The sequence below is a fragment of the Saccostrea echinata genome, unplaced genomic scaffold (genome assembly GCF_033153115.1).
Source record: "Saccostrea echinata isolate AGI-Se365-2 ecotype Australia unplaced genomic scaffold, CSIRO_AGI_Sech_v1 ptg000001l, whole genome shotgun sequence".
NCBI lineage: Eukaryota > Metazoa > Mollusca > Bivalvia > Ostreida > Ostreidae > Saccostrea > Saccostrea echinata.
In genome coordinates, this window is record NW_026889750.1 from 28,564,862 (window position 1) to 28,636,950 (window position 72,089).

Genomic DNA, 72,089 nt, shown 5'->3' on the forward strand with positions numbered 1-72,089 from the left:
CTTTACCCATGGTCACACTTTTGATGAAGTATGAGCAAGATTGGGCCAAGGGGATAGAAAAAAGGATTTTATACAGAGATCTGCTTAACCTTACAAACTTGGATCATGATCACTTTGCCCATATGCACTCTGTGCAAGAAGTATAACAAAACTGGACCAAGGAGATAGACTATATGCTCCAAGCAAGGGTTTTACACAGAATCACCCAGAGATCTTTTCTGACCTTGACCTTTTACAAATAGACTAAAGATGTTACCAAGTATTCCAGTATTCAACTATTGCTCTGTCATACCAACTACTGTAAATTACTTTTTATTTATGAGAATTTTATTTTCTCATAATTATGTGAAGCTAAAGCCCCCGATTATTTGTCTAGACTATCTGAGTGAAATTGACATAATATAAACATATAATAAGGTCATTGCACACCCTTTACCCAAGGATATTGTGTGTGTTAAGTGAACCAGAAATTGTAAGGGGAGGAAGAATGTGCAGAGGACAAAGATTTTCCAATGAGACCTGGTTTAACCTTGATCTTTTCTCCTGAAATTTTTATCAAGTTTAATGCACACTTACAGTGAGCACTTTGTATAAGCAAAATTGGGCCAAGCAGAAAGAGAGAAGTAAAATCAGACAGATGGATAAAGTGGATGGACATACTGATTACTAAACAGGCTAAAGGGCACTTGCAGAGCATGGTCCCTAATTTATGATTTAACAGTAAAATGTTCTTAGTCTGCAGCTCTCAAATAAACTTACATAATATTCGAAGGTTTTAATTTTTAAAGAGACAGTCAAAATTAAAGTAGATTAATTTCTGTCTTTTCTCTTACCTCTTCTCTATCAGGTAAATCCAAAAAGTAGTTTGGAAAAGAATATGACATCCCTACATTGTTTACTGCAATTAGACAAAAAAGGATACTTTAAAATTTTAAAATACGTGAATGTATACTATGATGTACTTAATACGTACATACTCAATAACAGGATTTAACAGCAAGTTGAAATTAAATTGTTCATAAAAAGATTTCATGATAGTAAACTAGTACATTATCCAATATCATATTTGTGAAGAAGGAGTTGGATGAAAATGTTTGTATAAAACAAGAGGCTGATAGGCCAGAATGCTCACCTGAGTCATTATGGCCTTACTGTTATTAGTCCCCTACCGGTGAAACCGGAGGGGACTATAGGTTTCCTCCGAGTCTATCCGTCCGTCTGTCTGTCCCTCTGTCTGTCTGTCCCACTTGGTTTTCTGCACTTTTTTCCTAAACGCTTGCAGATATTGAGCTGGTTTTTGGTATGTGAGTGTATCTTGATGAGTTACAGATTAAGTCTGCATTTCGTTCCGCTTCATTGATTTTTGAGGGAATTACGGCCTTTTCAATTTTTAGGGGTTTTCCGCAATTTTCTTCTAAACTCTTTCAGATATTGAGCTGATTTTTGGTATGTGGCTTTATCTTGATTAGTTATAGATCAAGTTTGCATTTCGTCCCGCTTCATTAATTTTTGACGGAATTATGGCATTTTCAATTCTTAATGGGAACCAGATTACACCTGCCGGTAGGGGACTAGTATTGCTAATGCAATACTCTCAGAATGCATGTTCAACAACAGATTTTTTTCCCTACATCTTAATATGTAAAACTTTGATAGTTTATTGTGGCTCTACCTTACCCCAGGGGATCATGATTTGAACACCTCAATTTACACTTCCTGAGTATGCTTCCATATTAATATGACTTATCATTAATATGTCTTTGGCTGAGGTGAGCTAAATAGCCTGGCTTTTTTGTTTATAGTGGAGCTCAGGCCCTCTTTAAAAAATTGTTTGTTTGCTCTCTCCTGACCGACTAGCTAAAAATGGCCTGACTCAAAACTTTTTTTAACCTCCAGGAAACGACATATATATATATATATTTTTAATAATTTTATTTCAATATATTTTTAAAAATTCCGCACTGATATTGAAATTTTCTGTGGAAAATATTTTCCCCAATTTTTTTTTTTACCCTGGGTAGGGAGAGGGCAAACAAACATTATTTTAAAGATGGCCTCATGCTATAATCTATTCCTATAGTGCTGCAACATGCCTTTTTCCCCTACATTCATTAAAAATTCTCAAAAAGAAAAAGGTCAGTTTTTGAAAAAAAAATGTGCACCCGACCGCCCGAGACGCACAAATTTTGCCACAGATGAACAGAATTGCACGTATCAACGCCCGGCTGTACGTGTTAAAATTTGCTATGAATTAAAATTCATATATTTGATAAATATCTCTCAAATCAACCGATAGTATCGGTAGCTAAGTGTAACAAGCAAAGGGTTCGGGATGGCAGTTATGGTGATCGTGCCCCATTCACTTTATTGCTAAAACATATATATAAAAGACTTTTATTTTCTCGGGCTATTTGAGTTTTAGCAGGACTGACAACTTTCACTAGCAGTCAGTCCTGTATGTCTAGCTAATTCTATTGTGAGTTTCAAACACTGAAAAGGGTACAGGAAAATTCTATAAATGCAATAAAATAAGGTTGAAAATATATACTTTAAAAAGTAACAATGACTTATGGTTGTACATTACTAATACAGTGAGATTTCAAATACAGGTAGCAGTAAACACTTTATAACTGTGATATAGTTACAATGTAGAATTCCCAAATGCCACAAAAATGTAGAGAAATTTTACCAATTATATGAGCTTTGTTCCCTAAAAAGGTGGAATAATAGCAATGAATGATGGATACACTAGTGTCTATGTTAAATTTGTGTACAGAGGTAACAGACAAGACATATGGACAGCAATCTTTCTTCTGTTCCATCTATTCTGCAACACTTTGCAGGAGGTAGAAAGAAAATTTTTTTTATGACTTTTAGGGCTCTCACGGTTCCCCGAAATAACCGAAAACCGTGGTCCAAGTTGTTTGATTCGGTTTTGGTTCCATTTTTCCGGATTTCGGTTCGGGTCTTGTTTATATGTTAGAATCTGTTTTTATACAAAAAATATGGCGTCAAAATCAAAAGAATGATGACAATGAAAGTGATAAAATAACATCACAGCTGAATTCTACTTCATTCTATGACAAAACACTTGTCACGAAAGGATTAGATAATTATCAAAACCAGCAAGAATGATCAGGCTGTAGGTAATAGTCGGCCCTGAACACCAATGTCAAGACATTAATATGGTAAAGATTTGTTTTCAAGGTGAATGTAGCATAATAAATAAAGATTTTTCAAGTTAATTTCATGAATTTAAGGAATAAAATAGATGTAGATAACCGAACCGAAAAACCCGAAACCGAACCGAAAATTTACAGAACCGACCAGACCCGAAATATTTTTGAACCGTGACAGCCCTAATGACTTTCAAATTTATGTCTTTAAAATAAATGTCGTGGTAACTATCTCATTGTTGTATCATTACTTTCAATGAATAACTGTCAATAAGGGGACCGTAACCATTTCAAGAAGAATGACAGCTAGGAAATGATACACTGTAGTCATTTTACCCAGTGTTCCAATCTCCAGGCCGGCTAACTGGTCCCTAATGGAATCATACAATTCCAGACCTTTACTGAAGTCAGCAACAACAATTCTAGTTTGAACTTTGCTCTCTTTTTCTGCAAAACAAAATAAAAATTCTATGTACTGTATTCGATAAACACTATATTATTTGATACATGCCATTGTAAATGTTATACATCATTGAATATGTTTACACACCATATTATTTGTTACATACCATTGTATATGATAATTTTTAAGGTTATGATTAGTGATGGGAATCGGTATGAATTTCATAATCGATGATCGGGTTACTAACTAACTATCTATTATAATCAGACATTTCCAAGTTCTTTTAATTTATTTAATTAAAAATGGTAAGAATGGGTAAATGACTACTTTCTGCGGTGGTCCAGCAGGTCCTTCATTCATTTTGTAGAACCCAAAGTACATCCATACTCGGGAACATGCTTTGTTACCAGGGTATGAATACAATTCTGCACCATTACGATACACAAATAAAGTAACAGATAAGTAGGGGCTGGAATATTTGGCTTGAAAACTATTACGCATTTAAAATAAAAAATAAACTGATTAATCGAAATAAAAATTTTGTAATCGAGCGCTTGGATTACGCCAGCAATTGACTGATTTTCGATTATAATCGATGACTGGAACACCACTAGCTATGATTACCTATTTCATTGGCAACCTCCTGAAGTTTTGCTTCTGAACGACTTATTAATACAATATTGACTCCCCTTTTAGCTAGCTGTAAATAAAAATAAATTACATATCACTAATCATACACTTCAAATGAAAGTATTTCAGTTGTGTAATATCAATTCCTGACCCTCTTACAAACAAATCTAAAAAATAAGTGTATTATCAATTACACTATACCAATCCATAAGATCAATAAGAATTTACCAGTAGAGCTAAAAATATAAAGATTGCCCTTTCTTAATTTTAAGAGAAAAAAGGTTCTCTAAGATTTCAAGAGTCTATGTTTTAAGAATTACATACTTCTTTTGCATAAGCTTTTCCAATACCATCTGTTGAACCTGTGACAACTGATAAGAAAAAAAAAGAATACATTATTTTGTAGAAGGAAAAATATTTATACCTTAATTTAATATCAACTATACATGTATTTCCTCATTTCAAATTAAATCTGTCATTTTCTTCTATAGTTCAGTTATATTCATAAAATCAAATAAGTAGAACATGTGGTCATTCATCCTTGCTATATTTCAGACCATATCTTAGGCTAAATCTGACTAATTGTAACATGACCCTTAAAGAAATGATCACTACTGTTTTAATATTTTGTTATCAGAGTGCTTTTCATGTTTACAGCCCCTCCCCCCCCCCCCTCCAAAAAAAGGGGAAAAAGAAATTGAGAAGCCTTGTTATTCTGTGAGGTGAAGGTCAGTGGCTTACTAAATGAGCATCTGGACTAAATCAGAAAAGAAAGAGTATTGTTTATACCACAAGTATAAAAAAAGAAGAAACGGAGGAAGGCCAATGAAGAAGAAAGAAAAAAACAGTGGAAAGAACTTTCATTAAAATGTTTAAATGTTTCATTATATGCTTTATTGTCAGTTTTTCAGAATATTATGTCTGCCTTACAGAAAACTGATAGGTACTGCAAATGTTTTCTCAATTAAGGCAAGACCAATTTTCCCACTTTTTTGTAATAATTTTGAAGAGCTACATTGCTTTCAAGTGATAATGGATGACACAACAAGAGAATTTTTTTTGTAATGTAACCTGCAAGAGTGTCTTAAAATAACCTACACAGGTACATTGTTTAACAAGAGGCAATATACAATATTAATTTTATGAAAATTATAATTTCCATGAATGAACTGCATGCTATCTTAAATGAACACTTTGCAGACACATAGTGCAATTACATGTAAACCTGGTGTGCAACAATCCTTTATTGGGATGATAAAATTTCATTTACGTGGACCCCATTTTGTCCACTAAATTAAAAAAAGGTACAGGGAAACAAATTAATAAAAAGGCACGAATTTCCAATGAAAGGTTTTATATCTGTGATGTTTAACTATACTAATAACTTTGTATTATCACAGATTATAATTACTTTAATCCTGTCTTTCAGTGGACTGTAAATACATGCTAGTTGTTATCTATGTTTTTTTTTTTTTTTTTAAATCAGATCCATTTTGGCCAACCCACTCAGTGACCTTGTCGCTTGTGCCGATAGTTTTTTGAGCCTCACTTCAGGACTTGCTTATATGCAATTGATAAGAATGTTTCTATACGCAAGTTGCCATTTCCCTTTCCTGACAAACTTAAGGAAGTGGTAAATTCCTTTGAAATGTGTCAATAACACGACCAATGTTGTAAGGATCTTTTGACACATTTCTTCATTAAATAAACAAAATTTAGCTGCATTACTTAAACAGATAAAAAATGAATTTGTTTTGTTTCAAACTGATCTTTTCTTAAAATGAGAAATGCGGCTGCACCCAATGTGTCCTAATCCGGCCTTGAATAAGTAAGGCCTAAACTAAAGTAAATACATGGTTACCTGCCCATGATCCTAATTTCTTGAAATTTGTAGACCCAGCAAATACAACGGATTTCAAGGATTTAATAACATTTAAAGCAACTTTAAGCGCTAAATAGGATGCTGCAACAAGTCCAAACGTTGCAAAATATGCCGAGGCGTCTCTGCCAAGCACATTGTTGATTATGGAGCTCGCCATAGCTGCGGTCAAAGTGCAAGTGGCTTGGAATGTCGATCCCGATTTTTAAAAAATCTATATGAGAAAATATTTTATCTAGATTTTAATGTAGATATTTCAAGACAATAAAATCAATTTTACATAAAACATGTTTGTTTATACCATACTCCAATACCAATTTCTATTACACCAGGGACGTTCATAATATTAACATTTGCAAATGTTTCCCCTTATATACATGATACATGTAACACTATTTGAACAAAGCCATATGACATATGCGTATTTGATAAAGAAATTAGCTATCATATTTAAACTTTTATAGGGATGTAAATACGGGTTGGTCACGTGATCAAATCACATAAAGCCCTTCAGGCTGTTTATGGTAGATTTGATCAAGTATCAACCCGTATTTAAATCCCGATGAATGTTTAAACATAGGTAATCAAAAGATTACTAATAAGCTCACCTCGACGAATGTTATCTGTAAGTAAGGCAAATCTCACATCATATTTTTTCCTACTTAGTGTAAATCCCAAGATCAATTTCCATCAATATATCAGATTCAGAATCCAAAGCAAGTCTGGAAGTGTCCATCCCTAGATACCATCATCCATGCTAATTTGGTTAAAATATGGCTAAAATTCACTCATGTGGAAAATCTAGGTCAGATCCCGAATCCGAAGCAGGATATTTAGTGTACAACCCTAGATGCATCATCCATGCAAGTTTAGTTCAGGTAGGGCTTAAAGTTCCTTGGGAATGGACCTGCTCCAAAAACTTTAACCTGGTCACTCACCTTGAAGATCTAGGCCAGATCGAGTATCTGAAGCAAGTGTAATAGTGTCTATCCCTAGATGTATCATCCATGCAAGTTTGGTCCAGGTAGGGCTTATAGTTACTTGGCAATGGACTTGCTCCAAAAACTTTAATCTGGTCACTCATCATGAAAATCTAGGTCAGACCCAGCATCCGAAACAAGTGTGGTAGTGTCCATCCCTAGATGCATCATCCATGCAAGTTTGGTCCAGGTAGGGCTTAAAGTTAAGTACCTGATCCAAAAACTTTAACCTGGTCACTCATCTGGAAAATGTAGGTCAGATCCAGCATCAGAAGCAAGTGTTGTAGTGTCCATCCCTAGATACATCATCCATGCAAGTTTGGTCCAGGTAGGGCTTAAAGTTAAGTACCTGATCCAAAAACTTTAACCTGGTCACTCATCTGGAAAATGTAGGTCAGATCCAGCATCAGAAGCATTGGTGTGGTAGTGTCAATCCCTGGATGCATCATCCATGCAAGTTTGGTCAAGGTAAGGCTTAAAATTACTTGGGAATATACCTGCTCCAAAAACATTAACCTAATCACTCATCTGGAAAATCTAGGTCAGATCCAGCATCCGAAGCAAGTGTGGTAGTGTCCATCCCTAGATGCATCATCCATGCAAGTTTGGTCCAGGTAGGGCTTATAGTTACTTGAGAATGGACTTGCTCCTAAAACTTTAACTGGGACGCCAACGCCGGGGGTATAGCATAAGCTCATCTCGACTTCGTCGAAGTGAGCTAAAAATGAAACCTTATTACTTATATTTACATTTATGAGCGATTTGTAGCAAATATTTGCGTTCTATAGCATTAAAACCAAAACCCATGGAAATTCTAAAGAAATTACCTTAGACATAAAACATCGATTTTCGCACGAATGTAATTCCTGTCAAAATACAAATTCAAAGAATATTAGTTTACGAAGTATAATCATAACTGAACAATTCAAGTGAAGAATTTTTCTTTTCAAATATTAACTAGAGGACACAGAAATATTTCTCAAAAAGGAGTGAATGGATCGATCCATGTCTATCAACTTCATTCACTCTTTATTGTCGTGAATTGGTAATGCCTATTGCTTCATTATGTGTACTTTATGGCCAAAGTGTCACTCTCTGTTCATTGTTTTAGTGTTTTTATTATCATTATTTCTACATACACACACTAAATTATCCTTGTATACGCTGCCGACTTCTTCACAGGTGACGTAAAAGTCTTCGAATTCAGCAATGCAGGTCAGTATTTCCAGTATTTGAATAGTTGTTAGATCTTCAAAAAATGTTCAGAATAAAGACTACATAGCGCAGAATCATTTCCATTATACCATCACAAAGTGCAAGTGTGAATTAAATAGATGCAACATGTCCGGTTTTGTCCTTTGTGTATTTCAGGAAGAATTTAAGGTTACGAATTGATATCGTTTGTGCTTTTGACCTGCGTGTTATTTGGGATTGCTAGCAGTCAGACATGTAATGATTCAATAGAAGGCTGGGTTAATGGATGCTCAGTTCCACTGGGCATTGATTTTTTCTTCAAGGAAAAGTTTAGATCTGCATGTAATAAACATGATCACTGCTACAACTGTGTGAGTATGCCCCCCCCCCCCCCTATAAAACAGTACTACTGAATTTCTGTCAATTTAATTTTTGAACCAAAACAGGCCTAATTTTTTTATAAGCCTAAAAGGTTTCATTTTACTGTTTTCAATTCAATTACGGGGAGATTTTATCAATTGAACGACTAAACGTTAAAAAAAATGTTCTCTATGTTGCTTTACGTATAAGATTTAGTGCTTCTGAATATCAATTACTACATGTAGTATAAACTTCCATAAACCCCATTGCTGACGTTTAATGGAAATACTTGTTATCTCTAATCCAGCAAACGTAAAAGAATTTAGTTTTTTCACCAATGGTTGGATGTTCTTCTGTCCACCTATATATATATGGCCAAAGTTTTTATTTTTTTTGGTTTACGATTTTCTGTCTCCAAAAAATGCATTGGGTGGTCGAAAAATAAAAATAAAAATAATTTAGGATTCAACAATTTCATTTTAAAATACCAGTAATGTTTATTTTAATGAAAATAATACATGTCAATAGTACTTTTAAGTTCTATTGTCTAGATCACATAACTCTTTTTATTTAATTTTAATTCATTTCTAACTTTAGACTGAATGTCATTTTCATTTAGTTCTGATTTTTGTTTATCAATCAGTGCTTGGTTCATGATGTTCAACTTCTTTTTGTGCTCTTCAGTGATATGTGATGTGTTATAAACCTCAGTATCCCCACAAACTAAAAATAAGGATCCAAATTTAAGTTAAATTTAGATTGAAGAAAAATACAATTTAATTGTTTAACAATATTGAAAGTAATTAACGTTGAAATAAAAGTTATAATAATTTGATCATGCAGCTATCAAATTTAATGTTCCAATAATTTCTCAATCAAGTCCTTCTTCAAATTTTGTTATGTACCTGCACAGTAGGCAATGCTCATTATTTACTTTATAGTAATTCAGAGGGCTCTGATCTCAATTGAGTATCAAATTTGCAAAGATTTGTATATTAAAATTACTTCTATAAATTAACAAAATGTTTTATACACATTTGAATTTATCCAGTGAAATACCAGTCAGCTTTACTTCAACTAAGATGTATCTCTCAACACTAAATTGGCTTCACTATTATCCATGGATTTATCAGCCTATGATTTTGGGAAACATCATTTTTAGGGAATTGGGAACAATTATCGGCTATTTGATGAAATTGGAAAATTTTTTAAAATGTTGCTTAAATCATGTATTCAGGGGTAATTCATTTAACATTTCAGCATGAACTCTAATTTGGGCAACCAAATGACAATTAAATATGATCCATCTTCATCATACCATGATACAAGATCAATTATGAATAATAGACTAATAAAGGTAAAATGGACTTCAATGAGTATAAAGTATTTTTACAACTTAGGGTAGTACATGTACATGTGTGTATGAGATTTCAATTTAGGTCATTATAGTATCTGTTTCTGGAGATTATAAACCTCCTGCAAAAATTATACTAAGTACACATTTTCTAAAAGTCCTCTTCACTTGCAGATCAATAGAGTAGGTGGAAATAGCTTAATAAATCTATATAATTACACAATATCATCATTTTTAGAAAAACGGAGGAAATTCGGATTAAAAGTTGGCGATGTTTTTTCAGTGTTTTTAAACATGTGTTATGACTGTAGCTTTGCTAAATGAGTTAAATAGATGAAAATTACAGACAATCTGACAATTTTACTTTTTTCCAAAGATAATTAAAAATAAAAGCATTGTTCACCAATTGGGAAAAATACTGCCAAATTGGAAAAACTGAACTCATTTTCAATTGGGAATGAGGACGAATTTCGGCCCATGAGAAGGCACTGATAAATCCCTTTTATCTATAGGTGTATCCGTGTCTGCTAGGTCGATCAGGGTTGGGCTCCAATATTACGGTATGAATTTAGCCAATTGAGACATCGCAGTTAGAGAAAGGGATCATGCATCCAAGATTTTATTCACTTTTCCATGCAGAAAAAAGTTCTTTAAGTGTGTGTCATTGCTTTCAGTGAGGAATTACCTTGTTACATGACAGAACCGCCATTTTTGGTTTGCACATGTGTTTATTTACGGTCACCTAAATGTTTGCTAAAGGGCTCATATATTTATAAGCGCTTATTTGACTAAGATGCATTCTAAAATTTAAAACCCACCAGTTTAGCTGAGAAAAATCCGGAAAAATATTTCGGAAAAAGACATTATTTTTATTTTCATGATTGGTGAAAATTAGGGTCGGCGGAATCGTAAACCAATTGAAAAAAAAACTTTGGCCTATATAAAACTTTTTTTTCAGGCACAACATTCAAACTTTCAAAAGACGAGGAGGTTTTGTGACAAACAATTCAGAGAGAATATGAAACAGGCCTGCAAAACAATCAAAAATCTGCTTGTTCGAGGGGCATGTTCTTTGACTGCTAATCTGTACTTCAAAGCGGTCCATAAGCTTGGAATGTTTTACTTTGAGCAGAAATCACCAGCTTATTGTTCTGCTGCGTGGGTTAAAAAGTGCATTAAATAACATTTTAAATAACACTTCGTTGATTTTTAAGCAGTTCTTAAGTTAGTATTTATCAAAAGGGTATTTCAAAGATATTTTTTCAGTCAGGTCACAAATAATTATTTATTTAGATTGCTTGTTACGTTTTGTATGTGTTGTATATTTTATTTCTTTAATTTCATTTATATATTTACAAGTAATATTATGGAATCCTGACAGGGCCACGTTTTTCACTATCACATCATCTAGCTAAGGTGAGGCCAATGGCGCGATATTGCAATGGTGATGGTGCAGTGACACGATGGATCGTGATACGATAGCGATAACAACATTGGCGCGATGAAGGGATACTCCCTATATCGTCCCATCGTGCGATCGCACCATCATATCGTCATCGTATTGTCGTGTCATTGCATCATTACCATCGCTCTATCGTTATCACACCATGGTGATATCGTCATTGCATCATCTCCCATCGACCCAATAGTCGATGGGCGATTGTGCGATATATAGTGAAGAACATGACTATATATCTGGATTCCATAGAGTGATGCATGTATATTTTCTTTGATATATTATTCATGTGTAATTATTGTAATTTTGAGAGAGCCAAAACCCACATTTATTAGTCCCCTACCGGTGAAACCGGAGGGGACTATAGGTTTCCTCTGAGTCTGTCCGTCCGTCTGTCCGTCCGTCTGTCTGTCTGTCTGTCTGTCCGTCTGTCTGTCTGTCCCTCTGTCTGTCTGTCAGTCTGTCCCACTTGGTTTTCCGCACTTTTCTCCTAAACGCTTGCAGATATTGAGCTGATTTTTGGTATGTGAGTGTATCTTGATGAGTTACAGATCAAGTTTGCATTTCGTTCCGCTTCACTGATTTTTGACGGAATTACGGCCTTTTCAATTTTTAGGGGTTTTCCGCAATTTTCTTCTAAACGCTTTCAGATATTGAGCTGATTTTTGGTATGTGGCTTTACCTTGATTAGTTATAGATCAAGTTTGCATTTCGTCCCGCTTCATTAATTTTTGACGGAATTATGGCATTTTCAATTCTTAATGGGAACCAGATTACACTTGCCGGTAGGGGACTAGTATTGCTAATGCAATACTCTCAGAATGCTTGTTTACAATAAATTTATTGATTAAAATGTGATAGTGATATTTAAAAAATATGATTATTTAAATATGTACATATCAAAAAAATAAATGTAACAGCTATTCATTATTAACACTGTACTTTTCAAAATAATAAGAATTACAATGTTCTCCTTTTAAATGTAAAAGGCTCCTATCTTTTTTCTTTAAAATTAAAATCTTAATTAAATATTTTCACACTAATTGTAACCCTAGCTACTTCTATTGAGACTTTCCAATAAATTCACTACGGTAGTTCGTCTCCACAGGCAAATGTATACATCAGGACAGGTTCAAACAGTTATTGTAATAAGATCTGATCCTGAGGATATTGCAAATACAATAGCTTATATGAATTAGAAAAAAATAAAACACAGTCTATTAGAGATTAAAAAACTTAATCTCTTAACTTTAAAATTGTTAGGGGTTATAAAGTCAGTTTTTTGGGGTTGTGGTTGACATTCTTTGATTTTCATTTCCCAAATCCATGAGTCTTTGTTTACCTTGTATTTTTTTTTATGTATTTTGAGCTGTATTACTGTTTTCTTTCTTTGCATTTCATGTAAATCAAGAATTGAATAAAATATGAATATCACTAGCTTTGTAAGATGTAGCTAATTTCAAAACTTATTCTTTTTATATATGAAACAGAATGTTTGAGAAACGCCAGACCATATTAGTGGACAAGCCAAACGTGTATGTGAATAGACTGTAGGTCTAATGGTTTGTACTTGTAATAAGAAAGAGAAAAATAAAATGGCACCTTGAATTGAAACTTCAAAGCAATCGAAACACCAATCAATAAGAATAATAGTAAAATTAGTTTATTATTTTTTTTACCAAGTTTTATTCAATTCAGGAAAAAAAGGAGGAGTAACGTTTTGAACGAATTCCAATATTATCCTATTTTAGTAAATATTGCAATATTGTTTTTCCAAATTAAAAACAAACAAGAGACCCATGGGCCACATCGCTCACCTGAGCGCTGTGGCTAGGAAAAAACTGAGCAGAAATTAGTTCAGTAAAAAGTATAAATGCATAAGTGGCCCCGACATACCCCTAAAAAAGGGGGTATGATTGAACAAACTTGAATCTACACTAAGGATGCTTACACATTTCTTTCCTGAACTGTGGCTTTTTTCCTATAAGTTTGAACTTTCATTGTGGTCCAATCCTATCCCCAGGGGTCATGATTTGAACAAATGTGAATCTACACTACTTGAGGATGCTTCGATATAGCTAATCATGAACTGCTGTTCTTAAGAAGTAGATTTTTAAAAAAGTTCCTATATATATTCCTATGTATAACTTTGCTCATCCATTGTGCCCCCCCCCCCCGGGGGGGGGGTGTCATGATTTTGACATACTGGAACCTACACTAACTGAGGATGCTTCCAAATAGATAATGACCAATCATGGCTTTGCCATTCATGAGAAGAAAATTTTTCCTAAATACCTATGTAAAACTTTGCTCGTCCATTGTGGTCCCACCCTACCCCCAGAGGTAATGATTTGAACAAACTTGAATTAACACTACCTGAGGATGCTTCCATATAAATATGACAAATCGTAGCTTTGCTGTTCTTGAGAAGAAGACTTTTTAAGATTTTTACTATATCTTCCTATGTAAAAATTTGCTCGTCCAATGTGGCCCCACCCTACCCTCGGGGGTCATGATTTGAACAAACTTGAATCTACACTACCTGAGGATGATTCCACATAAGTTTCATCTTTCCTGGGCTAGTGGTTCATGAGAAGATTTTTGAAAGATGCCATTAAATTTTCATTATTTTGTAATTATCTCTCCTTAAAAGAGGGCGTGACCCTTAATTTGAACAAACTTGAATCCCCTTTACCCAAGGATACTTTGTGCCAAGTTTGGTTGAAATTGGCCCAGTGGTTCTGGAGAAGAAGATGAAATTGTGAAAAGTTTACAACGACGATGACAACAACAGACAACGGACAAATTTCGATCAGAAAAGCTCACTTGAGCCTGAGGGCAAACTTTTTCTTTTATAACTAGGGCATTTTCTGATGTATTCATGTTGCATAGCAGGTTGATTCCAGAATTCCAGGCCCCAAGGCCATAAATTGAGAATAGACTTAAGTCAAAAATTAGATTTTGAATATTTTCATTATTATTTAACGAACTTGCTTAAAAACTTGCAAGTTTGTTAAATATTTTGATACAAATATAACTTGAAAATTTTGTTTCATTTTGAAATTTATTTCAAAAGTTACACTGATTTGAAATTTTGACTTAAGTCTATTCTCAGTTTATGGTCTTGGGGCCAGGATCACAAGGCCAAGTCATTTAAAACCTGACTATTTCTTTTGCATATTAAAGTAATACCCTTCTAAGAGGACATGTGTTTTTCTTCTTTTTTCAACTTCAGTTTATTATGTCAACTAAAATATAATTGATCAAACAAAAAATTAAGTACACACAGAATTCACATCATATAATCAAAGTAATGAAAGTACTGATACTAATTTTTCTTATCGACACCACACTTGTATGTCTGAATGATTTTTTAAATAGATATTTGTGTTTAATTGTAAATGCCGTACTGCATGCTGTCTATTATTTTAAACTACGATGTATGCATCTACAGTAAAAGAAGTTTTCTGATATGCCTGTTACAGTTGTGTAATCTGAACTCATTTGCATATAAGCGATGAAAGCGCGAATATTTTAAAATGTTACATCAAATTTAATAAAAAGAAGAGTTCTTTTTCCAACCAACAAAACGTTTATGATTATGAAGAACCATAACTGAAAATGTTCTATGCTATATATTGACAATAATATACTATTTTCAGCTGTATGAACATTAAAGAAATATTTTTCTTGGATCTATATTCTTAAGCAGATTGATACACATTTTGAGAAAAAAAAAGATATATTTTCACGATTATGCTACAATAAAAACTGATATATTAATAAAAACAATATTGTTATTATTCTGTTTAATATGATTGTATTTTGACAAATTATGCATATTGAAACACAATTAAATTTAAGACTCAGGAAGAAATTGAACTTAAGTCAGTGATAGGAAATCCCTTTACAGTGATTCAGCTCGTAAAAATGGGTCAAGAAAGCAAAAAAGACACATATATACATAAAAGAAATATTAAAATAACTAATTTTTAATGATGTAATTTAACCTCATAAAATGTTCATTATGTACAACCGTTTGTATTCGCTAATGCGATAAGTATGCATGGGTACGTGGTGCGATTGGTGCAATTTCTTCTAACATGAATCTATATATAATTTTGATTCACATATATGTAGTTCTTTTTGTAGCATTTTCATCGTAAATTGAATATAATTTTACAAAATCTTCCTTACTTGTATATAAAAGTTTTGATTGTTTCCTCTGACAAAGTTTTAATTTGGACTCAAATGAAACCTAATGAAACAAAATTATATATAAATATGAAATATCTACAGATAATATGCAAATCATTTTTGAATTTCTGTGTATAGAATTTACTGGTAAATAGGAGTCCCTAAAAAAGAATTTGAGATTACAGAGTGTAACATGTATCACTAGCACTTTTATACATATATTGATGATAGATCTCTAAACATCTAAAACATAAAAATGTACATATAGAGACCATTGAAAAAAAAATTAGATGAAGCCTAGCTGTTCATGCTGCTGTAATTGAAATATAAACATGATAAAATCTTAGCAACTCTTAGTTTGTATATTCGTTGACTTGATTAATCTAATTCCTTCTTGTTTGACATCTCTTTTAAATTTTTTGTGTGGCTTTTTTCAGAACGCCTATGGTTATCATTTTTCTAATTCCTTCTGGTAATACACATGCTACTTGCCCTATAAAACCTCAGGCTGGAAAACATGTCAGTTAATTACATGCACGTATTGCTGAATTTATTGCTGAATGTTCAGATTAACTGAATCAGACCCAAGGACAAAGAAACAGATTCAAAGACTCTGAAATCAAAATTTTAACCATGGTCCAATACTTATTTACTGTAAATTAAAATTCAAAATTGAATTAGTGCACGTAGGTGATATATACAAACTAGCATTAATTTCATTTTTGACTGTTCGACTACTATACTATTACAGTGTAATATCAATATGCAAATTATGACTTTAAGGCTTTGATTTTCATGAACACAAGATCAGATGTCATTGCTAGCCTTTCCAAATTATCTGTAATTTAACCGATGAGATGTGTAAAATGACATCAAGGATAGACTACAGACCTGATTATGCGCCCAGTAGCCATGGGTAAAATCTGATACTCCAACAGAATTCAGGGCAGATTTCACAAAGGTGGTGGGACTAGGTTCAAATTAGGGAGGTTTTCTGATTTAGGAAAATGGCATGGATATCTTTGCCACTTAGAGGCAGTTAGATGAGGTATGGAAGTAAGTAATTTCTGAGCGCTTTCTAGTTGAATTTTTTTCCGTGACATATTGTTATTGTTTCACGTTATTTTGTCCTCCGGATGTCTTACTTTTAATTTTAATTAAATTTCAAAATGAAAAAGTATAGGTGTGTATGCAAAATTCAAAGTCACAGCCGTTAGTTTGTAAAAAGAGGAGGATCGGATTGGAATATCACACACTATTGCTTGCAACAAAAAAATTCATAGTTATTTGGTTGTGAAATATGATTCCCCTCTGAACATGCTGAAGCTCTTGAAAATTTGTGAGCCTACGCAATAATTTTTTCATATGTTGCCAAATCTCTAGATCAATACTAACTCGACGTCACTACCAAACTTTCCAAAGCATAATTCGTAGTCTGTAAATAGATGAACATTTACTTTGGTTTTTAAATTTGATTTCATGATAAATAACTAAATTGATGAATGTCATTAATTAATCATTTGAAAGCTCAATAATTCTTTGACATTTTTCAGGCGCAAACAATCAGACCATATAGAGAAAATATGAAATAGATTTGCCGTAGAAATAAAATTCTAGTTCTTCTAGGGACAGTGTTTGCTAATCTCTAATTCAAAGTGGTTCATAGACTTGGAATGCTTTACTCTGAACAGAAGTCACTAGATATTGTTCCGCTGCATGGGTTAAAACGTGCATAACTAACATTTTGCAAGATGTTCATAATTTGAACATGGATGATTTTTTGGCAGTTCTCAGGCTAGAATTTATATATCAGAAAACATAGGTTAGGACTAAATTAATTACGTATCTTGCATAACTGAATCTCAGGTACGCAACATTTTAACAGAAGAAGGTATGATACACCATGATGATAGGTGACGGAAACATGGGTGCACTTTTTATAGCCCAAAATATGGAATCAGACAGGAATCTGTCGTCCTACTATTGCAAATAGAAGCCAGAACTCCAAAGAGGTCTTTTTCAATACAGGTTTCCTTTTTACTCGAGAAGTCCATTAATAGATGCACCTACAGACGTGTGCCATAATTTAACGGCAAAAATCCAAGATGGCGTCGCTCAAGCGTGAAGCGTAATGTAAACAAGCTCGATATACATTATATTCTTGGGGAAAACACATATCTATTTTTAGCTCCTGGTTATTCTTACTTCCGTTTTTAAATTTTAACCGGATGTTTTGTTGTCGTCTACCTCTGGAAATTTTTACATAGTGTATTTAATCATCATGATGGCTGAAAACCGTAAACATTTGTCAATAACATTAAAAATGTCATCGTAGATATGCGAGAAAAGGGATATAAATTACAACAGATTGCTGATGATTTGAACATTCCCAGAGGAACTGTCACAGGAGTTATCTCTCGTTTTAAACAAAGAGGTGTAGTAGAGAATTTGCCTCAAACTGGACGTCCGCGTTTATTGTCAGTGAGGGATAGTCGTTCGCTTGTTCGGCTTGCTCGGACCAACAGGAAAACTCCACTGAAATAAATTACCACCCAGTTTAATACCTTTAGGCCTCGGGAAGTGTCTAAAAGAACTGTCCAAAGATGTCTTTACCGGGAAGGTTACCATAGACGCATATTAAAAAAGAAAGTCCGTGTGAAAGAGGTGAATCGTAAAAAGCGGTTAGCATGGTGTCGAGAATAACTTCCCAGTTAGCACAACAACGATATTAAAACGTTATAAAAACGTTATGAAAATGTTATGAAAACATTTTCTAAAACGTTATTACAACGTTATTTTGTGTGGTTTTTTAAACGTTATTATAACGTTTTGCAAAAACATTGTACTGAAATGTTTTAAAAACATTTTTAAAAACGTTTGGAAAACATTTTTAAAAACGTTTTGAGAACATTTCTTAAAACGTTTTTAAAACATTTAAAAAAATCAATTTTACAACATAATAAACAATATATATTTCTTATAATTTAATAAAAAATCCATTCATTAATGTTGTCTAAACACTGTTTTTTAAACACCTGCACAATAAAATTACAGTCTTCCTTCAAATGAAATTTGTACTGTTTGAAATACGAAAAGATCACAGCATCCTAATTCCATTAGAAATTAATCTGTTATACACTTGGACTTCTCTGTTTTCTTCTGAAAAACAAAGATTTGGACATAAAACTTTGACTAAATGATTACCCATTCATACTCGTAAATTTCTTTAAAGTTAAACATATCCATGTTATAGGGCATCTGACAACTAACTACACATACTAGTATATAAAAATCTGATAAACACAGAGAAAGTATGTTTTGTTATACAGTTGTATTAATAAACAAAAATTTACAGGTGGCAATATATCTGTATATTTCTGACAACCAACTTCAAACGTACCCCATCATATTTAATAATTCCTCCAGGAACGTATGGATCAAACCTCTTCGTCCAACCTCTCATTAAATCGTTAGAGATTGTCTTTGATGCTTTGTAAGCCTTGTAAGCAGCAGCTACTAAAATGTAATGTGAAATTCATTATAAGAAATGTAAATAAGATAATGTATAAACATATTTAACAAAGGCATCGGAAGCAATTTAAAAGTGGGGGTGGGGTGGGGAGGCTAAACCAACAAAAACGTTGGGGGGGGGGGTAAACCCGAATTTTCACTAACTCTATTAAGTCTATCTTTGCAAAAAAGTTGGGGGGAGGGGGCGTAGCTGGTTCCGACGCCTATCTTTATTAGTTAAATGAAAACAACACAGCATTACTAGTACTTAGATCATTTTCCTTTTGCTGTATACATTTTCCAATGATTTATAAGTTGATATTTTAACATGATTTATATGTTGAAATGTTAACTGAATCTTAATGCATTTTCTTAGCATTAATAGTGATAAAACTTACTCTTAATAATTCTTTAAAGGGGTGCACTTTTCAACCCTCTGTCCAGTCTCAGTGAACTGACCCATGGAATTTGTTTGCATCATTGTCCTGCATATCTCCGCCCTGCATTGAAACCACTGCATTCACTAAAATGAGTGTTATATTTTATCATGAAGAATGTGTATTTCAAAATTTGATTGCTAGCAAATATATATTCAAGCCTGAGATTGATTAATTAATTCCTCTCCTTTCCCTTCCAAAAGAAAACAGGTTTAACGTACGTGGCATTATATTCTGTAATACATAACTCAAATTCGGAAAAGTCTAACGAATCCACCTCTTAATAATTATTTAACCCTGTCTTGTTAAGACCCCCTCCCACACCCATTCCTATACCCAACTATGTTTTAATTATGTTTTGAAACCCGTCAAACAATTTTAATACATGTAAATAAACCCAAGTTTTCAAACAACAAATCGCCCGCCTAATTCAAATGCCGATGAACTTTATAAACACATATACACCTAAGTCTATGAGAATGAAAGATCTAAGATTCTAAATGCATATGTACTTACAGCTACAATATGATTGCTAAATATACACAATGAATACTATTTAAAATTTAACATACCGTATGTTGACATTTGTAAGATATTCCCCTATTCCTTTTCGTTGTCTTACAAGAATGCTGCCGGGTTTTTCAAAACTGTGATTCTGTTGACCTATATAGATCACATGGAAATAGTTTGCAACAAGGATCGGCTGCATCAGCACTGGCCATGGCATCCCGCTGTGTCACTCGATTAACTCTCGATAAACACATTATTGAAGGGGGAACTTAATTCCCATAGCACAAATAAATGACTCCACTGAATTATTTAATTCAGGAACTTTGTTGAACAAATAATTTTTTGGAAATTTTTTTACTCTCCTTGTTATATATAAATATTTTTTAAAATGGTATAACAGAAAAATATGAACACATTTCCATGTTGTTGTTGTTGTTGTTTTAATTTTTGGGGTCTAAATTTAATTATCACAACTCAAAATCAATCATAACTCAAACTTTGGACCTATTTATAACAGAAGTTTTATTCATATACATGTAACGTCTTACACTAAATAATTAGAAACTTCTGGTGCTTGGAGTTGGTATTTCTGTAACATTTTTACAATGTTTTGCAAACATTTTAAGACAATGTTGTATTCATGTTGTCTGGTAACATTTGTATTTCATATTCATTTTGTATTTATAATAAGTATTACACAAGGTTTTTTTTTAATCATGCTATTCAATTTATAGCTGCGCGATATTCTATCATTATAAAGATTAATGTTAAATGCTAAATGTTTTCTGAAAACCTCCTTGCAACAGGAAAAAAATGTTATGAAAAACATTTTTAAATTGATTGGTAAGAACGTTTTTAATAACGTCTTTACAACCAAAATAAAACATTTTAAAAACATTTTATAAACGTTTTATTAAAAACGTTTTCAGATAACATCAATACAACGGGAAAAAAATGTTATGAAAACGTTTTGTGCTACCTGGGTTTATTGGCGTGTGAATGGTCAGTGGGATAGAGTAATTTTCTCTGATAAAAGTCAAGTTGTTTTGGGTCAAAACAGTAGGTTCTATATATGGCACCGAAAGGATGAAGCGGAGTCCCCGATTGTGTCCCCCCCCCCCCCCCCGTCCCAACGAAGAATCTCGGTTATGATTTGGGGATGTATAACATATTACGGTGTGGTACAATTACAGCCATAAATGGAACTGTGAATAGACACAAGTATATAGATATCCTTGAGGACAACTTGTGGCCCGTTATAGCTACACATTTTCCGAACCAAAACTTTTTATTTCAAGACGATAATGCCCCGATCCACCGAGCCCAAGATGTCGAAAATTACAAAGCAAGGAACAATATTAATTGTATCAGCTGGCCTGCACAGTCACCTGATTTAAATATTATTGAGAATGAGTGGCTAAAACTTAAACAGAGATTGCAACATTGTGTGGAAAATATCACTACCCCCGATGAACTTTCCAGGGCTATCGTAGACATATGACAAAATCTCCCTATGGAAATACTTACAGGGGATATATGATTCCCTGCCGAGACGCATGAGGAAAGTTTTGAGGGTCAAAGGTGAAATGACAAAATATTAAACATAGGTAAGTTATTTTTTTTTACTTATTTTATGTTTATTGTTTACATTTGGATTTTTGCCGTTGAATTATGGCACACGTCTGTATACCCAAAAGAAGAACCATTGATGGTAGCTTTTATGTTATAATTTGTACTGAGGAGTATGTAGAGGAGAATGTTGAGCAGGTTTTCTGTAATGAAAGTCCAAATAACGATCCCCAGGATGACTTTCTTGTACCTGACAAGTCTGCTGCAAATAAACATAGAGAAGTAAAGGAAATTCTGAAGAAAGGAACGTTTATAGAGCTCAGGCATCCCCTGTATTTCGGTAGATCTCCGTCATTGTGACACATTTTTATTAAAAAAACAAAAAAAACAACAACAACAACAACAGGAAAACCATTAAAGGAAGACGCAACAAATTTAGATCTGTCCTGGGGAGTGCTATCCATCAGTGTCTTTTGAGCTACCGCAAACAAGAGTATGCTTAGGTGTTGCGGTCGTGGTACAGAGACCTCAAGTCATGTATAAGGGTTAACAGGGAATACGTTGAGGGATTAAAAAAAACAACTTAAAATACCTTTTTTCATACAAATTTACAAAATGTTAAAAAACCATTTTCTCTCTAACTGACCCATTACTTATCGTTTTGAGTGTATATTAATTATGCATTGATGAATATTCAATATGTGTATATTCTTCGAAATTAATACTGTCTTTAAGCATTGATTTTAACGATTGAATGAAGCTTTCTGAAATCGTCACACAAAACTAAGCTTATTTGCATCCAAGTTGACTTGATCAACATTATTCCTTTTTCTTAGACATCTTTTCTAAATTTATTTTTCTGATTTTTTCCCCCAGGCTCATCGTCATCATTTTTATGTATCCTTCCGGTAACATGCCAATTACTGTGCCCTGTAAAAACACATACAGGAATGGAAAACATTTCAAATATCTCTTACTGAATGTTTAGATAAAATCGTAATATGGTCATAAATCAGACTTATAGACTTTTAAGTCTTATTTCAATTATTTTTCAGATGTCTACTTGCTGTATACTGAAACTCAGAATTATACTTCACTGCACTGCAAACTAGCAAATTTTATTTTTGAATGTTTCACACTTCAGTGCTAAATGCAAATTCTGACTTGAGGTTTTGATATTTCATGATTAGCCTTACAAAATTAAATGTAGTTGTACTGAGGTATGTAAAAATCGTATTCTACAGACACAATACACACCTGAACATTATGTGCCCAGTAGCCATGGGTAAAATCTGATACCCCAACGGAATCCAGGGCAGCTTTCGCATAGGTGGTAGGACTTGGTTTAAGTAAGGAAGGTTTCCCTTTCTCGGACCTCTTTGTTGTAACAAGAAATGGCATGGTCATATTTGTTACAACAGTATATGGCATTACACACTGTAAAGATTTGTACTGTCAATGTATTTGCAGGTTGATCTGGATCAACAGCAATATTTTAGTGCAGTTAATTGTATAAAGCAGGACAGGAATGGGATACTATAGTATGTTTTCATCCTTGTGTTTCTATTTTCAAAAAAGAAAAAAGAATTCAAAGAAATGATACCACTAAAAAATCCCAAATCTTTTAGTTTGGGACAAATTCTAGATTCAAGAATGTAAGCAGATACAAATCTAAAAAATCTTTCCCTCCAGCAAATTGGCTCTAGAGTAGAATTTCCCCCCGGAAAATATGCTCTAGAGTAGGATTTTCGCCCCACGGAAAAAATGACCTAAGAGTAGGATCCCACTTCAGATTTAATTTTTCGGGGGGGGGGGGTCCTACTCTGTGTAATAGTTATAGAGTGCGATCTCTCCCAGAGCCAATTTCCCCCCAATAAAATATCTTGGCTATGCCCCAAGGGGGGGGGGAACATATTGTTACAACTGTCCCTTCTTCGAAAGGGCGACCAATTCCATTGAAATATACGAAATATGAAAATTGAAATTTATTAAATATCATTTTTCTCAGTAACCATCCAAACAACTCTTTTGAAGTATTTAAATCTTATTTTTTTGATTAGGTCAAACTAGTTTCTGAAAAAATGGTACACTGTAATCATTTGGACAAATTTTTAACTGTATCCATGGAAACAAAAAGGAATTTTATTTGAAATGGTTTTTAATCTTCAATTGTATTACAAACTACATAATATTGATTTGCAAGTGTCTTTCCAAGATTCTGGTGTTTAAATATCCAAAATAGGTATCGTTGCCATGGAATTAAAAAATGGGTCATTTATTTAAAAAAACAAGAAGTCTGTGAGCCAGTGCTCACTAATAATACCCCCTCTCTGATGTGAATACACACGTTCAGTTATGGACAGACACAGTGATGATCAGGAAATTGACATCGGATTTGCACAAAAATGAATCTCAACATATAGCATGCCTAAACAAAGAGTGTGATAAAATTTTAAGCATCTGCGATTAGAAGTTGCTGAGAAAACTGCGACCAAAATTTGTAATGTATGGTACGGACAGATGCATGGAAAAACAGGAAATTGACATCAGATTCGTACAAAAATGAATCCCACCATACGGCATGCCTAAACAAAGGGTGTACTAAAATTTCAAGTATCTGCGATGAGTTTGCTGAGAAAACTGCTACCAAAATTTGTTATGTATGGTACGGACAGACGCACGGATAAACAGGAAGTTGACATCGGAATTGTAAAAAATATGAATCCCACCATATGGCATGCCTAAACAAAGAGTGTGCTAGTTTTACGGTCGATACAAAGAACCTATCATTGAGTCAAATAGTGACTGACGTTTTTCATACTAATTGTTAGGCCATTATTTATACACTGAACCGTCTACGGATTTTCCGGATTTTTTTCCCGATCATGACAAGGAGCACACGGCGGGTGTGACCGGTCGGCAGGGGATGCTCACTCCTCCATGGCACCTAATCCCACTTCTAAATTTTGAGGTCCGTGTTTGCTCTGCTCCAAATTTGTATCGTTTCATTGGACTTTCGAGATTGAAAACTGTTCGTTATCTTCACATTTCATTTTGGCTTTTTTAAAAATGTTTTCCCTTTGAAGAACTACTTGACTCAAATACTCACAAAAATGGCATGTGGAACCTATTAATTATTTTTTTCTCGCACACTCTTTGTAAAAAGGACCGATCCATAGATGAAATGCAAGGCCTTTAGATGGCAAACCAATTATCAAATTACTAAAGGTGGCCTGAAATACATTTTAATATTCGTGAAGAAGCAGGTACCGCTGCGCCGAGAGAGGGTGTTGAGACATCGAATCGTACAATTTTTTGAGTGACTAATTTTACAGTTTCCTTTGAGTTAAAATTTTGGGTTAGGACGCGATGATTTGAACTTGATATTTTAAGATTTTATGCTAAATTCGACAATTCTTGAGTCGAAAGCACTCATATTTCCATTAAAAATCAGTTGACTTTCATATTAACTTATTGCCAAAATATTGTTGATATGATTTAACCATTGATAAAAGAGGGGATATCCTACTTTGAGAAACAAATATGGTTCTAGAGTCCCGGGGGGGGGGGGAAGCTGGCTATGGGGAAATCCTACCCTACAGCTTCGGAACTTAAAACTCCTATATTACAAATACAGATTTTTCCACTTCATAAGTGAAAAAATATATATCATAAGGTTGACCTGTAATTAAATACATTTACTTTAAAAAAAATCTGTACATTGGAAAAATATCTTTTAAAAATAACTGTGTTTTCTGAGCTTGATGGACAACATATAATTTAAAACCTGTGCGTACCTGACAAATAATTCCCTTCGATTTATATTCAGATTGTATACACCGGGAGAAAAATGTCACATAAGCCTGAAAAAGTAAATTGTTGCAAAGTCAGCAGAAGTGCAGATCATACATTACAAAGTTCATTTACTAGTCAAAATAATATTTATAATCGTGACTATTCATCAGAAAATCAATTAAACAACACTTAAATCAAATGCAATAGCCATTAAAAAATATCGGAGAGGATACATAATTTTTTTTTGTAAAATATATTATGATTTAAAATTAATCAAGACGGTTCTTGAAGAACAAACTCTTAAATGTTTGGATTGACTGCCAAGGCCAAATTTTCATTCAGAATATCTCAATGAAAAACCTAACTCTCTATTAAAAGATAAAAATTTTCATGTACAGAATTTGGGACTTCTGAGGGATAAAAATAATGTCATTATTTGAAAAATTAATATAAATAATGTCTATCTAGTTTTTGGAGATCAAATCTTCCAATAATTTGTTAGAATTCCCATTGGTACTAATTGCACATTGTTATTCGCAGAACTATGTTTGTGTTATTAAGCAGCAGAATGTATTGAAAAACTTCTACGTGAAAAGAAGAATTCCTTGACATGGCCTTAAATTCGACATTTAAATATCAACGACTCAACGACGTTTTATTCATTTTTGAATAAAATGTCAAGTTGATTAGATATATCCCTTTGAATTCAAAATAAACGACACCACAGAGTTTGACACACCTGTTTCATATTTGGATATTTTACTAGAAAAAGTCATTAATGGTAACCTTACAACAACATTTATAATAAATGTGATTTCAACTTTTCATTATCGTCAACTTACCATATTTTTTGTAGCAATATACCTTTATCACCTGCATATGGAGTTTATGTCTCTCAATTGATTCGATACGCAAGGGTATGCTTTACGTACGAACAAATTCTAAAACGAGGCAAACTATTGACAAATAAGTTGACGATACGAGGATTTCAAGAGTCCCCTTTCAAGTCAATATTTCGCAAATTCTATGGCCGATACAATGACCTTGTTAGTAAATACAATCTATCAAATGTTGACTGACATTTTTCATACAATTTGTTAGGCCATTATTTTCACACTGAATTGTCTACGGATTTTTCCGTTTGTACGACCATGACAGCGCGTGTGACCAGTCGACAGGGGATGCTTACTTTTCCATGGCAACTGATCTCACCTCTTATATTTTTTTTAGAAGTCCGTGTTTGCTCTGCATCAAATTTATATTGTCCAATGGACTTTTGAACTTGATTTCTATTCGTTATCTTCATATTACAAAGAGGATATTACAGGTAGAATAAGTGGTGAACAGAGGGGAAGGGTCCAGACCCACCGTTGAGGACAGACTGATAATTATGATCTACTTACCTTGCAGGCGGAATACACCGTAGAGGAAAAGGGTTTAATTTCAAAACTAAGGGCATACTGATATTCATAGGTCATGGACCTTAAAGGGGAGTCCAAGGTGAGCAGAAAAATGGGGTTCATTCTTGCAGCGAAGACAGACTCATAATAATCGAACACGTGGCTAACAGGCTGAGTACATAGTAGACAGAGGAAAGGGTCATAATTTTACAGCTGAGGAGATACTAATTATTATAGGTCACGTGTCGGACAGACGGAATACAGAAAAGGGCCTAGCTACACAGCTTACGACAGACAGAAAATTATAGATAACGTACCTTAGAGGCGGAGTACACAGTTATCAGAGGGAAAGGGTGCAGTCCTCCAGCGGAGGAGATGTTGATGACTGCGCCTTTTTTCCTCTCCACCATTGCAGGCATCACAATGCTGGTCATCTGCATTAAGTAACAGGAAAAAACTTTCAAAAGAGTAAAAAGGCAGGGGATTAAGCATTTAGATATGTTTTATGAGATCGTGAATGTGTTTTGGAGGACAATAAAACTTACCATGGTTACAGATGTTACATTTACGTTGATCAATTTCATAAAAAACTGGAAGAAAAATATATAAGAACGTCAATTTTGATAAGATGAATAATGTTTAACATCACTGGATACATTGACAAACAAAACTAGTTATTATGGAGATAGAGACTATTTCAAATAAAATGTAGAGGCCAAAAGCGCGAAGTAGACATGTAATTTGTGTAGAACTTTTTGTGTTCAATTTTCCTTTTATCTTTTGTATGGTGTAGATTTTGCTACTTGTTCTTTTTTCGTAAGGATTAAAAAAAAAAACCCAAAAAACTAAGAAGATTTTTTTTTCAAATTTAATCATATTGAGTTAATGGTGCTAAAATTAATCACAACATCTTTAAGTTTTCAAAACCTTGACCTTTGACTTGTTACAAATAATGCACACAATTGTTCCTTGATACTCTGTGGGTATGGTGTGTCAAACTTATTTAAGGGTAAGCATTACATACCTCAAACAAGGGTATTTAAAAAAAGGATTCCTTAAACCTTTAGCGACTTTAAAACTTGACTTGAAAACACTTCAGTTCCTTAACTCGGAGGGTTCTCTTAAGTATGAGGTAGATTGAGAGAAGGGAAAAATGAAACATGTTCTTCAACAGGTTACTTTGGAGTATAAGCAAAACTGGTCAAAGGGCAGAAAATTTATAATTTAGACAAATATTGTCGCCCGCATGGCACAGTTGCTAGAGTAGGAGAGTAAGGAGTTGATCCCTACTTCACGGTTCGAATCCATTGCGCGACGTGGAGATCGGTGTTTTGATAAAACCGTATAAAACGACGTCCTGGATCTTAGAAGACGCTGGTACGACAAAGAGCTCTCATCGATTACTGCTGAATGACCATGTCTACTTACTACTTGTCTAAATTTGCCGCTTTCAAACGGCAATTGGTATCGCCCCAATATGAGTGAAAATAAGAGACATAAAGCGCAGACACGCAACAAAGAAATTAAATCCAGACAAATATTTCACACAAAAAACTGCCTTTGACCATGATTTCTGACCTAGAAATTTTTATGAAGATCACAACACATTTTACCATGGATATTCTCTAAGCTACAAGCGAGAAGGGTATGGATCAGGAAAAACCGCTCCAGACAAGGTTTTACACAAGTAATTGTTTTGACCGTGACGTTTAATTTAGGAAATTGCACCAAAGTCAGTGTACACCCTTTTATCATGGATATACTTTGGGGATGTTAGAATGTTATAGCAAAAAAAAAAAAAAAAAAAAAAAAGCTCCAGAGAAGGATTTACAGAGAGACTTTGTTTAACCTTCGACATTTAAATTCACATAAAACCTGGATCAAAATCACTGATCATCCTTCGCCCAGGGGGACTCTGTTGGCGAAAGGTGATAAAGATTGGGCCAATATGGAGAAATGAGTACAGAGCAAGTAATAAATAATGGGGAAAATGTGCGGAATGACTGATAACCATATGGCGCCCATTAAAGGGGACCCTAATTTGAAACAACTGCTGTCTAAATGCAGCTTAAAAATAACAAACAGTCTGAGATTTTAATTCTATAGTTTCCAACATAGAAAAAAATATTTTTGTTTTCCCATACCTCTTCTCTATCAGCTACATCCAAAAAGTAGCTTGGAAATGGATAATTCATCCCTACATTGTTAACTGCAATTTAAAAAGATTATGATGAATAATATTACATTTATCACATAGTGTTTCATTTATGATTTAAAAGAAAGTAAACTATTATATTAACAAACAAGATTTTGCATCAAGCTAGGCAGTATAATCTATTTACTTGAAAGTAAATTGAACAAGATTTCAAGATATATGAGTGTGATATTCAATTTCATATAAATATAACCAGTCTTGTGCTATGAGATGGATAAAGAAATGTTTATTTAAAAGAGCAAGAGCTGCATTTTATAGCATTTTGGCTATATTACAAATGCCAAATTGTTGAGTATTTATTGAAACAATTCCTAAAAAAAAATGAAAAAGACAAGCAAAGCAATAGGTTGAAACTAAATACTAGCATCTAATTTAAATTACCTTGAATTCTGATGAACAATATTATACAATAAGATTTCAGGCAGTTAGCTTTGAATGGTGTGAGATGCATGAAGTGTCAATGTTGAATTCTCAATTTCGATGAAAATCAATCAAAATGTCATTAGCTTTATTCCAAATACTTAAGAGTGACAACAAGATGCAATAGATAAAGTAATCGTTCCTTATGTTCGTTAGTGAATAGAATACTTTATATGAATTGAAAGAAAGATATGAACTTCTTTTAAAAATGTATGTGGTGTTGTTCAGATTTAATTAACTTCCCTGTTATACTAGGGTTGTCCCAAATTTCCGTAGACAAGCGTAGTTTTGTAGGAATCCGGTGTCATAATTTAATGAAACTTTGTACATAGATAAATCCAACAATATCTAATAAATTTATGGACAAACATTATATTGAGTACCTACACAAATGAAACCTACTTTTGGCTGGTGTAATAAGGCGGCGCAGTACCCAAAATTGCAATTAAAAAAGTATGATATTTAAAATCATAGGAAAGAGCATTTACTATTCAGCAGCCCTATTCACCAAAAATCTTAAGATAAATTTCCATCGTAAGAGAAATCTTACGAGTCTATTCCTTTTTCCCAAAAATTCTTACGAGATTCTTACGTGTAAAATTTGTCGTAACTTCACGAGAGCCAAAACCCTCTCTTATGTATTTGAAAATCAATTTAATTGTAAACATATATCCACAATAACCAAAGTAAACGTTTAATTGAACTTGTGAAAAGCAGTGAAAAGCACTGAAGATTTATCGTAAGAGATTTTTAAGTTAAAATCTTACGCAAAACCCAAGATTTTTTGTGAAAGATTATTATAGATTATCGGAAATAGAAATAGAAATTTTTAATATTGCATTGTTAACTACCTTTCCACCAATTGTGTTATATATACTTTGAACAATATGCATTTTATAACGTTTGATATGTACAGGTTTTAAATCTGATTAGATGGAAAATGACAGCTGAATTGAGAATCCGAACCGGTGACGTTAAATTATTTTTCAAGTGGGAGATTGCTCTAGGTGTTAGAAAACATTAACACTGCAATTCTAATTAATTTGTTTTCAAGTAATTATGATGAAACATCGTAATTTATAAACCAACAACACAGGTTTATCCAGTCAGACAATTTTAATAGAGATATGTTATTTTTGTAAAAGATATGAGATTAGTAAACAAAATTTATTGTAATATTACTTTCCAAGAAAAATAACTGTTTTGAAGGATAGGTAAGGTCACCATTTAAAGAAGTATATGACAGGAGATACTGTAAATAACAATTTTAATCCTTTTACCCAGTGTTCCAATCTCCAGGCCGGCTAACTGGTCCCTGATGGAATCATACAACTCCAGACCTTTACTAAAGTCAGCCACAACAATTCTAGTTTGAACTTTGCTCTCTTTTTCTGGAAAGCAAAGTACAAAATACTGTGTACCGTATTTGTTACATGCCATTGATGATGAACGTATCATGATAAATAATTCATTTTGATTCACAAAGCATCATTACCTATTTCATTGGCAACCTCCTGTAGTTTTGCTTCTGAGCGACTTATTAAAACAATATTTACTCCCCTTTTAGCTAGCTAAAAATGGAAATGATTAACATTACTTATTATCAATTTTAAATGAAAGTAAATGTATTTATACTTTAATAGAATTATTGTTACCAATTATTGTTACCAAATTTTCATTTACACTATTTTAAAACGCATTTGACAGTTCTGTGTGTTTTATAGCATGTTGTATACTCAATCAGAATGTATCACACGAAAACAGTTCTTTTCAATATTGAGAAATTGTATTCGAGTAGCAATCTGATAACTATATCAGAAAATGCATGCATATTTGATTCATTTCAAAATATAACCAGAAATCTCGAAAGAAATGTTACCCCTATAGGTTTGAATTTTAGCATTCTCGAGAAAGTTGCACTTAGACTTGAAATAATTCTCTTAGAGTTCTACGATTTTGCTTTCATTAACTACAGCAACTTATGAGAGCAATTGAAGTGATTTTAAATATTTCAGTTTTTCCGTCTGACAGCTGCTACAATACAGTTGATTATAATGAAATTCAACAAAAATATCTTGATTAAAATATAAAACTGAACAGATTTTATTTTGAAGAAGCAAATATTAAGAAGCAAATATTAAGTATTATTCAATATTTTGCCTTGAGTAAAAGGTCACTAAATTGAATTCAAATAGTAGTGATCAGATTTTTTATGTGTTTCTTGACGAAGTCAATTGTATTGAGATTTTCCTGGTCCTCATGAACAATGTAGTTACATTTTATCAACTACAGGAGAGGAAGCATGTTGAAAGAAATGTTTAAAAACATAGGGACAGTTTAAACTAAAACATTCCATAGAACTCTTTTTATCAGTAGAAGTAAAAATAAATTGTTTAGTGGTATTTAGAAAAGGATGGAAAATATGATGACCTTTAATTAAAAGAATTACATACCTCTTTTGCATAAGCTTTTCCAATACCATCTGAGGAACCTGTGACAACTGAAAAGAAAAGAGAATTCAATAGTTCTGTAAAAGGTAAACATTTAATACAGCTATACAACTTATCTACAATATTTACCCATTTTGAATTAAGATTTACCATGCTCTTCTAGGAATTTACTAGTCTACATATCATATATATATATATATATATATATATATATATATATATATATATATATATATATATATATATATATATATATATATATATATATATATATATATATATATATATATATATTAGGGATGTCAAATCGGTCAATTTTTGATAATCGGTTACTCGGACGTTTTTCCGATCGAGTACCCGGGTACTCGGTAAAAATGTAAGTACAAGTTTGTTAATTTTTAATTGTTATTTTTTTTAACCCCAAAGCTGTTTTTATCAAGTTTTATGAATGTATATAAACATGGAGTCCAACAGAAATTATTTTTGGTACTAAATTTAATTATTAAATAAACACAAATGACATAAGTAATACATCAGAAAATTACAAATGGTTTACAGTTCTTGTTTAGGATCTATTTCATCAAAAGGAGGTCAATCTGTTAAGCAGGTTTGTGATGATTAGACTAGCGAAAGAGAAGGAACGGACTTTGTTTGGATCGCTAGTCTAATATTTTTTCATATGTTGGTTGTTTCCCCCGTATACACTAAACCTGCTATGGTAACTGACTTTAAACATTCTTTTTTTAAAAAATCTTTACTTATTTTGAAGTGGATACCTGTAGCGGCATTTTTATGCACGTCAAATTTCGCTGACTAAATAATTTATAAAATGATTTGAAGATAATAGACCATATTAAACAATGTTCAATGAAAAACGATCATTGAAGCCATCAAAAAATTAAGGACCACAATAGGTGAGAACAGCTGTGTACCAGGTGATTGGTCACTAATTACTGTATATACACAGCCATAGGCGATAACGGGTGTTTACATGTGAAGATGGCGACCCGCTAATTACCCGTATGCATATTTAAGTTATTTTTTTGATAAGTTTTTGATAAAAATATGTACTTTAAAATAAGAAAAAATACACATCCGAGTAACCGATTACCATTTTTAGTATTCGATACTCGGACGTTCGATCGAGTACCCGGTTAACCGGGTACTCGTTGACATCCCTAATATATATATATATATATATATATATATATATATATATATATATATATATATATATATATATATATATATATATATATATATATATATATATATATATAATTTGTCCATCTATCCTTGCCGCAATTTACATCGTATGTTCCTTACTGACAAATAACAGGGTCCGTCAAAAATAATCTCACAATCGGTCTTACTGTCCAACATTTGAATTTATTTTAAATACCGGCGTTTCAAATTCAGTCCTATCAATTTGTAATTAGACTGAAGGACTGCAGCAACTTTAGAAAATTCATGAAAACATGTTTCTCTGTGAGGTATGGTTCAATACCTTATCTATTGTACACCTGAATGAGGAAACAGAAAATGTAGAGAAAAATTTAAAGAGAAGAAGAAAAAGAGCAAGAGTAATCAGCTCAAAAGCAATGAAAAAAAATGTTAAATTAATTAACAGTTCATAATGTCATTGAACACTTTATTTTACGGTGCCACTTTTTTTTTTCAAAACTAATTTTTAGTATTAAAACTGAATAGTAATCTATTGCACTGAAAGCATACACAACGTTTGCATACATAGACATATATTTAGCTTTACTTGAATAAATATCAGAGTATGAATGTTTTTTTTTCATAACTTGTGCCAGAGACGAGAAAATACATAAGAACGAATGTTTGTTTAACAAAGTAAAGCAACGATTTCAGAGATATCTGAATCAAATGTATATTGCCTACCTATGCATTTAATCTAGAGGCAAATAGGTTACTGTCAGGTAAGAAAACTAAAGGCATATATGATTCCAATACAGGTTTCAAATTCCAATGTTTTTTATATTAAAATTATGTTGACAGATAATTTTAATTATAGCTTGTACATTTTCAACACCAGGAATATGTTTTGCAAGTATAATCATATTCTTTTGAAAACGCGTTTTCTAAATTTATCCTTTATTTCAAGATTTAGATGTCATTCCATCCATAGCGTTGATTAGTAAAACAAATTCAATTTTAGAGAAACATTGAAAATAATTGAAACTGGTAAGATTTGAAGAATCTCTTCCTTTTGAGAGGGAACTGCAATTGACAATTTGATTATCTGCTGTAGAATTTAAAATTAGGTTTCTCTTAAATGTTTTTGTAATAAAAGGAGCCTTACAATTTACGACTATGTTTTCATATGCTTCATCATCTGGAACTAATACAATCATAGTCAGCATGTTAACTATCTAACTTTTGAATTACTTAAGAAAAAAGGATATACGATACGCATTTTTCCAACACACCTTTTAATATCAATTTTATACTTTCAATTACTTCTGATAAAAATGCCAATGTCTTCTACTTTAACACTCCCATTATATTGCATAAAAATACTATATATATTATTATATTAAATATCTGAATATGTTTGTCAATAGAATGTACATAGAGATTCTTGGCATTTACAGAGCCATACTGGCCCGCACTGTAAATGCCTGGGACTACTTTTATGGCTATGACGTCACAATATATTTTCTCATCTCTTCATTCTAGAAAAAGGACATCACATACATGTACATTTGACGCCACAAATATCCGTTGAACTGTCAGCTAATAATGTTAAAGGGATGTTTATGACCAGAAATTCAGAGAGCTTTCGTTCATGTGAATCAACAAGATGCACTAGTTAAGCTTTTAAATATGAAATACAAGGGTCATTGACTGGATATCGGGATACGCCCGCCCCTCGGTCTTTGCGCAGATTCCAATATCACAAGCTCGATTTGCTCTACTGCACAAAGACCTCTGGCTGGCATATTTCCAGATATTCAGTCAATTAACTATAAATAATATACCCATTATCTGGCAAAACCTTGGACAGAACTCAAAAAAGTGAAATTATGCCTCTCTTAAATCTTTGATCCTTTAAATTGAATGATCTGAGGTCCTCAATTTTTAAGAGCAACAGTGAAAGAAATGCTGGGCGTACACTCAAACTTGAAAAAAAAGTAATAGTAGAATGTAAGACTGTATCTTTTTATAATATTAAAATTGGTGCTATGTTTTACCAATATAGCTTCAAATTCCTTTGTTTGGCAAATTTAAGCTTAAGAACCAAAGGGATTCTTTACTTCCAAATTATTCTTTTCCGTTAAAAATTTTGGCTTAAAAAGCCTGTGATGGGTAACATCCATAACAGGGCTCTAATTGGCGACTAATTTAGTCGTCATGGCGCTTAAACCTTTTGATTGGCGCCTAAATTTTTTCTGCAAGTCGCCAAATTGGCGACCATTTCAAATTGACTTGGCGATCGTCAAATTCCGGAACTGTAAATATTTCTCTATATTTTTTTTTTCTAAAGAGGAGAAAAGAAGCCTTAAAGTTATGTAAGGGTATATTGACAAATGTCAGTTTTCGAATTGGCGCCTAAGGAAAATTTGCCTGGCGATTAAAAATTTGCATTGGCGACTTAATTGTTTTGATTAGGAGCCAGATGGTGCCTAAATTATAGAGGTCACTTAGAGGCCTGCATAAGCACATATTTAGGTCTGTATTTTGGTTTTGAAGAATGTTGAAGAATCCAAGCATAGACCTTGTTATAGCCCTATCAAGTAAATCATCTAGAACTTTCAAAGGAACAGAGTTTGCAAAAGTGATGTAAACCTCAATGTTTATTAACTAATGGAAGGAGTGAATGAAAAGGTGAAGACAACGAACAACATCGTTCTAAAAAAATTACAAACAATACAAATCTGCGAGCAGGGCATAAAACTCGAACCCCCTTGTTATAGCCCTATCAAGTAAATCATCTAGAACTTTCAAAGGAACAGAGTTTGCAAAAGTGATGTAAACCTCAATGTTTATTAACTTATGGAAGGAGTGAATGAAAAGGTGAAGACAACGAACAACATCGTTCTAAAAAAATTACAAACAATACAAATCTGCGAGCAGGGCATAAAACTCGAACCCCCGGAAATTCAAGAGGTGGGATCAGGTGCCGAGGAGGAGTAAGCATCCCCTTTTGACCGATCACATCCGCCGTGAGCCTTATGTTCTGATCAGACTGAACATTCCGTAATCAAATTTAGTACAAAAACAAAGGCCTAAAAATTGGTATGAAACACGTCAGTCAAAATATGACCCAATGATAGCTTAAACACGTTTTTGTTAACAAGGTCATTCTTACGATCGTAGAATTTACGAAATGCTGACTTGAAACGAAGTTTTTGAAATCCCTGTACCATCAACTTATGTCAGTAGCCTATCTCGGTTTAAAAACTCAACGTTCTCAGAGCATGATCTTGAGTATCGAATAATTAAGTTATGAGATGATAGCGGAATAAAACTACATATTAAATATGGAAAATTGACGATTGAAAAGCTGAAGTCATCTCGTTTGTCACACAATTTAGTTGTTAGTTTGCCCTTGTCTATAGTCAGTAAAACATCCAAATATGACACAGATGTGGCAGACTCTGTGGTGTCTTATTTCAAGTGCACTGGGACATGGGATATATTGATGTCGCCATATGAATGGAAGTAACTATTGTTAATTGATAAAACGTAATCGATATATGATAATACCTAGTTGAATGCCACAGCAAGTGTTTTCTTCTTCTTATGTATAAGTTTTTGAATAACTTCTGTTTCATAGGAATATAAAAACATGTCGGCCAATAAAGGTGCAAAGTTAGTGACCATCGAAATTCTAACAGTTTTGTTGGAAGACCTGGTATCCAAAGACTACATAAATGTTGTCAATGAGGAACTCCAGCATTCTTTCAATATCAACTTCAGAGTACTATTGTGTAGAATCAAAGTGATTTTTTAAAATATTTTTTTGATGATCAGTTGCAAGATACAAAAAATTCCGAGTTCTATTTTAATTGAAGTAACAGTTGTCTATGATATCAAGAAAATCTACTTTTTAATTTGTTTTTAGGAATGGTTGTATTGATTGTAGAAATGTCGTACGTTTTGGTGTTATTGACTGTAAAAAAATTTGGTGATTTTAAATTTTCTAAAAGTCTTTTGGAGTTTTTTGAGAATCAACTTCTAGAATATGCTGTAGCATAGAACGTCTGAAGTTTATCCATTACAGATCCATTACAGACAGAGTAGGGGCTTGGCAGAGCATTTACTGGACCTGGCAATATATCTTTGTTGTAAGGATTTTTATTAAGTTTGGGAACCCAGTATAAGTGAATCAAATAAGAACTGTATATTTGGTTCATTGATCGAACGATGCCCAGGACTATGTTCCCATCTTTGTGTATTGCTAAAGCGTTCCACCACATTTACATTGCTATAGAGCTGACTATAAAAGGATTCCCCACAATATCCACATTGTCATTGCAACGATATTGAAAGGCTGGTTTGCCATTTCCGTATTCTTCTTGTCAACAGAATGGAGTAACAACGCTTTTAATTGCCCTAAAATCAAACAAGATGATAGGCATCAATGTTTTTATGAATATCTAGGGTTGAAACATTCGATTAAAATGACTAAAGTGATTTTCCTAATATTTTTATCGGTGGTCAAGTTCAATATTTATTTAGAACTAAAAATACATCGTTTGATTGATTTTTGATGTTAATTTCCATTTTCACTTGTATGCATATACTTTCTTTTGGACTTCATGTTCACTCTCAGAAAACAAATTCTGCTTTTTATCACTAAATTTTAAAAAGATTGTTTAGGTCTCTGTCAAAAAATAATCAACGTTGTATTCTTTAAAAAAATCAGTTTCAAATAAATGTTTTCACCAGTTAAGTATTTCCAATATTCAATGTAAGCTGTCCCCACCTTATTCACTGGTTCAGGCATTTGTATCGATTTGGATAAATTCCTTATCTATATAACTGCCTGCTTCCACGAGGCTTTTATTGCTGGTATCTTTGATAATTTGCTGTTCTTAACTCCCTAGGAAGTGAGATTATGATCTTTTCTACGCGTGGCGCAGTGGTTAGAGCGTTTGTTCTAGAGTCGCGAAGTAAGGAGTTGATCCTTACGTCGCGGGTTCGAATCCCACTGTGGGACGTGGAGACCGGTCCTTCGGGTGAGACCGTATAAACCGAGGTCCCGTGTCGCAGTAGGTGTTGGCACGAAAAAGATCGATCCCTCACTGCTCAATGGCCGTAAGTGCCGAGCATAGGACAAAATTTGCAGCTCTCCACCGGCAAGTGGTGGCGTCTCCGTATGAGTGAAAAATTCTCGAGAGGGACGTTAAACAACATACAAACAATGTATTAAAGATCTTAAACCACAAGAAAACTCATTGGATGTTTGGTGTAATCAACCATAGCTTTTGATTTGATAATGCAATAATCTCCAAACAATTATTCAGTAATCCGAATTTAACTACACTCTTCCATATATTTTTTTTGTTTGACTACATGTACATTTTTATTCATTCCAGAGTTTTGATCGAAAAATTGCAAAGTTCATATTCAACAGACAACTGCATGTGTAGTTCTTTGTAATTTGCCAGCTGATCTATCAATACGGCTCAGACCTTGAGTTTTGTATTTCTTTTCTTAAATTCTTAGTAAACAAGATCATGCAAAAGAACAGTTTACTCATAGCATCTCTAATTTCTTTTTACATGTATTTAACTGTTGTCTGGTCTATTGTATTTTTCTGAAATGACATTCATGCTTCCTTTATTTGATTTAACTGAAAAAAAACCCCTGCGTTTTCAGACTAAGTCAAGGACAGTCCTAATCTTTTTGCCAGAGTCCTCCTCTGGGTTTAATTGTAGTTTATTCCAATCAACTTTCTCTGTGCATCAAGCATTATTTGGGTGTGGAATTTCAAATATCTTGTTAAATGCAATCAACATCTACTTAGAACTGTTAGTGAGCTGCTTATAGTATCAAGATAACTCAGGTCAAAATCATTTAACTTATAAAGATTTGCTTCTTGATTCAATGTAACAAATTGTAAGGTATAGTAATAGTTGCAGGAGGTGCTTTTTGACTGAAACCTGCTTTCCATAACATCAATACTGGCTTCCATTGACCTAAATTTGTCAGTGAAACAAAAAATATAAATACTTCAGAATCCATTCAATATTCAGAGTCCATTCTAATGCATCGATTTAAAAACAGAGATTAAGTTTCAATCGTATTTTTTCGGATGAGACCGTATAAACCGAGGTCCAATGTCGCAGTAGTGTTAGCATGAGAAAGATCCCTCACTGCTCAATGGCCCTGAGTGCCGAGTATAGGTATAAATTTTTAGTTCTCCACCGTCAAGTGGTGGCGTGTCCATATGAGTGAAAAATTCTTGAGAGGGACTTTAAACAACAAACACACAATTGTATTTTTATTACATACCATTTTAAGACGGCTTCTCGCTCGCCTTAGATAATTTTAACTCTATTGATATTACTATTACTAGTCTTTCACTGTAAAATTATCTTCAATATTATCCCCTAGTGACAATACATGCTCATAATAAAATATAATGTGTGTTACAACCTAAATATGTGTAATCAAAATGGCAACAGAAAGGATACCAATGATTTAAACTGTTAATTTACCATACTTAAATATAAAACTTAATTATACACACAAAATAAATTTGTTGACTACGTCTTAGAATGAGGGAATTTCTATCACCTGTATAAATGATAGACCTGATAAATATTACGTAATGCCCTCTGAGGTAGAAAATTTAATTCAACACGTAGAGAGCAGTTAATAAAGTTGTGTCTACCGGGAGAGGTCACTGGATCTCTCTATCATTTTAACCTTGAATGTCATTTAGAAAAAAAAAAAAAACCCAGCACTCATGATAAAAGACGATATCAATAGAATGACATATGCGCTTTCATTCAAAATAGTTGCTTAAAAGTGTAAGTTTAAAGTTTAAGTACTTCTAAATAGCTTAAAGAAAGTTGTAAATGTCTGAGAATTGGGTCAATAAATATAGTACAATAGAGTTTATACAAGTATTGTTACCTGCCCATGATCCTAGTTTTTTGAAATTTGTTGAACCAGCAAAAACAAGAAATTTCAAGATTTTGATTATATTAAAAGCGACTTTCAATGCTACATATGAAGCAACAACAAATCCAAACGTTGCAAAATACGCAGAAGAGTCTTTGCCAAGATTTTTCATCACAGAGCTCTCCATAGTTGCCGCGGAAGTTAAAGTGCATTTGTTTGAACTTCAATCCCGAGTTTAAAAACTGAAAACACAGTAAATGAATTGTACTGGAGCCTGAAGTTATTTATTTTCCTTAAAATGGAAAAAAAATATACCCCTTCCTTAATTCTCGGTAGGGAATAATTTTTTTTATTATAAGAAAAATACTAACGTCAGGTGTATTTAGCAAGGGGTATTTATTTTAAGAATAATAAATAACATCAGGTGTCTGTGTTGAACTGGGAAAAAACGTTACATAGGCCCCAAAATAATCCAGAGCAGCGCTCTGGTGGGGTCTGGAGCTCAGGTGGACGATTTCCCCGGAAATACCTGTTCGTAAAGTTTTAGAATGTAAACAGTGATAAGATCAAGTTATAGTAAACACTTGTGATTGACGTTGGGAATAGACCTTGCTCTTTTTTTTTTTTTACACGTTGTCATGCTGTTTCATCTATAATCAAATGAAGGAAGGCATAGGTCGATAAAATAAACCTAACATCAGCAATTTTAACATGCTGTGTCAATAAAATAAAGAAAATAGGGAAAGCAAACAAAAGAGTTCATTTTCATGAACTGTAAAGCTTGAATCATGGAGAGAACAACTTATGGGCTATTAAGTCTTATGATAACTTCAAAAATGAAATAAAAAGAACTTTGTATCCAAGCTCGAACAATTTTTTTTTTTATTTGAATCGCAACTAGAATCATGCTCAGAGCGATTGTATTTTTTTTTTTTATCCTTTTCAATTGTGTGACGAATCGGGGTTCTTCACAAGTGTTTCACCATGGCGGCCCGCCATGTTTAAATTTATGTGAGCCATGTTTTAACAAACTGCGCTATGGTCAAAATCTGAGGCCTCCATGATTTAATTATTATTGCATAAGCCATTTCAGTAGTGATGCCTACTTTCTAAAGACTTGAGTAAGTTACTGTGTTTATACTACGTAGCTTCCACCTCCCTTTTGAGAGAGAGAAAATTGTGCTTAATAAACATAGTCGTTGATTGGCAAATTGGCTTAGAGAGTGAATCAATGAGCTGATTATCAATATGAGTAGATATCTCTACACAGAAGTTATTCTTTCTGTATACTACATGTAATTTGCTATAAAAAAAAATATAATATTAAGCGCATTAACAATGTCTTATAATCAAATAGCATCCGAACAGATCCATGTTCTAATATAATGTCAATCACCCAAGTAAAAGTTTAAGAGTTACATCTTTTAAAAAAAAGGTCGCGTGATGCTATTTTAAGCATTGTTAAGACCATATGTGCATAAGAAAGATCGGACAAACAGAAAAGAGCGAAATTAGTTATACTTGATTTATGCCTCTTTTTATATTAGGTTTTGATATCTATACTCTCAGTAGGGCCAAATAAAAAAAAAGTGTGGTTCCGATTACCCAACGGTTCCTATTTTACATTTTCGTATTTTTCCGGAATTTTCTCTGATGTCACCAGTTCCGGTATTAGTTTCAGCAATGGCGGCCTCCCTTCAAAACATCGTTTCAACACGTAGTGCAAGTGTTTAATAGTGTTAAATCTACAGCAAGCTAGCATGGCACGGCAACATGCCTTTTTTCATTTTCATGTTTTTTTTTTGGTTTCGTTTTGTTTTTGCTTTTGTTTTGCTAGCCAGAATTAAATAAGTATGCCTTACAGTGGCGGGATTCTCTAAATAGTTGTTCAGTTTAACCAGCACATGCCGATTACCCCCTTTGTTTATTTAGTGCACGCAAAGGTGTGAAGTCAGGATGAGAAATCACTTCTCGCTTGAACGCACACAGACAGCTGGCCGGGTAACATGCCTTTGGGAGTTAGGGGGAAGATAACATGAGAAAGCATCATTTGATTGCATTGATTACGCAAGAATTAGCTCAATATGTAAAACAGATTAACTTGTTGATTTAATAATAAATAATTTATATCAGGATCGTTTCTTTTAAACCGAAAGTAGAAAAAAAACAGTTGATAAGGAAAAGTGACAAGCAAGACTGCAGATTTTACTTGAGTAAAGTCAACTTACAAAGTACGAATATATACATATATATATGAGAAATGAAATTGGAAGTATGAAGTCTTCAATGAGGCAAAAAGTTTTTCATTATAAGAATTTAAAATTTTAACATATACGAGGGTTGTCCCAAAATTCCGTAGACTGAGCTCATATCTATTGCAAAAATTAACGTATCTTTATATTATTTTGTGAGTGTATAAAGTGTGCTTTTAGCTGATGTATAACGAAGTTTTAATATGATTACTTGAAGAACGTACGAGTAATTAGAATTTTAATGTTACCGTGTCCTACAACCCGGCGCAATCCCCGACGTCAAAATATACGTAAATGTCAACAGTACGGATTTTTTTGGAGAAATGCACTTATCAGAATAGCATGTTCTACTTTATCAAAAAAGGTTGAAGTTTTAAATAATAATTATAATAATTATTATGATATATTTAACATTAAAATATACCGAAAAAATGTTAAAATTACATGCATCCACTTATATTTCATAATATTCTCCTGCATCTCTGAGGGACTTTTTATCCGTCCTTCCGAATGGAGTTACACTGTGTTGCTTTGACGACGATTTATGTAATACTTCTTTCGGCTGGTGTCCGTCTTTTCTTCTCTTTCACATATACCTTGAAAAACTGCTTATATCATTCAAACACTACGGATTTGAATATATTTATCAGTTCCATCCTTACAATTGTGTCTTCGAATGCGTCTCTGTTGGAGTGAATTTAAGTTCCGAACTACAATTTTTCATATTCCAGTGCGCCGCCTCTGTCAATGCAGCGTTATTTTTTTTTAAAATAGTCAAGTGTCAAACCAGTGCAAATAAACGTTATAAAATTCTTATTACTGAAGGCATTTGCGATAAAATTGGAATAAAGGTAGTTGTTTATTTCATTTGAGAAACTATCATTTTAATTTGATAAAATTTTGACTAGAAATTACTTTTATGCGATATCTTAAATTTCATATACCGATTCTTAATAGCAAATTTTGGGACTGCGCCGCCTCTCTACACCAGACATTGAAATTTTCATGTAAATAGCATAAATCTGAGTAATTATCCAATGTTTTACACTAAAATATTAGTATTTAGTACTTTTATTTATTTTCAAAGTTTCATAAATTTATGACACTGGGTTACTACAAAACGAAGGTTGTCTACGGAATTTTGGGACAACCCTCGTATTAAATATTTATAATTCTCACACACATGAATGATTCTATATGTTACCTTGCTTATGTGGTTTATTTTGTTTTAAACATTACAGTACAAAGTACAAGTGTCACTTTCCTCTGACAGCTCTTAGCAGTACTCTATGTCCGTTTTCTATTTTATTGTTCTAAATTTATTAAAATTTATTTTAAAGGATGTTCACATCTAACTTTTAACCAAAAAAAAAAAAAATCATTTTTAATGTGTTTTCATTATTTTTGATTTAAAAATATTCGTTTGATATTCATAACTAGAGTGCCCCTACCAATGTTGACTAGTATATTATCAAGCCACATCTAAATGCCACTTGCAAAGCAGTGATAGGAATTATTTAGAAAAATTTAGAAAATCATTTTGTTAAAAAAAAATCCCCTTCCTACCTACCCTAATTATTTTGGACGTGTAACCAGAACCACGCGTATTTTTTTTGTTTAGCCTAAGTTTCCAAAGATAATGAGTGAAAGTTTAGGCAACGTTGAGATGTCGGAATCCGCCATTCTGTTTGTTTGTTTGTTTTCTTAGAAATGCAATTCCTTTAATATTTTTGGCCCAATTTCAAGAAACCTGTCATACAAAAAGCAACATTAATTAAATGTGCCGTTTTTTAAAAAATTAAATTCAACAAAAAATGTTGTCATGGTTACTAAAACGATTCGGTGACATTCTTTCAAAACGCACATTCTCGTACAGTTTTGATCCGATTTGAATAAAACTTGGTACATCTGTAGATTACATTAAGCTATAAAATTCTGTAAATTGATTTTTCATTTCAACTTGTGATTTTGCCATGGTAAATAAAAAAATAATTGTGAAATCATCCATCGATTAAGTGAGGTCTAGAAGTTTGAAAGCTCGAACACCCATTTGTGCTTTCGGTCGCATTTCACTTTGAGCATCATCATCCATGGTTAAAAATTTCAGATGTGGAGAACACTGCCTAATTCAAAATTATCCTCTTTGCTCTAACATGCAGACATGAAACATGCATAATATGCAACATTTAATCATATCTGACATAGAAGAATACAAGAAGTTATTTTTAAATAAAAAAAATGAAGACCAGTCAGCATAATTATATCAAAGGCCGATATATATAGGTAATAATGCTCGTCATATTCAAGATATATTTGATTATTGTGAAAATCATGAGAAGATTGGGCTACTACTAATTTTGGATTTTGAAAAAGCTTTTGACAGTGTTGAATGGGAATTTATGATACAAACAGAAAAATTCAATTTTTGTCAAAAGTTTATAATGTGGATTTTATATAATAATCCTACTTTTAGAGTAAATGATAATGATTTTATTTAAAAAAAAAAAATTAAGTTTGATATATCTAGATATGTCCTCGGGAAAGTTATCCACCAGTGTCTTTCGAGCTACCCCAAAGAAAGGTGTGCAGAGGTGTTGCGGTCGTGGTATAGAGACTTAAGTCATACATACAAGTTAACAAGAAATACATTATGGGATTAAAAATAATAAAAAACAAATACTCACAATGTAAAATACTTTTTTTCACACAAATTTACGAAATGTTAAAACAAAACAAAACATAAAACCTTTTCTCTCTCTAACTGATCCTTAACTTATGTTGAGTGAATATCAATTATGCACTTATAAACATTTAATACGTCTATATTCTTCAAAATAACTACTGTCTTTCAGCATTGATTTTAACAATTGAATGAAGCTTTCTGAAATGGTTACATACTAAGCAAATACAATTCTGCTTCCGAGTTGATTTGATCAACATTATTCCTTTTTCTTAGACACATTTTCAAAATTTATTTTTCTGGCTTTTTCCCCAAGGCTCATTGTTACCATTTTTATAACTCCTTCTGGTAACATGTCCACTACTGTGCCCTGTAAAAACAAATATCAGACCGGAAAACATGTTTAGATAAAACCGTCTTACGGGCACGAATAAGACTTTTCAATTTCTTTCAGATGCCTACATGTATGTGCTGAAACTGAAACTCAGAATTATACTTTACTGCACTGTAAACTAAAAAATTGATTTATTTTTGAATGTGTCACCATTCAGTGCTAAATACGAATTCTGACTTGAGGTTTTGATGTTTCATGATTAACCTTACAAAATTACGTGTAATTGTACTGAGATATATAAGATGACATTCTACGGACATAATACAGACCTGAACATTATGTGCCCAGTAGCCATTGGTAAAATCTGATACCCCAAAGGAATCCAGGGCAGCTTTCGCATAGGTGGTGGGACTAGGTTCAAATAAGGAAGGTGTCCCGATCTTGGAACTCTTTGTTGCAACCAGAAGTGGCTTTGGCATATTTGTTACAACAAAATACGGCATTACACACTGTAAAATTTGTACAATCAATAAATTACAGGTTGGTCTGGATCAACTTATATATTTAGTGCAGTTAAAGCAGGACAGGAATTGGATACTACAATATGTTTTCATCCTTGTGTTTCTATTGTCAAATAAAAGAATTTAAAGAAATAATACTACTAAATCAATCCCAAACTTTTACTTTTAATATTTGTTGTCCAATCCATTTCTCGTTGTGCGAGACCAATGTACTCAAAGTACACGCGACATGATTCAATTAGTTATTTAGACTGTAGCAGAAAAAAAGGGGGGGGGGTGAAAGACTATTAACTAAGCTGATAGGCGCAAGGTTGATTCTTTAATTTTAAGTTCCATAAGTTATACATGTAATAATTACTTAATATCTATAATACACATGAATAAATTATTTTAGAGAATCAAGGAACAATACAAAATTCAGCTATTAAAATAACATTTATTTATGAGTGCGATCAGCATGTAACTAACATTCATATTTCATAACAGATTTTTTTCTCGGATTTAGCGATGTGGAGTTTTCGCGTTTTTGAATTGTGAACAGTTGATGCTAATATCATTACACAAATTGCTAAATCACTAAACCATCTTTTTTTAATAAAAAAATCTCGTATAAATTTTGCATAATTATTTATTAGATAAAGTCGAAGTCTTCCTTATCAATTTCTCGTCTCCGTTTTACAGGCCCTTAAACACTGTTAACAGAGATTCAAATGAATTTACATGTAGCACCCTCCCCCCGGATATTCTTTAAACTTTATCTCAAGAAATGTACATAAAACTAGCAAATGATATTAAATACTGAGCAAAGATCTACGTGAATTAAAATAAATTTATTTTATTTTAACATGTTTAAGTTACTTCATTTAATTAATAAGTTTGTACAATGTATATAACTTCATTTCTTTTCTTTTTTTATTTTGTACTGTGTCCTATTTTGCTAAACATTTTTCTATCAATTTAATTTGTCAACAAAATCGATAATAATTTTTTTGTGCGTCCATAAAGATTGTTCCTGCTCCAAGTAGCAAGTACATGTACAGTGTAGGTTCATTTGTTTATTATTAACACCGGTGGCCGCAGACGCAAAACAATAGGTAATTAGTGCCCATTGTTACACTGACCACTACAACTTACATGGAATATACATGTTGTACCACGTTCTGCCCCAGTGCCTAAGACAAGTACACAATAAAGCCAAATCACGGGTTGATCTTCGATTTCTGATCAATACAAGTCAATTTAAACGTGTATTCCATTCAGATCTGTGACATTACAATATTAAAATCAATCAACATAATCATCCATTATTTATATTTAGTAGGTCCCATTTCTTATTTTCCATTTTATAAAATTAAATTAAATGAATGAGATTTTTAAAACTTATTGAATAAAAATGTTTTATGTGGTGACTTGTGAAATTGTAAGAGACGAACATCAAAATTACATGTACACGTGTATACAATTGCACTTACACTATAATTCTGACAAATAATTTTTGATCAGCCCCCATCTGCCGCTTGCACATGTACAAACATGTAGCAGAGTTATATTCTGGGACGATCTACGAATGCTTGCATTACGTATTCCTAAAAAAATAAAAATAAAAATAAAAAATGTGCCTCCAGAGATATTAACCCCTGTTTTCATCTCTCAATTTATTTAAAAAAAAAGCATAAAATTTATCAGTTTCGGGCAGATTTTCAGGGGGAAAAAGATCAGAAAGACCGAACATTAAAAAAAATAATAAAAACTATGCATATATTTGGGAAAGAATAAAAAAAATTGTTATCACGTAAGCCCATCTTAAAAAAGAAAATGATTGTTTGTCCTCTCTAAGAAGGTCCGAATCACATGTACTATTTTCATAGATTCTTGGAAAACATTTGCCTTTACGCTGACAATTTCATTTAATTGTTAACTTTAATGATAATTGTCAAGATTTTCACAACCGTATTGTAATCGAGATCAGTGCATAATTTTTGTCACAAGCAGTAAATATAAAGAAACATGAAAAGGTTGTTGTGAAAATTAAATAAAAAGAAAGTATTGATTGAAGAAGGTTTTAACAACCCTAAGCTCTATTTTAGCACCTTCTCAGCTCAAGAACAATGACCACAGTAATTATCAGTAAATCTCAGCATCGACAGTACATCAACAGTATTTATCAGTATATATCAGACTCAACAGTAAAGACGACAGTAATTATCAGTATTTATCAGAAACAACTAAAATTATCAGTAACAACAGTAAGAATAACAGTAAATATCAGTATTTATCAGCAAGAACAGCACAGTATCAGTAATTATCAAACATTATCAGTAAAATTTGGGATTCACAGCACTTTTTTCGTCCAGTAGTGAGAACAAGTGTTTTCTTCTCATGTATAAGATTTTGAATAAATCCTGCTTCAAATAAATGTTAAAAAAATAGGTCTGCTAATAACGGAGCGCAATTGCTACCTATGGAAATTCCGACAGATTGTTGTAAGACTTGATCTCAAAAAACTACATAGATATTGTCAATCAGAAACTCAAGCATCTTCTTTATGACAACTTCAGAGTATTTTTGTGTACAAAATAATGTTGCAAATTACCATTGAAAAGGTAAGTAGATTTACGAGTTCCATTTTTATTGAAAAACAGTTGTTCTATGATACCAAAAAACCTGGACTTTAATTTATCGTGAGGAATGGTTGTATAAAATGTTGAAAAGTCGTACGTTTTGGTGTTATTGATTTTGGTAAAATTTTGATTCAAAATTTATCAAGAAGTTACTTGAATAATTTTTTAATGTTTGGACTGACTGCCAAGGCCAATTTTCATTCAGAGTTTTTCGATGAAAAAACCAACTCTCTCTTAAAAGATTAAAAAAATTCACGTGTAGCATTTCGAACTTCTTAGGGATTAAAATGATGTCATTATTTCATTTTTTTTGGTATAATATCTATGCAGTTTTTGGAGATTAAGTTTTCCAAAAATCTGTCAGAATTTGCATGGATACTTATTGCACCCTGTTATTAGCAGACCTATTTTTATTATTATATGAAGCAGAATTTATTTTAAATAAATTCTACATGAAAAGAAGAAGTCTCTTGCTCTGGCCTTCAATTCGGCATTAATATATAATGACTAGTAATTATAATAATAATAACTAGTGGTCACTCTAAGAAGACCCCCCCCCCCCAAATTTAATTTTAATCGTTTTGACTTAATGAGGTTAAAATTAATTGCCCCTTTTAAAGTTTACAAAACCTTTGTTACAAACACTGCTCACCCTTGCTCTACGGTACTGTATTGGTATGGTGTGTCAAACTTGTTAACGGATAAGACATATACTCATGACAAGGTTATTTTTAAAAAGATTTACTTCAACCTTCAGCGATTGGCTAAATACACAACAGTTCCTTTACTGAGGGTACACTCTTTAATGTGAGGTACATTGGGAGAAGGAAAGAAGGAAATGTGTACTTCAAAAGGTCACTTTGATTGATTGATTGATTTATGTTTAACGTCCCATTGGAGAATTTTTCATTCACATAGAGAGTCACCATAATTATGCCGGTAAAGGGCTTCAAATTTAGACCTATACGCAGGCCGGCCATTGAGCAGTGAGGGTTCTTTTTCGTGCCAACGCCTACCGTGACAAGGGACCTCGGTTTTTAAGGTCTCATCCGAATGACCCGTGACTTTCACTTCTAGTGCCGGGCGTTTCGCGAATGAACAGTCACTATCTATTTTTATGTCTTAGGTTTTGACGCGGCGCGGCGAACGAGAATCGAACCCGGGCCTCCCGATCACGAAGCGAGCGCCACACCACTAGGCTACCGTGACCGGTAAGGTCACTTTGAAGTACAAACAAAACTGGTCAAAGGGGAGTAAATTTATCACTCAGACAATTATTGTCGCCCATATGGCACTGTTTCTAGAGTAACAGAGAAAGGAGTTGAATCCTACGTCACGGGTTCGAATCCATGGCGCGACGTGGAGATCGGTTTTCTGATAAATCCTTATAGAATCACGTCCTGTATCTAAGTAGACAACGATCTCTCATCGATCCCTGCTAAATGGAACAGAGTACAGGTCTAATGCCCTGTTCACGCGGAGAGTTTAATTCGCAGTAAATTAATGCGAAGTAAACTAATGCGAATTAAATTGCGTTCACACGACAACTGATGCGAAGTAATCTAATGCGAATTTAAAAAAAAATTATTTCTATATAGTAAGGCTATTCAGTAAATCTATTATGACGTCATTTGCAAATCACGTCATCTTATGCAGGGCAGATCCATTTGACATAATGTCATAATATTTGTATACATTTCAGTGATTAACATAATTTTCCTATAGTTTTTCACTCAAAAATAATACAAGTATCTATATCTGACCACCGACATGTGGCATGTGACTTAATTCTGCCATTACGCATGCGTCTGAATTTAATTCGAATTAGCTTCGCTCAGCGTTCACACGGAGCTAATGCGAAGTAATTTAATGCGCAGTAAACTAATTCGAAATAAACTAATTCGCATTAAATTCTCCGTGTGAACGCGGTTCAAATTTAATTCGCAGTAACTTACGTTTAATTCGAATTAAACTCTCCGTGTGAACAGGGCATAAATTTGCAGCTTCCCTATGGCAATTGGTGGAGCCGCAATATGTATGAAAATAAGGGACTGAAAGTGGAAACACACAACAAAGCAAAAAAATCCAGCAACCTGTTATACAAAGAACTGCCTTTGACCATGAATTCTGACCTAGAAATTTTATATCAAGATCAAAGCACAACCGTTTACCATGGATATTCTCTTAGTTACTACAAGTCAGAAGATCATTGGGTCGGGAAAAATGCTCTAGACAGGTTTTACAAACATATTAATTGTTTTGACCTTGAAAGTTTTATTTAAGTAATTGCATCAAAAGCAAAGCGCAAAGTATTGTGTACTATATATAAGTCATTGCTGATGAATGTATCATGATGAATTATTCATTTTGATTCATAAAGCTTCATTACCTATTTCATTGGCAACCTCCTGTAGTTTTGCTTCTGAGCGACTTATTAAAACAATATTTACTCCCCTTTAGCTAGATAAAAAAGAATAATTAAAATTACTGAAACTAAATTTTGAACGAACGTATATGTATTTAAGCACTTTAATACAATGTTTGAACTTTTCCCCTTGCGAATTATTGTCACAAAACTTTAAATTACACTATTTTAAAACATTTTGGCAGTTCTGTGCGTTTTATAGCACGCTATATATTCATTCAAAATTATCACAAGTAAAAAATCCTTTCCATCATTGTGAAAGGGTATTATAGTAGCAATCAGATAAATATATTAGAAAATACATGCATGTTTGATTTATTCCAATATATAATCAGAAGACTTAAATGAAATTTTAGGTCTACAAATTTGATATTAAACATTTTTGAAGAAGTTGTTCGTAGACTTGAAATATTTCTTTTGAATTTCTAGGATTTTTGCTTTTATTCACTAAAGCAGCTTAAGTGATTTGAAATGTTTTTTTCTCATTTTCATTTGACAGCTGCTACATTACGGTTGATGGTAATTCAACAAAAATTTCCTGATTGATTGACTGATTGTATGTTGTTTTAAGTCCAGTTCGAGAATTTTTACTCATACAGAGACGTCACCAGATACCGGTGAATGGCATCAAATTTAGACCTTTACTCGGCACGCAGGACCTTTGAGCAGTGAGGGTTCTTTATCGTGACAACGCCTACCGTGACATGGGGCCTCGGTTTTTAAGGTCTCATCCGAAGGACCACTAACTTTCACTTCAAACCGCCGAGCGCTTGGCGAAGGAACAGTTGCTACCTATTTTTTATCGACTTAGGTCAGTCGCGGCCATGATTCGAACAAACGATCTTCCGATCACGGAGCAAGCACTCTACCGACTGATCTACCGTGACGGCTCCTGATTGAAATCATGACTTGAACATATTTGATTATACACTGTCTTATGATATATATAAAAATAAATACGACCAATTATGACTTTGCTGTTATTGAAAAGAAGATTTTTAAAGATTTTTCCAATGTATTCCTATGTAAACCTTTGATCGGGGGTCATGATTTGAAGAAATTTAAATCTGCACTATGTCAGAAAGCTTTCATAAGTTTCATCTTTTCTGTTCGAGTGGTTCTGAAGAAGATTCTTAAATGACCTCACTTAATTTTTACTATTTCTTAATAATCTTCCCTTTTAAGAGGGTGTGGCCCTTCATTTAAGCAAACTTGAATTCCTTTACCCAAGGATACCCTGTGCCAAGTTTGGTTGAAATTTGCTCAGTGGTTGTAGAAAAGATGAAATTGTAAAAAGTTTACGACGACGCCAAAAACAACGCCAACGACAGAAAACGGACAAATTTTGATCAGAAAAGCTCACTTGAGCTAAAAAGCTAAAAATTGTTTTGTGGTATTTAGATGTAAATTTGATGACCCGAGATTAAAAGAATTACATACCTCTTTTGCATAACTTTTCCAATACCATCTGAGGAACCTATGACAACTGAAAAGAAAAGAGAATTCAATAATTTTGTTGATGAAAAACGTGATGACTTCAACTTTTCAATCGTCAACTTCCCTTACTTATGTAGCAATATATCCTTATCACCTACGTGTGGGGTTTACGTCTCTCAGTTGATTCGATACGCAAGAGCATGCTCTACGTATAAACAATTTCTAATACGAGGCAAGCTATTGACAATCAAGTTGATAAACAAGGATATCAACAGCCTCGTTTGAAGTTATCTTTTTGCAAGTTCTATAGTTGAAACAATGACCTTGTCAGCAAATACAATCTATCATTGAGTCAAATGCTGACTGAGGTTTTTTCATACTAATTGTTAGGCCATTATTTATACATTGAACTGTCTACGGATTTTCCCGGTTTTTTCCCCATCATGACAAGGAGCACACGGCGGATGTGACCGGTCGGCAGGGGATGCTTACTCCTCTATGGCACCTGATCCCACTTCTAAATTTTGAAGTCCGTGTTTGCTCTGCTCCAAATTTGTATCGTTTCATTGGCCTTTCGAGATTGAATACTGTTCGTTACCTTCATATTTCATTAATACGTCTTATCGACAATATTTCCTCATTTCAAATTAAAATCTATCATGCTTTTCTAGAGCTCATTTACTATAGTCTTTTAATCATTTATAAAATTTACCAAAAATTAAGACTGTGTGTTCATTCCTATAAGAAAAATTTTAACAGGGTTCGTCAAAAGTATCTCACAATTGGTCCTACTATCGAATATTTTGAATTTGTTTTAAATACTGGCAGTTGTAATTCAGTTTGTAATGTTATCAGGCTGAATTTTTCTGATTCTGATTAACTCTAAGCGACTTTAGAAAATTGATGAGGACATGTTATTCTGTAAGGTGTATTTTAACACCATACCTAATGCGCACCTGGTCCGGTTTGCAGTGTTCAGAATGTCTTTCATTGCTGGGTTGTATTTTGACTGACAAACTAATTGTTAAGCCATTGTTTTACACTTTTAACACATTTATTTTGATATCGTATCAATATAGAGGGCTCACGGCGAGAGTAACCGGTCGATAGGGGATGCTCACTCCTCCTAGACACCTGATCCTACCACTAGTCTTTCCACAAGAAAGGGGCGTGTTAGAACATTAACTGGAACCCGCTATGTATCTTTGTTTTGCTACCTATTTTTATCGACTTAGGTCAGTCGCGGCTGGGGCTCGAACCCACGACCTTCCGATCACGGAGCAAGCCAAAACATTTTGAAATAGAAGACATGGGATCGTAAAGGAACCATCGAATATATCTCTAAAAAAAACTATACTTTCCTTTAATTTTTTGAATGAACTGTTGGTTTTATACCAAAGCTGGGAACTTGAAGACTGCACATATGACATATATATGTTTAATATACCTGAAGATTATCCGAGGGACACTGATTAAACTCATTTAGTATGTGTCCCCATATAGACTCAAAAGAGTGACGCCTTTTTATTCTGAGCGATGCGTCTACCAGTATCATAATTCAATTTGTGAGAAACATGGGAAATTATTAAAAACTGGGAAGATTTTGAAGAATTTCTTCCTTTGAAAGGGAACTGCAATTGACATTTTGACCTGCTTTAGAATTAAAACTAGGTTCCTCTGATGTAATAATGAGCCCTATAATTTACGACTATTTTTTCATATGCTTCCTCACCTGGTACCAATTTAGTCATAGTGGGCATGTTATCTAATTTACTAAATTACTTAAAAAAAAACGATAAAGGATACGCAATTTTCCAACAAACCATTTAATGTAATATTTTATATTTTCAATTCCTCCTGACGAAGTGCTAATGTCTTCTCCTTTAATATCTCCATTTAGCATATTTATAGTATATATATATATATATATATATATATATATATATATATATATATATATATATATATATATATATATATATATATATATATATATATATATATATATATATATATATATATATATATATATATATATATAATTTTATGAAATATATGTCTAAGTAGAACGTAAAAAGAGAATCCGGGCATTTACAGAGCCATATCAGCCTGCAATGTAAATGCCCGGGGACTGTTTTTGTGTTTGTAACGTCACAATATATTTTTTCGTCTCTGCATTCTTATAAAAATGGCATCACATACATGTACATACCAGATGAACTGTCAGTTATTAATGTTTTAAGGGTGTTTATGACCAGAAATTCAGAGATATTCCATTCACGTGTATCGGAAAAATATATTAGCATTTTAATATGTAATACAAAAGTTCTTGACTGGATATCGGAATATGCCCGCCCTCGGTCTTTGCACAGATGCCAACGTCGCAAGCTCTGTTTCGTTTTACCACACAAAGACCTAGGGCTGGCATATTTCCCGATCTTCAGACAATAACCTATATATATGATAATCTACATGTACCATACTGAAATATTAAAAATAGAACACACAAAATAAATTTGTTGATTACGCCTTAGAATGAGGAAATTTCTATCACCTGTATATATGATAGACCTGACATAATATTACGTAATGCTTCCTCAGGAGAAAAGATAGGTTCTACACGTGGACAGCGTTTTTTTTTTTTTTTTGAAATGTTGTCTACCGAGTGTAATCACATGGTCACTCTATTTTTAAAGTCTTTGCATTTAGACCAGGAATGTAACGCCTCGCTAAATTTGAAAAACAACATTTATGATATGCCATGAGAGGTGAAAGACGATATCAAAAAGAATGGCATATGCGCCAATTATTCAATATAGTTGCTTCAAATGTTTATACGTGTAAGTTGTCATGTTTACTTTTAAAACTTTAAAAAGTAGTAAATTAAATTTCTGAGAATTGAGTCAATAACTATAGTAGAATACAGTCGATACAAGTATCATAACCTGCCCATGATCCTAGTTTCTTGAAATTTGTAGACCCAGCAAAAGCAAGAAATTTCAAGGTTTTGTTTACATTAAAAGCGACTTTGAGTGCTATATATGAAGCTGCAACAAATCCAAAGGTTGCAAAATACGCAGAAAAGTCTTTGCCAAACAATTTATAACATGGTTCATCACAGAGCTCGCCAAAATGGCTGCCGAAGTTCAAAGTGCATTTGTTTGAACTGCAATCCCGACTTTAAAAAATGCAAACGACAGTATGTGAATTGTGTCACCTGATGTTATTTATTAGTCCCCTACCGGTGAAACTGGAGTGGACTATAGGTTTCCTCCTTGTCTGTCCGTCCGTCCGTCTGTCCCTCGTCTGTCTTTCAGTCTGTCCCACTTGGTTTTTTCGCGCTTTTTTCTAAACGCTTCCAGATACTGAGCTGATTTTTGGTATGTGAGTCTACCTTGATGAGTTAAAGATCAAGTATGCATTATGTTCCGCTTCAATATTCTTTGACGGAATTACGGCATTTTCAATTTTTAATGGGAACCAGATTACTCTTGCCGTTAGAGGACTAGTATTGCTATTGCAAAACTCTCAGAAAGCTTGTTTTTCTTAAAAAAAAAAACCTTTTTCCCATATATCAGGAAGGGGGTAAAATTTTTAATTACAAGAAAAATAAATACTTTTAGGTGTATGTGTTGAAGTGGTACATATGTTTTTATTTATTTTTGAACAGGCACCTAATTTATCGATTATAGAAGTTAGTTCTATTTGTTAAAAATAATAACACACGGATTATAAATACATGAACACGTAATAAGTGAGTCTTCAATAACACTCACGTTTACCTTAACTTAGTAACTGAATCCCTTCCCTACTTCCCTCACACAATAAAGGATTTTTTAAAGTCAACCTAAAAGAAAATCTTTTCTTGGAAGGGGAAGGGGGAATTAAATGTACATATTGCATTTTCATTATAACTGAAATACTCGATACTTAAATTTGTCCTTTGTACCCAAATTGACATGAGCGTAGAGAGACTATTAGAAATCATATTGATACATATGTCTTCTAACAAAACAAGATCCAGGAAAAACAAGTACTAATCAAATTCAATTCTTTTGCTGAATATCTCTTGCATCCATGGAAAACATTCCAGTTCTTAAACAGTCTTTAGTCACAGATGATGTACATTTTCTACAGTGAAATGATTTCATTCAATATCAAAACCTTGTAGACACCACCTTGGAAGTAACTTTCGAGGATTTCTGAAATAAAATAAGAATATGGTTAAAACTGGTCTTTTGCATCTAAATCAAGTCGAATCAAGTGAACTGAAATGTAAATAAAATTCAACGTCTGTCGATAGATTAAATTGACATTCTTTCAGAGGTAAATTCATACGCAAAATTATAGAAAGGGTGTGTAGAACAATTTCAGTTCTGTATATTATGTTGAATAAAGGTATGTCAAAGTGCTATACACGGTATTCACGTAATTAACTTAGACAATAACTTTGATTAGTATATAATCATTTTTAGAAGAATACTAGGGTACGTTGCCATAAAAAAAATTGGTTGGAGACACAAATCTGTAGTGAAACAAGTGGTGCGGCCACTTTAGAGACCATCTAGGTCCCAAAGTGAACCAGAGCAGCGCCCTGGTGGGAGCTCAGGTGGACAAATCCTTCCGCAAACCCCTGGGTTTTAGCACATTGAAAACGTTAGATTTTACTTGTTTATTTTAGAAATGTTTGGCCATGTAAGCAGTGATAAAACCAAGTTATTATAAACATTTGTAACTGACGTTTGTAAAAGACCTTGCCTTCTTTTCCATTTTGTCATATCGTTTCTTCTATAATCAAATGAAGGATGGCATAGGTCGATAAACCTAACAATATTAACTTGTAGTATCAATAAGTAGTATCAATCTCCGTGTTACCTGATCCCACCTCTGATGTTTTAGAGGTCCGTGTTACCTCTGTTCCAAATTTGTACTGTTTCAAGTCGCCCGCGTGGCGCAGTGGTTATATCGTCTGCTCTAGAGTCGCGAAGTAAGCAGTTGATCCTTACGTCGCGGGTTCGAATCCCACTGTGGGACGTGGAGACCGGTCCTTCGGATGAGACCGTATAAACAGAGGTCCCGTGTCGCAGTAGGTGCTGGCACGAAAAAGATCCCTCACAGCTCAATGGCCGTAAGTGCCGAGTATAGGACAAAATTTGCAGCTCTCCACCGGCGTCTCCATATGTGGTGGCGTCTCCATATGAGTGGAAAACTCTCGAGAGGGACGTTAAACAACATACAATCAGTCAATCAATGTACCGTTTCAATGTACTTTCTGAACTTGAGTTCTGTTCATTACATGTATCTTCATATTTCACCTCTACCATGGCAAATCTTTATTTTCCGTCAATAAAGTCGAAGGAAATTCATACTACATTTTCTCCATAAAAAATGAAAGTGACTCTTTAAAATCCCTGTGCATGATTAATAAAATATTATGAAGTTCTATACTTTTAGAGACATGACATTTGTGGAATATAAATTTACAAAATTATGAGTAAAGTATTATCAGTTAGTACTGTTGCTTCAATATGTAAAAGAAATCGTTTTCCCACGAAACAATGTACACATAAATTGGACACAAACCAAACAATAAAATAAAAGCGTCAATTTTGTACATTGCATCAAGGTCGTTACGTATACGGTAGGGATTATTTTAATATTTATACCTTTTCTAAATTGTATTATTGCATTCTCCATGCAAGGAAACATAGGTAAACTCCACAAGTCCACGAGCAAATACCTCTTAAATGTTAAACTAATGATGTATTTCTTTTGATAAGAATCGTTTCGGAACAATTCAATAATTTGCTGTGCAAAATAAATTTTTAATGCGCACTTTTATATTTATTCACTTGAAAATATAGGCTTTCTTTTTAAGATCATCACCTAAATTATTTCAGGGTCACTCTAGATCTCAGCGGGTGATTAGTCTGTCTCCCTGTCCGTCAGTCGTCTGTCCGCCCGCGTCGTTCCATTACCCGGAGCATATTTCCTGTTCCTTTTTTCCTTTCTATTTGGACAAGTTGGGCTCAAACGACATTTAAGCAATTTTTAATGATACTATTTCTTTTTAAATTATTCAGTGTCTCTCATCATTCAAATGATACAATCTATTTATGAATAGTGATAAGAACAGATTCTATATTGGTTAGTTCTCAGCTTTGTGAAAATCAGCATTGTGTAAACGACACACGGCCATGCAATCTAAAACTCAAAATTTTAATTTAAGTAAATAAAATTAAATTTGCATGGTATGCACAAATTATTCATACTGAATATACGTGGTATAACTATAAACAAACTCAGTTCATGCGATATTTAAAATTGACGATTATGCACAGCTAATTAGGTGTTATATCTGAGTAATTCTAAACATTTTTTTTCAAATATACTATCAGTAGGTTTTATTCATTATTTGAAGTTCATTATTTCCTGAATTTATGAAATATTTACGGGTATTGTACTTCCAATCTGTATTAGTTATATACCGCACTTGCTACAACATAACCGTAAATTTTCCATGTACATAAGAACGAAACCCCTGGACCACCTGAATATCATATTAAGGCGCTCTTTCAACCACATCAATGACAATAATCCTAACTTTAGAATAAGAGATAAACACGAAGAATATACCAAATGAATGATATTTCCAAACGATTGACAAAACAAGCTTAAGATGAATAAAATTGAACACTAAACGCTTTCAATACTTTAGCACATAATATATTTTTCTATCAATTTGTGAAGAGTGAACGAAATTGAAAACAATGTATAAAACCAAACAAACTTAAATGCGACACTATTTCCTCAACCTGTCGTTAAATGAATCATAAAAGTAAAGAAGTATCAATAAAAATATTTGGTGTTACATAACCTGAATCAAATTGTATTGCTAAAGGCATATAATTTATGATTTAAGTGGATATTTTTTTAGGATGCAGACGTTTTGCCTGCTGTAAATGAAGAATTCATTTCCTGCTTACGTTATTCCAAATTTCCTTCTTGAATAAACTTCCTGTATTTCATTGAGTAGACTCGATTGATTGGTTGATTGATTTTATGCTGTTTATGTATGTTATTGCGTTCCATTCCAGAATTTTTCACTCATATAGAGACGTCATCATATACCGGTGAAGGGCTTCAAATTTAGACCTTTACTCGGCACTCAGGGCCATTGAGCAGTGAGGTTTTTTTTTTTTTTAATCTCATCCGAAGGTCTCATCCGAAGCGCTTAGCGAAGGAACAGTTGCTACCTATTTTTATCGACTTAGGTGATTCGAACACACGACCTTCCGATTACGGATCGAGCGCTATACCGACTGAGCTACCTTGACGGTTAAGTAGACTCTTTCACTTACTCAAGTAGGATAATGCCTGCATTGGGCCTTGAGAGAGTCTCCCAATGCCTGCATTGACTCTAAGGAGATTCCCCCAATGTCTGCATTGGCCCTTGAGAGAGTTTCATTGCCTGCAGGGGTTTTGTTGGTTTTTGAGAGAGTCTGGAAATGAGCATGGCTCTTGAAAGATTTGGGCAATGTTTGCATTGACCCTTGTGAGTCTCAATGCCTTTGTTGGACAACGATAAACAAATTTCTTGAACAGATAGTCATGAAATTTTTGCATTGGCTTAACTATCAAAAGATTTTTAAACATTCTTAGACATTGATGATTCTTAGCTGGAATTACCAATCTTTTGTAAGAGTAGTCACTGCATCGCAAGATTATTCATTTTCCTAGTGTCGAAATTCAATCTGTATTCCTTTATCGCCAAATTGTATGATGTAAATCTTACACGGTACCAATTTTGATGCACCAGATATGAGTCAGTGAACGTTACATTTAGTACATTTTCAATTGCATATGTAATCCAGATAAAATCAAACCAGAATGAAAAAAATTGTAAGAAATAAAATTGACACTTTGTCAGTGTTTGCGTCAATACTTTTATCATGTGATTTTGGAAATAAGTAAAGAACATAACATTTTATTCGGGTTACTTTTGTGATCAAAATTAACTTTCTTCGTAAATTTGTTAAATTTCATTCCTTTTAGTCGTAGAAGTGATGATTTCTTTCCATAACACACACACAAACACACACACACACACACACCAAAAAAAAAAAAAAAAAAAAAAAAAAATCTTCAAGAAAAAAATACACAAAAATAATTAGTTTAAGTGTTGATTATAGCCACCTGATTATAAAAGAAATTGATATATCCGACACTGTTTAGCACATTTATAGAAAAAGTGAAAAAATTGAAGTACACACGTAAAACATCAATCCTCTTTTAACGCACGATGAAACTGCGCCACATTGCAAAACGTTTCACACAAAGGGTAATCGTTTGTACGATTTAGAAAATATATTGAATGATTAATTTGTATTATTAGAAAATCAAATGCTGAGTATAAGATTTTAAAAATCATCTGTAAGATTCTTAGAGTCATTCATACGAATTGGTAAATAGTCTAAAGTACATAGAAAATGAAATCTTTTTTACATGTATATATATAAACAAATAATAACTTCTATAGATTTAGAAAGAATACATAATATAATTGATGAAATGAACGAAGTCAATGTCTCAAAAAGATGACATAGGATAAACTTTTGGGTGTATTTGACATGTTACATGTTATGCAATTAAAATCATAAGCAGATCCAGGGATTTGAAGGTTTTATTTAAGATAGAGACATTCAAAAGGATGGCAACAAGTAATTACAACTCTATCTCATAGGCTAATAAGAAGAAACGAGCCTTATTTAAAAACAGCATTTACGAAGACAGATGTTTTCTCCAAAGGTACCCGTTCTACTTTATGGAAAATAAAAATAAAAACGAAAACGTCTCCGCAAACTTTTGATTAGCAAATGGAAACATGTTTTTAATGGAAACATTTTAATAAGCTTTTTTAAGAATTGAAAGGGGGCTCATTTAATACATTTTTCAAGCAACTAATAAGACCTGAGAATCTTGAAGAATCTGGGGGCACCAACTCAAAACCAGAGATATTAGAATGAAATATCCATTATATAAGTTTTGATTATTACATGTATGCTAGCAAGTAGAAGAACAATATCAATATAAGCGAGATATTACAACTTTAAAATCTCTTTTTCGATCAATTCATAGCTGCAAAGTTACCTGCATTCAAAGCCTTCTTTTTTGAAGATTTTTTGCCGTTCCATCTATATATAAGCTTGCATGTGTGAACCATACATTCTTATACTATACATTCATTATAATCAATAATGGGTTATTAGCAAAACAAATTACTTGAGGTTATTTTTGATAATCTACATGTATTAATGTATGCAACTTCGACTTATACAGGGTGTCCCAGAATATATGATACCATTTCAAGAGTGTGTAAAACCCAATGTAATGAATATTGAATTACAACAAATACATTATAAACATTGCATATACTGTCCAATTTTATTCACATAATTTGGCAGTAATTAAAAAGAAAACAACAAAATGAGTTCACTTTGAAAAATGCTATGGTTTTTTAAATGATGTCATCTAAATGACATTTTATCTGTGTATTGATAATTGCACAAAGTTCCTTAACTTGAGACAACATTGCTTGTCTCATTAGTAATATCTGGATTTTCATCAGAGGTAAACCTTTTATATATGTTAAGGATTCTGGTTTGGGTTTAGCAGCAGTAACCTAGGACTAGTATTCATAATTACAGTTTCAAAATGAGGGTAGCTAGCTCTTTTGATAATCCATTTTAATTGAAATTGCAGTTTTTTGCAAAAGTTTGATGTAAATTTGATACGTTGCAATTTCGTAAGTGCTAGAATTTTTAAAGAGTATTTTGTTGATAAAAAATTGTACTTATTCAGATATTTTTAGAGACATATATTAAAGAAATTGGCCAAGGGATGTGTTTAGGGCAGGTATTTCAAATGGTATCATATATTTTGGGACACCCTGTAGGAAACGCTTTAAAGATCGGTGGAAGAGGGAAACACAAAAAAAGCTATAAATCAAGTGACAAATAAGTGAAATATTACAAACTTTCCATTTAGTCTTTGTGCAAATTTTTGTATTTAAGGGAGGGATAAGTGGGTTGAACGTTAATTTAAAATGGCAATGTTTATATTATCAGGAATAATGGCTTGCCTCGTTTTAAAAATTGTTAGTACGAAGAGTATGCTCTTTCATTTCGAATCAACTGGGAAACAGAAATCCCATATGCAGGTGACATGGGTATATTGCTATATAAATAAGGGAAGTTGATTAAAGAAATGTCATCATGTTTTGTTGTTAGGTTATCATTAACAATTTTTTCTATCTAGTAAAATATCCAGATATGAAATAGATGTGTCACATTCTGTGGTATCTTTTAATTCAACTTCAACATGTTCAACGGGATATAGAACCGACATATGGATGAAAATAACTATTAATTGATGATACGTTCTCGATATATCTAAATGTTGAGTTGAAGGCTAAAACAAGTGTTTTCTTCTTCTCATGTGTAAGTTTTTGAATAAAGTCTGCTTCATATGAATACAAAATTAGGTCTGCAATTATCACCCATGGGAATTCCGACAGATTGTTGGAAGACTTGATCTCCAAAACTACATTTGTACATAGATATTGTGAAAGAGCAACTCGAGCATCTTTTAAATATCAACTTCGGAGTACTTGTGTGTACAATCAGAATGTTTTTAACAAAATAATTATGAAAAAGACAAGATAAGTAAATTTACTAGTTCCATTTTTATTGAAAAAGCAACTGTCCATGATGTCAGAAAGTCTGAACTTTAATTTATTTTCAGGAATGGCTGTATAAATAGTTGAAAAGTCGTAGGTTTTAATGTTATTGATTTTGGTAAAATTTTGTGATTTCAAATTTTCTAAAAGTTTCTTGCACCCTCTTAGTATCCACATCTCACACCACTTCTCGAATATATCAATTTACACTACTCCCGAAGTTTTTCTTTCACTGCTGTTATATTTTAGTGAGGAGTAAATAAAGAGACTTGGTAGAACATTTACTGGAACCTGCTATGTATCTTTGTAAGAAATTTTATAAAGTTTAAGAATCCAGTATAGGTAAAGCAATTGAAATTCATTTTGTTTGCTGAAAGTCATCGTCACGTAGCTCAGTCGGTAGAGCGCTTCCTCCGTGATCGATCGGAAGGTCTTGAGTTCGAACCCCAGGCACAGCTGACCTTAGTCGATTAAAAAATAGGTAGCAACTGTTCTTTCGCCAAGTGCTCGGCACTTTGAAGTGAAGGTTGCGGGTCTATCAGTTGAAGCCTTAAAAATCGAGGACACGTGTCACTGCATACGTTTCGCTTTAGATCCCTCACTGCTAAATGACCCTGAGTGCCGAGTAAAGGTCTAATTTTTGGAACTCTTCACATGGTTATGGTGATATCTCTATGAGAGTAAAATATTCTCGAATAGAAGGTAAAACTACATGCAATCAATCAATCAATCAATCCTGCGTTAAAGTATCAAGGATTTTTATGTTATATATTTTGATGTTAAATCGTGTATTCTCTCTCTGATAATTTGAATGAGGTTCAATATCATTCCACCCATAACCATCATAATTTTTAACCTCTCCTTTTTATCATTAAGCTTGAGTTTAGAATTTCACACATTAACTGTATAATGTCCTGATCCAAAATGGAATTAGTTTTGAAATTTTTAAACTATATTGACATCCATTTGATACAAAGGTTTAGCTAATATAAGTACAAAAATCTAAACGTGTAGTAGTAGTTATTTCATCGGAATAAAAGTGTACTTAAATAAAGAAAACGTTTATTTCGATAAGTTATATTGTTCAATTCAACTATTAATCATTAATTTTACTGCAAATCTTTTTATTTTAACAATATCAGGTTCATTTTGAATTCATTTTCAAATTAAGAAAATTCAGAAAAATGAGTAAAAACATTAAATACATCGTAATGCCGTAAAATGCCCCGCATTACGCTAGATGTATTTTAGAACGAAATATATTACAATTGCCGAGTATAGGTTAAACTTTTGCAGCTCTCGATCGGCAAGTGGTGGTGAAAAATTCTCGAAAGGGACGTTAAACAACAAACAAACAAACAAATATATTACACTTTTATTATATGTAACACATTTTTGGCATTATGCATTAATTAGTTAGCATTACTCCGATTTAAAGCAATGCATCACGATGCATTAGCATTACATGTATATTACTAGCACTACTTTGATTTAAAGAAATGCGTTTCAATGTATTATCTTTGAATTTAACTAATTCACAATTGCAAATGCAAATGTATAAAGATTAAACTGCAGTGAAAATTTCAATATAAAGTAAAATCTTGTGTTCTCAAACACCATATCGTTAACTTGTTTTCTTTGTAAAATTTATTGTGGTTCATTGCTAATAACCATCAGAGTTCCACAAATCAATCCAAAGAGTAGACACTTCGTCCCAGCCATAAAAACATAAATTGTCTAATATGGAAAGATATTTAGATCAAGCATATCAACTCTTTCTTGGGCATGGCAAAATTCTTCCTCTTGACAACAGTTTCTTAACTTTTAAAACAATTCTTGTGCGCCATGATTAGAAAGGAAATTCAGAAAGAACTTGTATGATCAGCAGTGTGGACGTTTAAAGAAATACAACTGGTATTTGGACTGAACAAGATTTTGAAGAAAGGAAATTTTTTTTTAAGGTTACAGAAATCAGGTAGTCAGAAATCCTAGTATTTCATTGATACATCTTAGAAAAATGCATGTATAATAAGAAAATTTCAATTCTTCATTTAAATGAAAATAAAAGAAGACTGATTTTGCCGGATATAATAAATGTATTTTAAAGAATTGTATTTATACGTTCGTTTTAATCGAGTTTAATGATATTTGCAAAATTCTTATGCTTTAAGTAACAACTCAGAAAAGACGCTGGTTGTTAGCAAAATGTAATAAACTATCAAATGCAAGTGGTTTAATTAATTACAAACAAACTTAACTTCTGCAATCATACTAGGTTAAAAATCCAAAGACAAGTTATTAACTCATAAGAGCAAAATTTTCTTACTGCATTTAGGATTTCGGAAATATGGACGCCTCCAAAATTTTGCTTCTTGCAGTTGTTTTAACTGCATGTGCAGTCGTCTTTCAAGTGATCGGCTTAGCCTCACCATACTGGATTTTTGCTGATTTACCATCTAGTAAAATTTATTCTGGTCTCTGGAAGACTTGTCTTGACGTAGAAGGAGTTGATTCCGCTTGCACAGATCTAAAAAATGCAACCGGTACGTATAATACTTAGGTTTTTTTTTTTTTTTTTAATAAATTAAACACGCTCTATGATTTGATATACTCTTTAGTCTAACTATGATTAATTCATGAAAATGGAACTTGAATAAATGATCCTGAGGTATTATGTACATGGAGAAAATTCCCTTAGTGAGTAATTAATGTCAATTTGCATGATGTGTTTGAACTTTTATTTGTCAATAAAATAAATAAATAAAGATACTAATGAAAATTATTCTAAAAAGTACATAGCCTAGGAAACAATAACAAAAATCCTATCCTTACAGACTGGTTAGAAGCAGTCAGGGCTATGAGTATCCTAGGTTTTCTGGCTCTCCTGGTTTCTGCAGTAGCTACAGCTTTAAAACTTTTTATCATGAATGAACAGAAACCAATTCTTATTGTTGCAATTGTTACAGCTTTTGCCGGAGGTAAGAAAAATAAGAGAAGAATATATTTAATCTATAAAGCTGTATCACTTTTTAATTCTGTTATTTTTTTTATTATTATTTTTAATTATAACACATTGAAACAATGAATGAAAAGTTTTGACACTGGTTTTTAAACCAGATCTGAAAATAAAGCTTTTGCAAGGAATATATTCTTTTTTTTTGGCTTATGAGAAAAAGCAACAGAAAAGGAGCGGAAATCATTCATACTGGGTTTATTTTCTCAATAACAGATTTTTTTTTCTATATATCAAGCTTTCCAATAGATATTGGTACCTAAACGATTATGATGGGTAAAATAAGAAGATTTTTCAAAAATTCCTTCATTTTGCATTGTAGCTGCCTTCATTTTGATTTCAATAGCCGTCTATGCAGCCAAAATGAGCGAATTGAATACTGGAGATATCTACAAGTTCCACTTTGCTTTTGCCTTTTGCATCTTAGGAATGTTGGCAGGGCTTGGAGGTGGCGTCCTGATGTTGATAGAGATGATGAAAGGATGAATTCCAATGATAATTTTTTCCATGAAAGGGACATTTGTAATTGTGCGAAAAACGTAATATTTGAAATTGTAAATATCCGTATTTGCATTGTGTATTTGTAACTTAAGAAAATGCTTTTAATGCCTTCAACGCATATAAAACAGAGTACAAAGATCTTATCAACAATGTTATGAATCATCCAACATTGAGATTTCTTTTCATTACATCATTTACATATATAAATGTACATATACCGTATTAAGTCTGTGCATCTGGTAGATGACTAAACTGGTTACGTTTTCTTCTACAGTTAATCAATTTCTTTAAATCTCGTAAAGTATTTTATTTGTTTGGGGTTTACACATATATTCTAATTTATAATTATGCTAATACAAATTCTTTTTTACAATTAATATTTATAAGTTGAAGCAAAAAAAAAAAAAAAAAAAAAAAAAAAAAAAAAAAAAAAGCAAAAACTTCATATAAATGTATGTTCTTTGACAACAATGATATACACTTTTGGTTAGATGACCTGAGCATACTCTTTCAGTATTTTATAAATATCCAATATCTTCACTTGTTATTTAAATTGATTTGTCTGCAAGTATTAACATTGAACATTTAAGATCTTGGACATATTAATAGTTAGATATTTTAGTTCATTTATTTCAAAGACTCCAAAGAATTTTTCCGATCGAATTTTATCCTTGTTTTCTGTCTGTCGCCATGCGTAAAATCTCAATAACAAGAAGGCAATAATACGTCAAACTGATATTCAAGCTTCATATGTAATGCAGATTTCAAGCACCGTGACAATATTGCGACTAAAATAATGGGATATGACACGTGGAAATATACATGCGTTAACTCCTAGAGGAACAATAAATTTTCACTTTATAAACTTTAAATCATACTTCTTTAATCTATAGATTAAATGTGTTGAAACCATTAAATTTAAGTTTTTTGCCACAATAAGTAATATCAAATTTCCCCTTATTCATATATCAAGAAAATTTTAAGTGAGAGTAGCGTTGTTGCACATGGACCCCTTTTTGTCTAAAATATATTTGATAGGATCTATCACTTTTAAAGTTTAATTTATTACTGTATATGTCAAACAACATATAAATTTTAGATTTCATGTCAACAAGCAAAGATTGATATAGAGCTACCTCTCAAACACCTGATGAGCACTAATAAACCACTTATAGATGCAGTACTTAACCCCCTACGCAAATGCGTCTAAGAATGCAGGTAATCCAAACTACAGTGTATCTTGAAAATACCCTCTGTTAGGTAATATGCTAGGTTAAACCCAAAAAAATCTATTTTGATAAAATCAAACAGTTTTTAAACGGAGAGTTAATAAATTATTTTTGTATGTCAGAAGAGTTAAAAATAATGAGTTAGTTCAAAATTTCAGAGTATCCCTTTGCAAATAGACTAAAACCAGCAAATCGGTGTACACATAATCAGGAGATTCAAAATTTGGTCTTCACTCTGGCTGATATCACAGAGGTAATTAAACGTTACCACGAATATGTCAAAAATGAAATAATTATTTAATATATGTTAATATAAAGTGCTATTAAATTTCAGGCTTTGATTTAATATCTTGCCACTCAATTCTATGTCCCCATCGAAGGAAAGGGTTATATTGTTTTGCACGTGTCGGTTGGTCGTTCAGTACGCCGATAGACCAAGTGTTGTTCGATCAATATCTTCAGAATTCTTTGTTTGACTGACATCAAACCTGTTACAGTGGCTTCCTCTAAGGGGTGGATGAGCTTTATTGATTTTGAGATTACAAGGTCAAAAATCAAGGGTCAAACTACTCAAGACATAAGAAGATATTGTACGCTCAATATCTTCAGAACCCTTTACTTGACTGGTATCAAACTTGGTAAATAGATAGTTCTTAAAAAATTAATGACCCCCATGAATTTTAGGTCACAGATTCAAAGGGGGTAAAATTTGACATAAGAAGATATTCAATGCTCAATATATTAAGAAACCTTTGTTTGAAAGACAATAACTTTCAAATTGGTACACTGGTTTCCCTTAAGGGTAAATAACCTCAACGGATTTTGAGGTTATAACGTCAAAGTCAATGATCAAACCGATATAAAAAAAGATTTTGGCTCTTTGAGAACCCTTAACTTGACAGTCATCAAAGGAACACTGGTTTCCCTAAAGCATTAGAGGACTCCTATTGATTTTGAGCTTTAAGGTCAAGGGTCAAACTACTCAAGACGTAAGGAAATCTTTTTCACACATTATCTTCAGAACCTTTGCTTGACGGAGATCAAAATAGTACGCTGGTTCCCCCTAAGGAGTAAATAACATTGCTGATTTTAGGTTACAAGATCAAATACCAAGGGTGAAGACAGAAGATATTAACTGCTCATCATCTTAAGAATCCTAAAAGTAAATAACTCTTAATGAAATCGAAGTCTGATAAAAATGCAACTTCAAATCATTTTGCCCCGACTAGTACATAACCCCTTTTTTCATTGTCATTACAGACATCAGGGATGGGCATGATTACTGAAAAATGTAATCGATTAATAATCGATTACTTTGGAAGATGTAATCGATTAATAATCGATTACTTCCAAGTTTTTATCCTTTAAAATATCAAAGCAATATTTAAATGTTAAATGTTGATGTTATCCACTGAAGTTTGAATGTGTTCCTGCAATTTTAGTGCAGATTCTTTTAAGGTTTTATTCTGGCTAACATTCTCACTAAATGCCCAAACGAGAATTTCTCTACCACGGAAAATGGAGACATGATTCCTACAATAAAATATGTCAAGGAATTAATTATTCCTTTCAACCTTGGATCTGAACCACCATATTTATTGACTTGTTGCAAAAATTAATTAATATTTTATTCTGAATTTCTTCATTAGAAGTATTTGGGCTGCCCGTATGTTGACAGTACACATTAAGCATTCCCGTACGTGTCTTTTTTATAAAAAAATAAGTAAATTAGAACTCTTAGTAATAAACATGTAAATTAAATGTGTCTTTAAGTAATTAAACTAACAGCACAATTTCATTCTGTATTGAAATAAGTATTTTGATAGCTATTCATTGTTTTAATAGTATTGTTTGTCTTCAATGGAATGATAGTGTTGGATTTGTGTTGTTTAATGGACTTTTCAGCTTGAATGCTGTTCGTTATCTCCATATATTTCATGCAACCACTTCTTAATGAGTATAAAAGTATTGCATATCAAGACGTCTGAGGCTCAGATGGTCCAATAAAAAAAATTTCAAAAATATATTAAGAAAGAATTTGAATATATTGAATATAAAGTGATGATAAGTGTGACCCAAACTCACTTCATTAATATCGGAAAATCTTGATGTACATTTAAGGTTTAGTGCAACCATGGTCCCAGAGGCTTGGTAGGATTCCATTCGTTGAAAACATAGTTCCGGACACAAGACCCCTAGCGAACACAATTTATAATGTTTGAATTGTTCCACAAGCAAAGTCCCAAATGATCTCCCTACAATTCCTTAGCTGCAAGCTATGTTCACAAACAACAAAGTTACACAGCCCTACAATGTTCTTCATTATACAATATATTTTTTAAGGAGACTCGTGAACCAGGAACGCCTTTGGTCAAAATCTTACTAAAATCTGATATTTGTTTTTCTCAATTCTTAGCTTTACTCGTTAAAGTGTGCCAGGAAATAACTTACTTACACGTTAAAACAACGCTAGCGCAAAATGGCCTCTAGCCGAATGTTCCTTTGGAATATTATAACGTTATAATTATTTCCTACCTTATGGTCATGGTCTGATTTAAAAGACAATTTGTTATTACAGCAGACTCATTCAATTTCATATCTTTTTTTTAGGAGAGGGGGGTACCTAGATAGTGCTGATGCTAAACAGGCCACATGTATATTTTGATTGATTTTGTTTGTTGTTTAACGTCCCTCTTGAGAATTTTTCACTCATATGGAGACGCCATCACTTGCCGGTGGACAGCTGCAAGTTTTTGACCTATTTCGATTGAAACATAGGCACCGTATACCATTAAATAATATAATTTGATTGGGTTTATGTATAATCAAATATTATTTTATATACACACAAGATACAGTTTGTTTGCTTTTTTTCTTTGTTTGTTTGTTTGTTTTATGCAAACTTTTGAAATAAATAAACAAACCCTGCATTTTTTGACTTGAATCCTTTACATGAGGATTATAGGGACCATAATTCTAAGAGATTACAAATAATTCATTACATTTATGTCAATGGTTTTTCTGTCAGATTTTTAGGAGTGAGAAATTCCAAAAAGATATTTTCAATGCAATTACTTATATAATCAACTTAGTCTCGACTTGGATCAAAACGCTGGACACAAGGGTCAAGTATTTTAGCAGATGTGTGAAAGGCTGTTCCTGATTTTAATTGTCGTGCTTGCCTTTAACATGTCTAAAAGAGATGGAATTTGAAAGATTTTAAAGCACTTCAAGTATAAAATCTACTAAGCCCTGCTATTGGGTGTTAAATGTGCATGTACTCTTCAACTCCAAAATCACTAATTCCAAATAAAAATAATTAAACATGTAACAATTTTCGTTGCGATGGAAATATGTAACTAAAGAATAGTTTTTGACTGTTCTAAAAACAAGAAATATTTTTAAAAAAATACATCCCACCTGTAGAAATATTTAAAAAGATCGACTAAAAGTTTAGCATGTCTGTCAGGGATGGGGTAATCGTAATCGAGTAATCTTAATTGATTGTAATGATTACTTTTTTCAAGTAATCGACAGTAATCTGTAATCGAAGAGATTTTTGATTACTTGTAATCGTAAAAATAATCGATTACAGCTAAAATTTTCAATGTAATTATAATTATTTTTTTCGATTACGTTTGATTATTTTATACATAAATGGATGTTATTTTGGAGAATTATTTCCAGTAAGTCACACATAAATATCAAATATAAACCACCTAGTGTAATGTTTGGTTTTCCTAACTTTTATTATCATAAGTTTAATAATGTTCTCAATAAAATTTGCATTATAGACTTACTGGCCTAGTATTAAATCAGAAGTGTATTTCAACCATTTATTAATAAAATATATAGATTCTTCGTGTGCAATTTACATTTGACCCACTGTCCTTTTGCTGCCTGTCCTTTTTCATATTTCAGATGTTGAAAAACTTTGTCTTGTAATAGAAAATTATGAATAGCAAAAACAGATTTAAGTGCTGTATTAAATATAAATAATATGGTAAATAAACTACATTGTACTCGAAAAAAAGAAGAAGGAAATACTTATTCATATCTGAAAATGTTTAAACAACTTCAAACTTGTGTTTTAGTAACTTTAAAATTTGCAAAATTTTAATGTTTTCATTCAATATTGTAAGGTTGCTTTTACATCAGTGAGAGGTTATAAGTGTCTGTAAGAGAGGGAGTGTGTCACTGTGTTTGCTTATCTTATAAATTGGACAATTAATTGACTGAGACATCTCTGATTTGCAGATAATGAGGTGAAAACTGTGAACTACATAGTGTTTAACTA

At 32.8% G+C, this 72,089-nt stretch overlaps 5 protein-coding genes across 5 annotated transcripts in view; 2 read left to right on the forward strand and 3 right to left on the reverse strand.

The window, feature by feature from the left end:
- LOC133188836 (very-long-chain 3-oxoacyl-CoA reductase-like) overlaps nt 1-6,273 on the reverse strand; it is a 10,191-nt gene extending 3,918 nt beyond the window's left edge. Inside the window, exons 1-5 of the mRNA XM_061324322.1 lie at nt 6,071-6,273; nt 4,534-4,580; nt 4,204-4,279; nt 3,513-3,623; nt 834-898 (exon numbers count right to left, since the gene is read on the reverse strand). Coding sequence (XP_061180306.1) covers nt 834-898; nt 3,513-3,623; nt 4,204-4,279; nt 4,534-4,580; nt 6,071-6,248 — 477 coding nt within the window. The 5' untranslated portion in view covers nt 6,249-6,273. The remainder of the gene's footprint in view (nt 1-833; nt 899-3,512; nt 3,624-4,203; nt 4,280-4,533; nt 4,581-6,070) is intronic.
- LOC133188797 (NADH dehydrogenase [ubiquinone] 1 alpha subcomplex subunit 9, mitochondrial-like) overlaps nt 1-14,252 on the reverse strand; it is a 186,080-nt gene extending 171,828 nt beyond the window's left edge. The window contains exon 1 of the mRNA XM_061324286.1: nt 14,241-14,252. The gene's annotated coding sequence lies outside the window, so the exon portion shown is untranslated. The remainder of the gene's footprint in view (nt 1-14,240) is intronic.
- Nucleotides 7,509-11,212, forward strand: LOC133196491 (uncharacterized). The gene is made up of 3 exons (XM_061332377.1): nt 7,509-7,536; nt 8,452-8,633; nt 10,935-11,212. Exons 1-3 carry the CDS (start codon nt 7,509-7,511, stop codon nt 11,157-11,159), a joined length of 435 nt encoding a protein of 144 aa, XP_061188361.1. The 3' UTR covers nt 11,160-11,212.
- A 6,974-nt stretch (nt 14,253-21,226) lies between the features above and the next one.
- Nucleotides 21,227-40,228, reverse strand: LOC133188825 (very-long-chain 3-oxoacyl-CoA reductase-like). The gene is made up of 10 exons (XM_061324312.1): nt 40,054-40,228; nt 31,939-31,985; nt 30,981-31,056; nt 30,766-30,876; nt 28,995-29,059; nt 27,396-27,440; nt 27,168-27,284; nt 25,453-25,518; nt 22,913-23,092; nt 21,227-22,585 (listed from the first exon to the last, which is right to left on the reverse strand). The coding sequence occupies exons 1-10, from the start codon at nt 40,226-40,228 to the stop codon at nt 22,475-22,477; spliced, it is 993 nt and encodes a 330-aa protein (XP_061180296.1). The 3' UTR covers nt 21,227-22,474.
- Nucleotides 40,229-64,850: 24,622 nt separating this feature from the next.
- On the forward strand, nt 64,851-66,701 carry LOC133174894 (uncharacterized). Its single transcript, XM_061310021.1, has 4 exons — nt 64,851-65,024; nt 65,385-65,592; nt 65,884-66,027; nt 66,385-66,701. Exons 2-4 carry the CDS (start codon nt 65,397-65,399, stop codon nt 66,546-66,548), a joined length of 504 nt encoding a protein of 167 aa, XP_061166005.1. The 5' UTR covers nt 64,851-65,024; nt 65,385-65,396; the 3' UTR covers nt 66,549-66,701.
- The last annotated feature ends 5,388 nt before the right edge of the window (nt 66,702-72,089 follow it).

Bases quoted from the DNA above. Each gene is read 5' to 3' on its own strand.
- LOC133188825 (XM_061324312.1), bottom strand. From the start codon at position 40,228: ATGGAGAGCTCTGTGATGAAAAATCTTGGCAAAGACTCTTCTGCGTAT. The intron at 27,441-28,994 runs GTATGGGAAAAC...TTTTTCTTCCAG, and splicing joins ATGTAGCTGATAGAGAAGAG to TTTTTTATGAAATTGATCAA. The intron at 23,093-25,452 runs GTACGCACAGGT...AAATCTTTACAG, and splicing joins CGAAGGGAATTATTTGTCAG to TGTGTAATGCCATATACTGT.
- LOC133174894 (XM_061310021.1), top strand. From the start codon at position 65,397: ATGGACGCCTCCAAAATTTTGCTTCTTGCAGTTGTTTTAACTGCATGT. The intron at 65,593-65,883 runs GTACGTATAATA...CTATCCTTACAG, and splicing joins AGATCTAAAAAATGCAACCG to ACTGGTTAGAAGCAGTCAGG. The intron at 66,028-66,384 runs GTAAGAAAAATA...TTTGCATTGTAG, and splicing joins TGTTACAGCTTTTGCCGGAG to CTGCCTTCATTTTGATTTCA.
- LOC133196491 (XM_061332377.1), top strand. From the start codon at position 7,509: ATGCATCATCCATGCAAGTTTGGTCAAG. The intron at 7,537-8,451 runs GTAAGGCTTAAA...GAAGAATTTAAG, and splicing joins TCCATGCAAGTTTGGTCAAG to GTTACGAATTGATATCGTTT. The intron at 8,634-10,934 runs GTGAGTATGCCC...CTTTTTTTTCAG, and splicing joins ATGATCACTGCTACAACTGT to GCACAACATTCAAACTTTCA.